Genomic DNA, 72,089 nt, shown 5'->3' with positions numbered 1-72,089 from the left:
AGAAGCATGCAATCTGAAGTATTTAGTTTTCTTTACAAAGGGAAGAAGAAGGTTTTGGGGCTTGCATGGGGGAGACACTCTACATAGAATCATAGTATCATAGAATTGTCTAGGTCGGAAGGGACCTTCCAGATCATCTAGTCCAACCATCAACACAACTCTGACAAAAACCATCACTAAAGCATATCTCTAAGCGCTATGTCTACCTGTCTTTTAAATACCTCCAGGGATGGTGCCTCAGCCGCTTCCCTGGGCACCCTGGTCCAGTGCTTAATAACCCTTTCGGTGTAAAAGTTTTTCCTAACATCCAGGAGAACATAGTATTTGCTTTGCGTAATCTCCTGCAAAATGACTGCATTCTAAAGTGCAGGGCACTCGGGCCTGACAGTCCCATGATTACAGCATTTCTGTGGAGTTTTTCTTCTCTCTGTGGCTGTGCTTCTCTTGCCTGACCCCTGCTTTTCCACAGGACACAGCGCGTTGCCCTCTGGCACCTGTGGGGGTGACGTGGCTGCCAACAGGAGTGCCACCGGCTGTCCCAAAGAGATTGAATCGGACTCCTTTCATGTTTCTGGATCTCCAGATTCCTGCTACTCCATGGAAGTGACAGAAATAAGGGACCTCATTAAAGACCAGGCAAGTTTCCAACATCCCATGCCACAGTGCCCTCCTCTGAACTCTCCTCTTTCTCCAAATGTCCTTAGGTTATCCTTCCCCGTCCAAGGAGATGCCATTCCAGCTTTAAAAACTCAGGCATGGAAAGCACAGGGAGATATTACACTGCCTCTATGCCTTCAGTAAGCGCATCTAACCAGCTTCCCGACTTCACACAGGAGACACTGTGGACACAGCGTGTTGGCATGTTGTCTCTTGCCAGTCCCCCTTGCCTTCCACGTAGATACTTAACTGCCCGTAAAGGTTTACACTTCTTCTCATAAGCGGGATGCCTTCGTAGTTCTTGGATTCACGGTCCTTCTGAAAAGCGGCCTCTTCCAGAGAAGGACCTGGGCACGCTGGTAGGAGCTCATCGGCATGGAGGAGTGTGTTTGACTTTCCTGGGTCGACACTGTGGTGTCAGTCGAATGCAGATGCATCTCTCTGTCTGTCCTGTCAGCAGTGCCATGAAAGCAGTAGCTAAACCATAATCAAGACCTAACTTCTATGTTATCAGGACTGAATACGGGAAAATCCAAGTTCTCGTGGCACTTTCAAGGCACTCTGCTGAATTTGAGCTGTATTTTTTCTTTGCTCAAGCTTATTTTATTAAAATAACGATGCCAAATGCAGAAGCACAATCATCAAAATAAGCTGTTTTTCTATAGGACAATGAATACCATTTAAACGATTACACTTGGGAACTATTATGCTCTCATGAGGCAGCCGTGCTCAACCTTCCTTGGTCAAGCCAGCCCAGCTTTCTTGTTAAAGCCAACAGAAGCAGTGGCATCAGTTGAAACGGGGCTGTGTCAAAACACAGGAAGAAGAACTAATGCCTTTGAAATGGAGAAAAGGTGTAGGACGCAGGCAAAGGCCTTTACACCTTTGAAGAAATATATAACACCACAGTCTCCACCAGTGGAACCTGCCTCCAGAGGATCTGGGAGATGACTGCAGTGCGAGATTGGGTGGGGAAAGCTGTCCTGCCGCATCAGACCCACAACACACCTTTTCCAGAAACCTGCTTCTAACAGAGGCCAACGATCTCTGCCTCACAGGAAGCTGGAGTTCTTTCTCCCCTTCCTCCTGCCCCCAAAATCTTCCATGGAAGGCGGCACAGACTTTACAGCAAGATTAGCCTATTGAGAGGCACTTGGGAAGGGGTGGGGAAGGGGATTTTTCATACCTCCGGTCATTTTATCTTCCCCATCAAATTCTCCTGCCCTCCTTTGAAGTCTTTGCTGCAGTGAAATCTGGGGTCAAGGAGACCTTACAGCTCATTGTGGATACTGCTCACAGGTTTCCTTTGAGATTTCAAGTAACATCTAATTTTATTTTCACGTTTCCATACTTTCCATTCCAGCTTGGATTAACATGCTTTTTCTTCCTACGTATTTGCTATTCTAATTATTCAGGGGCACTTTTGGTCAAGAAGATAAGCAACGCCACAAAGTGGCTCAACAGAACCGAAAGCTAAAGCGTGTCATTCAATAGTTTGCTACTCTCAGCAGAACACACTCTAGTGACAGAACACACGTATTGGCGTGCGAACCATTTTCTAGCTCTGTCTGCCCTGACTTGAATCTGCATGGACTCGGAATTGAATGAGAGCAGCTGACTTCAAGTGCAAGACCACAACATCTTCTCCTTACTGGGAGGAAAAAGTGCTGCTTCTCTTGGCTTGCCTACCCATTCAACAGACGTACTCAGAACTATCAAGATCAAGAATAATTTTTCCTTTTGCGTTTCTGCTGTGTTTGCTCTTGTATGTTTGCGCAGTGCCATGAAAAACCATCTGTCCTCGGGGAAGGACAAGGGCAAAACCAGAACGCCACTCTCTTCCCAAGGTGGCATCCTGGGTAATGCCAGGAGACCAAGGACTGGCTTTTAATACTGCTCCCCTCTGGCTCCAGGGCAGCTGCCACAAGGCACGCCCAAGCAGCCATGATTTAAGATGGAAGCCCACACCTTGTGGAGAAACCTCGGCTTCCAAGGAACTGAACGACTAAGAAGGAATGGGACAGCAGTTCCTAACTCCTCTGCAAACAAACTGTAAGCCCACTACCAATGACATCACTACTGAGGGCATGTTGGTGAATGGAGGAGGCCAGAAGAAGAAAAGGAGACTTGTGTACTTTTTCCTCTCAGCTCACAGGACCAACAAGTCACCGTGACCTCAAATCTTCCCTTCTCGGGATCACCTTTTCTGAGCTGCTCTTCGTTCATGCAGTCTGAGGCATTCCTTCGATTGGGGGCAACAATCACACAGAATCACACAGAATCACACAGAATCACACAGAATGACAGAATGGTTCGGGTTGGAAGGGACCTTAAAGATCACCCAGTTCCAAAACCCCTGCCCTGGGCAGGGTCACCTCCCACTAGACCAGCCTGCATTACTTGTTGGGGATTTTTTGCTTAGATTACTGAGTACTGGGGGGGAACAAATTGTGGTAACTGAACTTATGCGGTACTTCTGTGGCCTCCTGTTTGCTTGCTTGCTGCTTTTTCTTGCTGTCCTTGGTTGCTTTGTGGCCATCTTGCACAACAAGTTGTAAATATGTGATCAAATTAGACGATGGCTTTTGATAATGCAATGCGTCCAAGAGTCTTTTCCCGTCTATGCTTGTTCATGACACCAGGAAACTTCTATTGCAAGGTCTGACAAAAATAATGAACCGGGCGACAGGTAAAGAAGGAGAGACCACGCTTCTTGCAGACTCCCTAGAGCAGCACACCCGACTTCTTTATAAATGCAGTGACTTGACCCCCTGAATAAAAGTCTGTGCCCAACACCACCCCAATCCTACATCAGCAAGGAGAAGGGCCATGGAAAACCATAAGGAATCTTAGCCTTTAATTGCTTAGATCAGGTTGCACCATTGGGCGCTAGGCAGAGGTCAGGAGCGTCCTGCTATCACCAAGGACGGGGCTGTGAAGTCACCTACCGATGCATTGTGACCACGTGCCCCTCGCTGCTAAAACCCCGGCACCCAGTCCCACCCACCTGGTTCATGCCCGCATTCCAGCCGAGCACTTCGCAAGGCTGGAGTGTTAGGACAGACCTTGGTGCTGGTGTCTGACTGGGGAGCTGCTCCTTGCAGCTCTCCATATCCGACCACCCAGAGCCGTCACAGGAGTTTTCCCCGGCCCTGTCAGCTTCAGGCAGCCGGGGAAGCCAGGAGCCACGCTCGCAGCAGCAGAGGTGAGTTGTGCGGGGACACCTCACCCTGGGGAGCTGGGAGGGCTCCTTCCTTGAGGGACCCGGCCATTTCTTCCACCCTTCCCTGGGCCAGACAATGACCGTGGCCTCTCTTCCTTTTCCAGCGGGACACCAGCTGCTGCAGCGCCACAGAGAGGGAGCAGTTTGTCAGCCCCTGCTCCCCCCAGCCCACCGCACAGAGTCAACACCATGGAAACAGAGCTGGACAACCGCTGCCCGGTATGCCTGGACAGCTGGGAGGATGGTGCCTATGTCCTACCATGCCTCCACCAGTTCTGTTTCCAGTGCATCTTGCGGTGGGCTAACAGCAAGCCCGAGTGCCCCCTCTGCAAGAGGAGAGTGCAATCCATCGTGCACTCGGTGCGGGCTGACACCGACTTTGAAGAGGTGGCCATCACACCATCTGGCCCGGCCTCAGCGTCGGTTAGAGCCCGCCAGGAGGGAGAAGAGACCAGGAACCCACCCACCCACAGCCCCCCTCGCCGCCCTGCAACATCTCTGGCGGTGGAGTCGGGGCCCAGGACACCAGTGGGTGGCCTCCAGCCCGACACGTGGGCGTCACTCTTTGACGACCACCCAGGGCTCCTCCAACGCTTTCTGCCCTGGCTGCAACAGCAGCTGGGGCTGATCTTTGCGGAGGAGCCAACGACAGCAGTCGTGCTGGAGGACCTCGTCCTCTCTGTCCTGGGCCTCTTTGGGCTGGACGAAGACGTCCTGGTCCGGCTGCTGCAGACGTGCCTCCAGAATTGCGCGGTGACATTTGTACACCACCTTATCAGTGTCGCCGTGCAACGCTGCAGCAGGGAGGCCCACCGCCTGTTGGGCCTCGAGGACAGTCCCGCGGCCGAGGAGCGGCAGGAAAGACCAGCGGCTGCCCCTCGGCCTGCTGCCTCCCAAAGGGGGTCTTCTGCCCCTGGCACAGCCAACCGTGCCAGCTCTGATGGAGCCCACGAAGAGGAGCGACCCACCACCAGCACCGCTCCTCTTCGTGAAGGTCCTGGCACCATCCCTGACGCCCCTGTTCCACACCACCCGGAGCAGGAAGAGCGGCACGTGGATGCAGAGGAGGCTGCAGCAGGTCCCTCCACTTCCAGCCAGGGAGGGAACCGCTCAACTGGGGGCCAACGGCGAGCCCCGAAGAGGAGGGCGGGCAGCTCCCACCACTCTTCCACGCCGTCCAAGAGACCACCCCGACGGCAAAATTAGAACCAGCACCCAGGAGCTGCCAGAATGAGCGCCGGGCCAGAAGATGGGGCACGTGCCGGCCCCCAAGACTATCAGAAGGGCGTTGCCAGGGACAACCCACGCCCCACCGCTCATCACCACACATCTGGCCACCTCCTCAATGCACCATCTGCCCCCGCGGCCAGGGGCTCTGCTCTCCTAACAGCCTGCACTGCTTGGTGCAGCTTTGCTACACCAGCACCCAAATCCCTCCTCCTCCGGGGAGACACCATTTGCTGCTGCTCTCTGCACCACCCCAGGCCCGAACCCTGGCACGGCAGGAGCCCCAAGGAGTTCAACAAGAGGAAGTGCAAAGTCCTGCACCTGGGGAAGGACAAACCCAGGCACCAGCACACGCAGCGGGCTGCCCGGCTGGAAAGCACCTTTCCAGAAAAAGCCCTGGACGTCCTGCTGGGCACCAAGCTGATCAACAGACAACTACCTGCCCTTGCCACAAGGAACGCTGACAGAGTCCTGGGCTGCATTAGGAGGAGTTTCTCCAGCAGGTCAAGGAAGGCGATCCGTCCTCTCTACGTGGCACTGCTGAGGCCACACCTGGAGCCCTGTGGCCGGTTCTGGCCTCCCCGGTACAAGAAAGAGACGCACATACTGGAGAGAGTCCGGCAAAGGGCCATGAAGATGACTAAGGCACTGGAGCATCTCTGCTCTGAGGAAAGGCTGAGCGAGCTGACGCTGTTCAGCCTGCTGAAGAGAAGGCTCAGAGGGCATCTCATCAATGCATAAAAAGGCCTGACGGAAGGCTGCAAAGGAGAGGGAGCCATGCTCTTTCCGGTGGTGCCCAGTGACAGGGAAGGGATACTGAAGAGCAGTCTGGATGTGACCCTGGCTCAGCGGCTCTACCTCTCTCTGCTGGAGCTGGCGGCCTTGACAAGGTGACATCCAGAGGTCCCTTCCAACCTCAGCCTTTCACTGATTCTCTGAAAGCATCGGAGTTGCGTAAAGAATCCACTCCAATAACTGCATTTGGGTATATAAAGTAAATAAAGGAAAGCAGTACAAAGTTGCTGATTTTCCTCAAACTCTGTTGACTGAATCATTAATACCATCAAGTACCAACACTGAGGGACACTCCCAAATTACTTGACATACTGACCAATGCAGATAAAGTTTTACAAGGCATAAAAAAACATTTATGAAAATTTTCTAGTCTTGTAACTTCATTTGGCTTATGTAAAAGACACAGGTGCAGTTTCTGATGATAAGTAAATGCACTGAAATCTAGGACTGCTAGGAAAGACTCCTAACCATTATGCTCTAGGAGAAATATTTTCTCTCTCCTCTCCTGATCTTGTAATTTTCATTTAAGCTGATACTCTTCCGTCCTCTTGACCTTACTTTAAGAACTTAACAGCGCTGGCCGTGTGTTCAAGGATAAAAAAAAACGAACACCATCTTTAAAACATTATTCACAAGGGAATAACAATAACAAAATCACACATCTCTACTTCCACTGTTAATAGTAAATCACACCATTCCTCTGCCTGACCCTCACTCCTAGCCTTTGCTTCACGTTGTCCTTGCTCTCTAGCAGATCGTTCACGTTTTCACACAACCTACTCCGTAGTTATGTCCTCTCCTTTACAGCACCTTTAATCTTTTCCTCCAGTCAGGACGACAGTCCAATCCTTCCGCAAAGTGTCAGTGGACCATACAGACAGCACAGAATTTTCGTCTCCAAATAGAGTAAATACATTAAAAATTGAGTACGTGAATGGAACAAAGCAACCTTTTAGCCACCTTTTTCAAAAGCTATTCAACTTGTGATTTTCAGGTTCAGAAATTAAGGCTTGGTCCATTTCAATTGCTAGCCAACGGCGTAGATGCCTTCCTCTATTCAGGTACTCTGACCTCCTTCTTCAACCAATGAGGCAGCCTGTGACACACATTAAAGTGTCCTTGTTCAGCATTCACATGCTACAACAAGAATATCCTATGACTAAGCTTAAAACACGTGCGCATCAGAAAATATTATTCAACCTAACGGAAGTGCAGAGAACATCTGACAATGGGAGTTAAATGCTACAGAAATGTCTGCTGTGTACTGAAGGTCTTGTATTTAGGAGCAAACAGAAACATGACAGAGCTTCTCCTATGACACTGAAACAGTCACTGCAACAGATTAGACCTTTCCTTTGCTATAATTCTACGGCTTGCTGCGTATGGACCTTTTAACTAGCATCTCTCTGCGTTGGCACCTTTTAAGCGTATCAACTAGCAGAGCATAAGTGTCTTCTTTCTCTTTGAACAATTAACTCCCAACACGCTCAGCAAACACGCTGCCTTCCAAGATACAATGTCCCACTGCCTCTCACTCACATGCTTGAAGACAGCTGCAAAGCTGCACACCTACACAACAGGACACCTGGGACACCCAGGAGACAGAAAGGAGGCCTGAGCTGGATGGCGAGGCATGCGCTCACCAGTGAGGCACTACAGGCGAGCTTTGAGGGAACACCTGCTGGCAGAAAAGGAACATACTCAGATTACCCACGCGACCTTCCCACGAGTGAGAGACACAGGCGATTCCCTATTATTTACACACAACCACATCCACCGCGTGTATCTGAAGTCAGATTAGCCTCATTCCTCTCTCTGCTTCCATTACACCTCTCTGACCTTGTCTTCTCTGTCTCTCTGTCTCAACCACATAAACACCCTCATCTACCCCTATCAATGAAACAGTGCCGTGAGCTCCAAAACTGAACTTTTGCTGCCTGTTGATCACAGTGCTCTTAGCAAAGGTAGCGCGTTCTTTTAAGGAATCTGGCAGATTACCTGGAAAACAGAACATCCACTTGAATGCTCAGTCAGTGTTTGGGCTCCCCCTATTTGGAAACCTTTCCTGTTTGTCACTAGTCGTGGGGTTGCCCAAATACTGAAAAACAGTTCATTGTGCATGTTGGGTACCGTTGACTACTGTCTTAGTCATTTGTTGCTTACTTCAAGCTCAAGTGCCAAATACACAGAGACACTGAAGAATCTCAGTCTTCGGTACAAGGAAATCTTTTCAGTCCTTGTGACTGCAGAGGAAAAGCTGACAAGAAACAAAGCGGAGCAAGGCAGAGAGAGCAAGTAACAGTCGTAAGAGAAAAATGGAGCAGAGCAATCAAGTTTTACCAAATTAAACTCTTATGCCTGCCTCACCCCTTCCCTTCCCTACTCTCTCTGCCCTCTGATAACAGCAAACATCTTTCTCTACTCACAGCTCCTGTTGGACACACTGAGACCTGCAAGGTCCTAGGCGGGGTTTTGCTATAAATCAGTTAAAAACAGAGAGAGTACAATGAAGAACACATACTCCCAGTCCGTAAATCCTATCGGATTTTTTTACATCCCCCTTTTTAAAATCTACTTCTGCACCACTTTCCCCAGACGTAAGGATCGAACCGTGTGCCAGCTAGAGGCAGAACCTACCTCAGGGAAAAGCCCACTCCCTCGTGGGCCGGGGAGAGCAGGGCAGGCAGCAGCAAGGTCTGAAGGGAAGCGTTGTTTCTCCAGCACGATCCCTGTGATGAGAAGTCACAAACACCACAACTCTGCTCGCTCGTTTTCCCAAGGAAGAGCTGTTTTGTCCCCTGGCCTCTTCAGCTGTCCTTCTCATCACACAAGACACATGGGCTGTAGAAATGGCTTGTATTCACTGAGGGCTACGACACGCTCTGAAGAAAGGGCAAAGCAGAGCCCTCTGCAAAGACAACTCCTCATCTTCCCTTCTCCTCTTTGGCAGCAACAGAGGCTGTCCAGGGCAAGCACAGCACTTCCCAATGTGGGAGGGGAAGAGGAGGGGAATGGGAGGGGAATGGGAGGGGAAGGCGGGGGAAAGGAAAGCCAGGGAAGGGAAGGGCAGGGAAGGCAAGGGAAACGAAAGGGAGGGGAGGGGAAGAGGAAAAGCGTTTTATTACTTGAGAAAAAGCTGGTTTATTTCTTGATCCCTTACGGTGGATGCATTTCACATTTCAATTTACTTCCAGCTGGAGACAAAAGGAACGTGTGCGCTTCAGAGTTATTGTCTAGCATTTCCCATACTCTAAAAATTTATATTATCACTTTCATTGGTTAAATAGTTTTCAAAAGAGGAATTGGATGCTTCTCCATTCTTCATCTTCTCAGCTGCAAGAATCACAAAAATCTTTGGTTTGTTACTCTTTGCAAGACCATCTGTCTACTTGAGGAGCTCTGAGCTAAACCATTCCTTTAGTCCAGAAGAAGACGGCAGGTTATATTAATACCGAGCTGACAATGTGCAGGTACTTCTCTACTCTTTTCTTAAGCCAACAATCAATCAGCATCTCCGTGCCACTTCCTAGAACCCTGATCCCTCTGGGCATCCCTCCTGCGTGCCGAGGTAGCCAAGGAAGTGGTGGGGTGCATCCGCAAAGAGCCTCTTCTGCCTCTAAACTTCCCACGGTGTCCAGACACCACAACTGCATTTTCAGCTGCCCTGTGTGCACCCGCTCCTACTCCACTTCTTGAGAGCCACCCCGGGGTGGGGCTGATGGCACAGATCCCTCTCTTCACCATCATTGCTGAGTCTGTACCAGGACATCTCAACTGGACGGAGCATTTTGAAAATGCTGAGGGCCTTTCACGTTACACTCGTATCACAAGGCATTCCTCTACGATACCCAGTGCGGGAAGAGCTGGAGAACTGAAGAAGCTGAAGCTGGAGGAACTGAAGATTTTGAGAGCCAGTAGACCAAGGGCAATCTCATCACGGCCATCTCTTTTTTATGTCTTTAGTTCACATTGCCTAAGGAAAAAACCCTCCTTAAACAAAGACAGTTACAAATTGCCCTATGAGCTTCAGTGGTTCCCCCAATGGTATCTTCCTTGAGCTGGGGCATTTACACCACCGGCAGCAGCTATTAACTACTCCCTTGCCCTGCCGTGGTGCATCAAGGAATCGGAGCCACCATCACTCGCTCGGTTTGGCTTCATTCAAACCCGACGGCAATTACAGTCCCTGCCCCAACGGCTGTACAGCACAAATCATGAGGCTTTTCCCATTGATTTTCATGATCTCTGCAGCAGATCCTCGGGGTTCTTTTCTGATAAAATAGGATTTTCTCAGCGCACGTCAAGGTCCTGATTAACCCAAATGCCCGGAGAGAGTCACAGGAATAGGGGTCAATCAGTCTGAATGGCAGATCCCCACCAGGCATTTCAAAGGGCAGTTCTGCACACTTCTACGGACAGTTAAGCTAAGGGATGGGCGTTTAGTTCACTCAACGGGGAAAAAGTATGGGAGGGTGATTAGGAACACTCAGTCCAATAGTGGTAGAAAGTCCTTGCAAGAGTGCAATAGAGATGTAAAGCACAAACTGCAAGCCTCTGGATGGCACAAGGGAACCTGGTTTTATAACCTGGTTTTGCTTACACTCATTGCGACAGCTGATGATGTTCTCAAAACTAACCTTGGGGATCCTTTGCTCCCAGCAGGAAAAGGCTTTCTTCACTTGGGGACAGCTCTTGGGGACACCACACCTGTCCTCTGCAAGCCCTTCACAGCCAAAGTCTTACAGAGATGAGACAGGGTCTCCAAGTCAGCAGGGAGACACCCGAGAAACACCCCAAAGGCTGCTCCTCTAAGAAGGCGTCACAGCCAACAGCCCGGCTGAGGTGCCTCTACACAAATGCACGCAGCACGGGCAGCAAACAGGAGGAGTCGGAAGTTACCGTGCTTCTGGAAAGCTACGACATAGTGGCCATTACTGAAACCTGGTGGGATGAATCCTATGACTGGAACGTGGCTATCGATGGCTACAAGCTGTTCAGAAGGGACAGGCGAGGAAGGAGGGGTGGAGGTGTTGCCCTCTATGTTAACCGAGGGATAGAGCGTGAAGAGATGTCCCTAAAGAACAGCCAAGAGGAAGCTGAAAGCTTATGGGTAGGAATCAGATGCCGAGGCAACATGGGGAACCTTGTGGCTGGTGTCTACTACAGGCCGCCTGATCAAGGGCACCCTACTGGTGAAGCCTTCCTCCTCCAGCTACAGGAAGCATCACGCTCAAAGGCTCTCGTCCTGCCGGGGGATTTCAACCACCCTGACATCTGCTGAAAAAGTAACACGGCCAGCTGTAGACGATCCAGGAGGTTCCGGGAGTGCCTCGATGCTAACTTCCTAAGACAAGAAATAGACAGCCCTACCCGAGGGGATGCCATACTGGACCTCATAGTCACCAACGCGAGTCAGCTCATCGGGGATGCCAAGACTGGAAGCAGCCTGGGCTGCAGTCACCACGCACCGGTGGAGTTCGCGGTCCGGAGGGATACATGCCAGACAAGGAGCCTAACCAGGACCCTGAATTTCAGGAAAGCAAACCTCCAGCTCTTCAAGGAGTTAGTCAATAGGACCCCCTGGGAAACTGCCCTCAGGGACAAGGGGGCAGAACAGAGCTGGCAGGTCTTCAAGGACGCTTTCCATAGAGCACAAGAGCTCTAGATCCCCAGGTGTAAGAAATCAAGTAAGACAGGGAGGAGACAAGGTGCAGCTGGAGCTGACCTTGGCAAGGCATGCTAAAAATAACATGAAGGGCTTCTACAGGTACATCAACCAGAACAGGAAGGTCGAAGAAAGCATGCCCTCCCTGGTGACTGAGAATGGCAAACTGGTAACAACAGACAAGGAGAAGGCTGAGGTTCTGAACGTTTTTTTTGCCTCAGTCTTTACTGCCAGCCGCTCTCCTCACGCCTCCTGGGTTGAAGGACCGCAAGACAGGGACCTGCAGGACAAAGTCCCTCCCACTGTAAGTGTAGACAAGGTGCGTGACCACTTGAGGAACCCCAATATACACAAGTCTATGGGACAGCATGAGATGCACCCCAGGGTCCTGAGGGAACTGACTGATGTAGTTTGCCAAGCCACTCTCCATGGCATTTGAAAAGTCATGGCAGTCGGGAGAAGTCCCTGGCAACTGCAAAAAGGGAAACATCACTCCCATTTTTAAAAAGGGTAGAAAGGAGGACCCTGGGAACTACCACCCTGTCAGCCTCACCTCTGTGCCTGGGAAGATCATGGAACACATCCTCCTAGAAGCTATGCTAAGGCACATGGAAGACACGGAGGTGATTCGAGACAGCCAGCACGGCTTCACCAGGGGCAAGTCCTGCCTGACCAACCTCGTGCCCTTCTACAACAGAGTGACTGCGTCAGTGGACAAGGGGAGAGCTACGGATATCATCTATGTGCACTTCTGCAAGGCCTTTGACACGGTCCCCCACAACATCCTTCTCTCTTAAGTTGGAGAGATACGGATTTGATGGGTGGATTGTTCGGTGGACAAGGAACTGCCAGGATGGTCACGTCCACAGAGTGGTGGTCAACGGCTCGATGTCCAGATGGAGAGGGGTCACAAGTGGTGTCCCTCAGGGATGCGTACTGGGACTGGTGCTGTTCAACTTCTTCATCAGTGACATAGACACTGCGATCAAGTGCACCCTCAGCAAGTTTGCCGACGACACCAAGCTGGGTGGTGCGGTCCATGTGCCAGAGGGACGGGATGTCACCCAGAGGGACCTGGACGAGCTGGAGAGGTGGGCCCGAGCAAACCTTACGAAGTTCAACAAGGCCAAGTGCAAGGTCCTACACCTGGGTCGGGACAACCCTTGTTATCAATACAGGCTGGGGGATGATGTGATAGACAGCAGCCCTGCGGAAAAGCACTTGGGGGTACTCGTGGATGAAAAGCTGGACACGAGCCAACAATGCGTGCTTGCAGCCCAGAAGGCCAATCGCATCCTGGGCTGCATCAAAAGAACTGTGGCCAGCAGATCCAGAGAGGTGATTCTCCCCCTCTACTCTGCTCTCCTGAGACCCCACCTGGAGTACTGCGTCCAGCTCTGGAGCCCTCAGCACAAGAAGGCCATGGACCTGTTGGAGCGGGTCCAGAGGAGGGCCACCAAAATGATCCGAGGGCTGGAGCACCTCTCCTATGAGGACAGGCTGAGAGGGTTGGGGTTGTTCAGCCTGGAGAAGAGAAGGCTCTGGGGAGACCTTATAGTGGCCTTCCAGTACCTGAAGGGGGCCTAGGAGAAAACTAGGGAGGGGCTGTTTGCAAGGCCCTGTAGTGACAGGACCAGGGGTAATGGCTTTAAACTAGAGCAGGGTAGGTTTAGATTAGACATTAGGAAGAAGTTCTTTACAACGAGGGTGCTGAAACACCGGAACAGGTTGCCCAGAGAGCTGGTGCAGGCCCCATCCCTGGAGACATTCAAGGCCAGGCTTGATGAGGCTCTGACAAGCCTGATCTAGTTGAACAAGTCCCTGCTTACTGCAGGGGGGTTGGATTAGATGACCTTTAAAGATCCCTTCACATCTAACAGGTTCTATGAAATACCTACCACCACTTTCTGCAAATGCTTTTATTTATAGGTTGATCTAAAATCCTGCTGCCTCAGGAGCTTGCAATGACAACCCTTGTGTCACTCATACTATTGCTGTTGACCCCACTCTGCAGATCTCAGCTGTAGGGTTTCCAGTGTGTTATTTCATCTCTTCTCCTGGTGGGAAGTTAGGGTTGAACTGAGTTCAGCCAAGGGCAAGGAGCACGACTGAGGCATGGGAGCATCTCCTCTACGAGGACAAGCTGGGCGAGCTGGGCCCCGTCAGCCTGGAGAAAGGAGAGCTCAGGGGATCTTACCAGTAAGACCTGATGGTGACGCTACAACCAATACCTGATGGGAACGTGGAACCAAACGCTTAGATCCAAGCTTTAAACCAGACAACACTGGAGAAGCATGCAATCTGAAGTATTTAGTTTTCTTTACAAAGGGAAGAAGAAGGTTTTGGGGCTTGCATGGGGGAGACACTCTACATAGAATCATAGTATCATAGAATTGTCTAGGTCGGAAGGGACCTTCCAGATCATCTAGTCCAACCATCAACACAACTCTGACAAAAACCATCACTAAAGCATATCTCTAAGCGCTATGTCTACCTGTCTTTTAAATACCTCCAGGGATGGTGCCTCAGCCGCTTCCCTGGGCACCCTGGTCCAGTGCTTAATAACCCTTTCGGTGTAAAAGTTTTTCCTAACATCCAGGAGAACATAGTATTTGCTTTGCGTAATCTCCTGCAAAATGACTGCATTCTAAAGTGCAGGGCACTCGGGCCTGACAGTCCCATGATTACAGCATTTCTGTGGAGTTTTTCTTCTCTCTGTGGCTGTGCTTCTCTTGCCTGACCCCTGCTTTTCCACAGGACACAGCGCGTTGCCCTCTGGCACCTGTGGGGGTGACGTGGCTGCCAACAGGAGTGCCACCGGCTGTCCCAAAGAGATTGAATCGGACTCCTTTCATGTTTCTGGATCTCCAGATTCCTGCTACTCCATGGAAGTGACAGAAATAAGGGACCTCATTAAAGACCAGGCAAGTTTCCAACATCCCATGCCACAGTGCCCTCCTCTGAACTCTCCTCTTTCTCCAAATGTCCTTAGGTTATCCTTCCCCGTCCAAGGAGATGCCATTCCAGCTTTAAAAACTCAGGCATGGAAAGCACAGGGAGATATTACACTGCCTCTATGCCTTCAGTAAGCGCATCTAACCAGCTTCCCGACTTCACACAGGAGACACTGTGGACACAGCGTGTTGGCATGTTGTCTCTTGCCAGTCCCCCTTGCCTTCCACGTAGATACTTAACTGCCCGTAAAGGTTTACACTTCTTCTCATAAGCGGGATGCCTTCGTAGTTCTTGGATTCACGGTCCTTCTGAAAAGCGGCCTCTTCCAGAGAAGGACCTGGGCACGCTGGTAGGAGCTCATCGGCATGGAGGAGTGTGTTTGACTTTCCTGGGTCGACACTGTGGTGTCAGTCGAATGCAGATGCATCTCTCTGTCTGTCCTGTCAGCAGTGCCATGAAAGCAGTAGCTAAACCATAATCAAGACCTAACTTCTATGTTATCAGGACTGAATACGGGAAAATCCAAGTTCTCGTGGCACTTTCAAGGCACTCTGCTGAATTTGAGCTGTATTTTTTCTTTGCTCAAGCTTATTTTATTAAAATAACGATGCCAAATGCAGAAGCACAATCATCAAAATAAGCTGTTTTTCTATAGGACAATGAATACCATTTAAACGATTACACTTGGGAACTATTATGCTCTCATGAGGCAGCCGTGCTCAACCTTCCTTGGTCAAGCCAGCCCAGCTTTCTTGTTAAAGCCAACAGAAGCAGTGGCATCAGTTGAAACGGGGCTGTGTCAAAACACAGGAAGAAGAACTAATGCCTTTGAAATGGAGAAAAGGTGTAGGACGCAGGCAAAGGCCTTTACACCTTTGAAGAAATATATAACACCACAGTCTCCACCAGTGGAACCTGCCTCCAGAGGATCTGGGAGATGACTGCAGTGCGAGATTGGGTGGGGAAAGCTGTCCTGCCGCATCAGACCCACAACACACCTTTTCCAGAAACCTGCTTCTAACAGAGGCCAACGATCTCTGCCTCACAGGAAGCTGGAGTTCTTTCTCCCCTTCCTCCTGCCCCCAAAATCTTCCATGGAAGGCGGCACAGACTTTACAGCAAGATTAGCCTATTGAGAGGCACTTGGGAAGGGGTGGGGAAGGGGATTTTTCATACCTCCGGTCATTTTATCTTCCCCATCAAATTCTCCTGCCCTCCTTTGAAGTCTTTGCTGCAGTGAAATCTGGGGTCAAGGAGACCTTACAGCTCATTGTGGATACTGCTCACAGGTTTCCTTTGAGATTTCAAGTAACATCTAATTTTATTTTCACGTTTCCATACTTTCCATTCCAGCTTGGATTAACATGCTTTTTCTTCCTACGTATTTGCTATTCTAATTATTCAGGGGCACTTTTGGTCAAGAAGATAAGCAACGCCACAAAGTGGCTCAACAGAACCGAAAGCTAAAGCGTGTCATTCAATAGTTTGCTACTCTCAGCAGAACACACTCTAGTGACAGAACACACGTATTGGCGTGCGAACCATTTTCTAGCTCTGTCTGCCCTGACTTGAATCTGCATGGACTCGGAATTGAATGAGAGCAGCTGACTTCAAGTGCAAGACCACAACATCTTCTCCTTACTGGGAGGAAAAAGTGCTGCTTCTCTTGGCTTGCCTACCCATTCAACAGACGTACTCAGAACTATCAAGATCAAGAATAATTTTTCCTTTTGCGTTTCTGCTGTGTTTGCTCTTGTATGTTTGCGCAGTGCCATGAAAAACCATCTGTCCTCGGGGAAGGACAAGGGCAAAACCAGAACGCCACTCTCTTCCCAAGGTGGCATCCTGGGTAATGCCAGGAGACCAAGGACTGGGTTTTAATACTGCTCCCCTCTGGCTCCAGGGCAGCTGCCACAAGGCACGCCCAAGCAGCCATGATTTAAGATGGAAGCCCACACCTTGTGGAGAAACCTCGGCTTCCAAGGAACTGAACGACTAAGAAGGAATGGGACAGCAGTTCCTAACTCCTCTGCAAACAAACTGTAAGCCCACTACCAATGACATCACTACTGAGGGCATGTTGGTGAATGGAGGAGGCCAGAAGAAGAAAAGGAGACTTGTGTACTTTTTCCTCTCAGCTCACAGGACCAACAAGTCACCGTGACCTCAAATCTTCCCTTCTCGGGATCACCTTTTCTGAGCTGCTCTTCGTTCATGCAGTCTGAGGCATTCCTTTGATTGGGGGCAACAATCACACAGAATCACACAGAATCACACAGAATCACACAGAATGACAGAATGGTTCGGGTTGGAAGGGACCTTAAAGATCACCCAGTTCCAAAACCCCTGCCCTGGGCAGGGTCACCTCCCACTAGACCAGCCTGCATTACTTGTTGGGGATTTTTTGCTTAGATTACTGAGTACTGGGGGGGAACAAATTGTGGTAACTGAACTTATGCGGTACTTCTGTGGCCTCCTGTTTGCTTGCTTGCTGCTTTTTCTTGCTGTCCTTGGTTGCTTTGTGGCCATCTTGCACAACAAGTTGTAAATATGTGATCAAATTAGACGATGGCTTTTGATAATGCAATGCGTCCAAGAGTCTTTTCCCGTCTATGCTTGTTCATGACACCAGGAAACTTCTATTGCAAGGTCTGACAAAAATAATGAACCGGGCGACAGGTAAAGAAGGAGAGACCACGCTTCTTGCAGACTCCCTAGAGCAGCACACCCGACTTCTTTATAAATGCAGTGACTTGACCCCCTGAATAAAAGTCTGTGCCCAACACCACCCCAATCCTACATCAGCAAGGAGAAGGGCCATGGAAAACCATAAGGAATCTTAGCCTTTAATTGCTTAGATCAGGTTGCACCATTGGGCGCTAGGCAGAGGTCAGGAGCGTCCTGCTATCACCAAGGACGGGGCTGTGAAGTCACCTACCGATGCATTGTGACCACGTGCCCCTCGCTGCTAAAACCCCGGCACCCAGTCCCACCCACCTGGTTCATGCCCGCATTCCAGCCGAGCACTTCGCAAGGCTGGAGTGTTAGGACAGACCTTGGTGCTGGTGTCTGACTGGGGAGCTGCTCCTTGCAGCTCTCCATATCCGACCACCCAGAGCCGTCACAGGAGTTTTCCCCGGCCCTGTCAGCTTCAGGCAGCCGGGGAAGCCAGGAGCCACGCTCGCAGCAGCAGAGGTGAGTTGTGCGGGGACACCTCACCCTGGGGAGCTGGGAGGGCTCCTTCCTTGAGGGACCCGGCCATTTCTTCCACCCTTCCCTGGGCCAGACAATGACCGTGGCCTCTCTTCCTTTTCCAGCGGGACACCAGCTGCTGCAGCGCCACAGAGAGGGAGCAGTTTGTCAGCCCCTGCTCCCCCCAGCCCACCGCACAGAGTCAACACCATGGAAACAGAGCTGGACAACCGCTGCCCGGTATGCCTGGACAGCTGGGAGGATGGTGCCTATGTCCTACCATGCCTCCACCAGTTCTGTTTCCAGTGCATCTTGCGGTGGGCTAACAGCAAGCCCGAGTGCCCCCTCTGCAAGAGGAGAGTGCAATCCATCGTGCACTCGGTGCGGGCTGACACCGACTTTGAAGAGGTGGCCATCACACCATCTGGCCCGGCCTCAGCGTCGGTTAGAGCCCGCCAGGAGGGAGAAGAGACCAGGAACCCACCCACCCACAGCCCCCCTCGCCGCCCTGCAACATCTCTGGCGGTGGAGTCGGGGCCCAGGACACCAGTGGGTGGCCTCCAGCCCGACACGTGGGCGTCACTCTTTGACGACCACCCAGGGCTCCTCCAACGCTTTCTGCCCTGGCTGCAACAGCAGCTGGGGCTGATCTTTGCGGAGGAGCCAACGACAGCAGTCGTGCTGGAGGACCTCGTCCTCTCTGTCCTGGGCCTCTTTGGGCTGGACGAAGACGTCCTGGTCCGGCTGCTGCAGACGTGCCTCCAGAATCGCGCGGTGACATTTGTACACCACCTTATCAGTGTCGCCGTGCAACGCTGCAGCAGGGAGGCCCACCGCCTGTTGGGCCTCGAGGACAGCCCCGCGGCCGAGGAGCGGCAGGAAAGACCAGCGGCTGCCCCTCGGCCTGCTGCCTCCCAAAGGGGGTCTCCTGCCCCTGGCACAGCCAACCGTGCCAGCTCTGATGGAGCCCACGAAGAGGAGCGACCCACCACCAGCACCGCTCCTCTTCGTGAAGGTCCTGGCACCATCCCTGACGCCCCTGTTCCACACCACCCGGAGCAGGAAGAGCGGCACGTGGATGCAGAGGAGGCTGCAGCAGGTCCCTCCACTTCCAGCCAGGGAGGGAACCGCTCAACTGGGGGCCAACGGCGAGCCCCGAAGAGGAGGGCGGGCAGCTCCCACCACTCTTCCACGCCGTCCAAGAGACCACCCCGACGGCAAAATTAGAACCAGCACCCAGGAGCTGCCAGAATGAGCGCCGGGCCAGAAGATGGGGCACGTGCCGGCCCCCAAGACTATCAGAAGGGCGTTGCCAGGGACAACCCACGCCCCACCGCTCATCACCACACATCTGGCCACCTCCTCAATGCACCATCTGCCCCCGCGGCCAGGGGCTCTGCTCTCCTAACAGCCTGCACTGCTTGGTGCAGCTTTGCTACACCAGCACCCAAATCCCTCCTCCTCCGGGGAGACACCATTTGCTGCTGCTCTCTGCACCACCCCAGGCCCGAACCCTGGCACGGCAGGAGCCCCAAGGAGTTCAACAAGAGGAAGTGCAAAGTCCTGCACCTGGGGAAGGACAAACCCAGGCACCAGCACACGCAGCGGGCTGCCCGGCTGGAAAGCACCTTTCCAGAAAAAGCCCTGGACGTCCTGCTGGGCACCAAGCTGATCAACAGACAACTACCTGCCCTTGCCACAAGGAACGCTGACAGAGTCCTGGGCTGCATTAGGAGGAGTTTCTCCAGCAGGTCAAGGAAGGCGATCCGTCCTCTCTACGTGGCACTGCTGAGGCCACACCTGGAGCCCTGTGGCCGGTTCTGGCCTCCCCGGTACAAGAAAGAGACGCACATACTGGAGAGAGTCCGGCAAAGGGCCATGAAGATGACTAAGGCACTGGAGCATCTCTGCTCTGAGGAAAGGCTGAGCGAGCTGACGCTGTTCAGCCTGCTGAAGAGAAGGCTCAGAGGGCATCTCATCAATGCATAAAAAGGCCTGACGGAAGGCTGCAAAGGAGAGGGAGCCATGCTCTTTCCGGTGGTGCCCAGTGACAGGGAAGGGATACTGAAGAGCAGTCTGGATGTGACCCTGGCTCAGCGGCTCTACCTCTCTCTGCTGGAGCTGGCGGCCTTGACAAGGTGACATCCAGAGGTCCCTTCCAACCTCAGCCTTTCACTGATTCTCTGAAAGCATCGGAGTTGCGTAAAGAATCCACTCCAATAACTGCATTTGGGTATATAAAGTAAATAAAGGAAAGCAGTACAAAGTTGCTGATTTTCCTCAAACTCTGTTGACTGAATCATTAATACCATCAAGTACCAACACTGAGGGACACTCCCAAATTACTTGACATACTGACCAATGCAGATAAAGTTTTACAAGGGATAAAAAAACATTTATGAAAATTTTCTAGTCTTCTAACTTCATTTGGCTTATGTAAAAGACACAGGTGCAGTTTCTGATGATAAGTAAATGCACTGAAATCTAGGACTGCTAGGAAAGACTCCTAACCATTATGCTCTAGGAGAAATATTTTCTCTCTCCTCTCCTGATCTTGTAATTTTGGAGAGATACGGATTTGATGGGTGGATTGTTCGGTGGATAAGGAACTGCCAGGATGGTCACGTCCACAGAGTGGTGGTCAACGGCTCGATGTCCAGATGGAGAAGGGTCACAAGTGGTGTCCCTCAGGGATGCGTACTGGGACTGGTGCTGTTCAACTTCTTCATCAGTGACATAGACATTGGGATCAAGTGCACCCTCAGCGAGTTTGCCGACGACACCAAGCTGGGTGGTGCGGTCCATGTGCCAGAGGGACGGGATGTCACCCAGAGGGACCTGGACGAGCTGGAGAGGTGGGCCCGAGCAAACCTTACGAAGTTCAACAAGGCCAAGTGCAAGGTCCTACACCTGGGTCGGGACAACCCTCGTTATCAATACAGGCTGGGGAATGATGTGATAGAGAGCAGCCCTGCGGAAAAGCACTTGGGGGTACTCGTGGATGAAAAGCTGGACACGAGCCAACAATGCGTGCTTGCAGCCCAGAAGGCCAATCGCATCCTGGGCTGCATCAAAAGAACTGTGGCCAGCAGATCCAAAGAGGTGATTCTCCCCCTCTACTCTGCTCTCCTGAGACCCCACCTGGAGTACTGCGTCCAGCTCTGGAGCCCTCAGCACAAGAAGGCCATGGACCTGTTGGAGCGGGTCCAGAGAAGGGCCACCAAAATGATCCGAGGGCTGGAGCACCTCTCCTATGAGGACAGGCTGAGAGGGTTGGGGTTGTTCAGCCTGGAGAAGAGAAGGCTCTGGGGAGACCTTATAGTGGCCTTCCAGTACCTGAAGGGGGCCTAGGAGAAAACTAGGGAGGGGCTATTTGCAAGGCCCTGTAGTGACAGGACCAGGGGTAATGGCTTTAAACTAGAGCAGGGTAGGTTTAGATTAGACATTAGGAAGAAGTTCTTTACAACGAGGGTGCTGAAACACCAGAACAGGTTGCCCAGAGAGCTGGTGCAGGCCCCATCCCTGGAGACATTCAAGGCCAGGCTTGATGAGGCTCTGACAAGCCTGATCTAGTTGAACAAGTCCCTGCTTACTGCAGGGGGGTTGGATTAGATGACCTTTAAAGATCCCTTCACATCTAACAGGTTCTATGAAATACCTACCACCACTTTCTGCAAATGCTTTTATTTATAGGTTGATCTAAAATCCTGCTGCCTCGGGAGCTTGCAATGACAACCCTTGTGTCACTCATACTATTGCTGTTGACCCCACTCTGCAGATCTCAGCTGTAGGGTTTCCAGTGTGTTATTTCATCTCTTCTCCTGGTGGGAAGTTAGGGTTGAACTGAGTTCAGCCAAGGGCAAGGAGCACGACTGAGGCATGGGAGCATCTCCTCTACGAGGACAAGCTGGGCGAGCTGGGCCCCGTCAGCCTGGAGAAAGGAGAGCTCAGGGGATCTTACCAGTAAGACCTGATGGCGACGCTACAACCAATACCTGATGGGAACGTGGAACCAAACGCTTAGATCCAAGCTTTAAACCAGACAGCACTGGAGAAGCATGCAATCTGAAGTATTTAGTTTTCTTTACAAAGGGAAGAGGAAGGTTTTGGGGCTTGCATGGGGGAGACACTCTACATAGAATCATAGTATCATAGAATTGTCTAGGTCGGAAGGGACCTTCCAGATCATCTAGTCCAACCATCAACACAACTCTGACAAAAACCATCACTAAAGCATATCTCTAAGCACTATGTCTACCTGTCTTTTAAATACCTCCAGGGATGGTGCCTCAGCCGCTTCCCTGGGCACCCTGGTCCAGTGCTTAATAACCCTTTCGGTGTAAAAGTTTTTCCTAACATCCAGGAGAACATAGTATTTGCTTTGCGTAATCTCCTGCAAAATGACTGCATTCTAAAGTGCAGGGCACTCGGGCCTGACAGTGCCATGATTACAGCATTTCTGTGGAGTTTTTCTTCTCTCTGTGGCTGTGCTTCTCTTGCCTGACCCCTGCTTTTCCACAGGACACAGCGCGTTGCCCTCTGGCACCTGTGGGGGTGACGTGGCTGCCAACAGGAGTGCCACCGGCTGTCCCAAAGAGATTGAATCGGACTCCTTTCATGTTTCTGGATCTCCAGATTCCTGCTACTCCATGGAAGTGACAGAAATAAGGGACCCCATTAAAGACCAGGCAAGTTTCCAACATCCCATGCCACAGTGCCCTCCTCTGAACTCTCCTCTTTCTCCAAATGTCCTTAGGTTATCCTTCCCAGTCCAAGGAGATGCCACTCCAGCTTTAAAAACTCAGGCATGGAAAGCACAGGGAGATATTACACTGCCTCTGTGCCTTCAGTAAGCGCATCTAACCAGCTTCCCGACTTCACACAGGAGACACTGTGGACACAGCATGTTGGCGTGTTGTCTCTTGCCAGTCCCCCTTGCCTTCCACGTAGATACTTAACTGCCCGTAAAGGTTTACACTTCTTCTCATAAGCGGGATGCCTTCGTAGTTCTTGGATTCACGGTCCTTCTGAAAAGCGGCCTCTTCCAGAGAAGTACCTGGGCACGCTGGTAGGAGCTCATCGGCATGGAGGAGTGTGTTTGACTTTCCTGGGTCGACACTGTGGTGTCAGTCGAATGCAGATGCATCTCTCTGTCTGTCCTGTCAGCAGTGCCATGAAAGCAGTAGCTAAACCATAATCAAGACCTAACTTCTATGTTATCAGGACTGAATACGGGAAAATCCAAGTTCTCGTGGCACTTTCAAGGCACTCTGCTGAATTTGAGCTGTATTTTTTCTTTGCTCAAGCTTATTTTATTAAAATAACGATGCCAAATGCAGAAGCACAACCATCAAAATAAGCTGTTTTTCTATAGGACAATGAATACCATTTAAACAATTACACTTGGGAACTATTATGCTCTCATGAGGCAGCCGTGCTCAACCTTCCTTGGTCAAGCCAGCCCAGCTTTCTTGTTAAAGCCAACAGAAGCAGTGGCATCAGTTGAAACGGGGCTGTGTCAAAACACAGGAAGAAGAACTAATGCCTTTGAAATGGAGAAAAGGTGTAGGACGCAGGCAAAGGCCTTTATACCTTTGAAGAAATATATAACACCACAGTCTCCACCAGTGGAACCTGCCTCCAGAGGATCTGGGAGATGACTGCAGTGCGAGATTGGGTGGGGAAAGCTGTCCTGCCGCATCAGACCCACAATACACCTTTTCCAGAAACCTGCTTCTAACAGAGGCCAACGATCTCTGCCTCACAGGAAGCTGGAGTTCTTTCTCCCCTTCCTCCTGCCCCCAAAATCTTCCATGGAAGGCGGCACAGACTTTACAGCAAGATTAGCCTATTGAGAGGCACTTGGCAAGGGGTGGGGAAGGGGATTTTTCATACCTCCGGTCATTTTATCTTCCCCATCAAATTCTCCTGCCCTCCTTTGAAGTCTTTGCTGCAGTGAAATCTGGGGTCAAGGAGACCTTACAGCTCATTGTGGATACTGCTCACAGGTTTCCTTTGAGATTTCAAGTAACATCTAATTTTATTTTCACGTTTCCATACTTTCCATTCCAGCTTGGATTAACATGCTTTTTCTTCCTACGTATTTGCTATTCTAATTATTCAGGGGCACTTTTGGTCAAGAAGATAAGCAACGCCACAAAGTGGCTCAACAGAACCGAAAGCTAAAGCGTGTCATTCAATAGTTTGCTACTCTCAGCAGAACACACTCTAGTGACAGAACACACGTATTGGCGTGCGAACCATTTTCTAGCTCTGTCTGCCCTGACTTGAATCTGCATGGACTCGGAATTGAATGAGAGCAGCTGACTTCAAGTGCAAGACCACAACATCTTCTCCTTACTGGGAGGAAAAAGTGCTGCTTCTCTTGGCTTGCCTACCCATTCAACAGACGTACTCAGAACTATCAAGATCAAGAATAATTTTTCCTTTTGCGTTTCTGCTGTGTTTGCTCTTGTATGTTTGCGCAGTGCCATGAAAAACCATCTGTCCTCGGGGAAGGACAAGGGCAAAACCAGAACGCCACTCTCTTCCCAAGGTGGCATCCTGGGTAATGCCAGGAGACCAAGGACTGGGTTTTAATACTGCTCCCCTCTGGCTCCAGGGCAGCTGCCACAAGGCACGCCCAAGCAGCCATGATTTAAGATGGAAGCCCACACCTTGTGGAGAAACCTCGGCTTCCAAGGAACTGAACGACTAAGAAGGAATGGGACAGCAGTTCCTAACTCCTCTGCAAACAAACTGTAAGCCCACTACCAATGACATCACTACTGAGGGCATGTTGGTGAATGGAGGAGGCCAGAAGAAGAAAAGGAGACTTGTGTACTTTTTCCTCTCAGCTCACAGGACCAACAAGTCACCGTGACCTCAAATCTTCCCTTCTCGGGATCACCTTTTCTGAGCTGCTCTTCGTTCATGCAGTCTGAGGCATTCCTTTGATTGGGGCAACAATCACACAGAATCACACAGAATCACACAGAATCACACAGAATGGTTCGGGTTGGAAGGGACCTTAAAGATCACCCAGTTCCAAAACCCCTGCCCTGGGCAGGGTCACCTCCCACTAGACCAGCCTGCATTACTTGTTGGGGATTTTTTGCTTAGATTACTGAGTACTGGGGGGGAACAAATTGTGGTAACTGAACTTATGCGGTACTTCTGTGGCCTCCTGTTTGCTTGCTTGCTGCTTTTTCTTGCTGTCCTTGGTTGCTTTGTGGCCATCTTGCACAACAAGTTGTAAATATGTGATCAAATTAGACGATGGCTTTTGATAATGCAATGCGTCCAAGAGTCTTTTCCCGTCTATGCTTGTTCATGACACCAGGAAACTTCTATTGCAAGGTCTGACAAAAATAATGAACCGGGCGACAGGTAAAGAAGGAGAGACCACGCTTCTTGCAGACTCCCTAGAGCAGCACACCCGACTTCTTTATAAATGCAGTGACTTGACCCCCTGAATAAAAGTCTGTGCCCAACACCACCCCAATCCTACATCAGCAAGGAGAAGGGCCATGGAAAACCATAAGGAATCTTAGCCTTTAATTGCTTAGATCAGGTTGCACCATTGGGCGCTAGGCAGAGGTCAGGAGCGTCCTGCTATCACCAAGGACGGGGCTGTGAAGTCACCTACCGATGCATTGTGACCACGTGCCCCTCGCTGCTAAAACCCCGGCACCCAGTCCCACCCACCTGGTTCATGCCCGCATTCCAGCCGAGCACTTCGCAAGGCTGGAGTGTTAGGACAGACCTTGGTGCTGGTGTCTGACTGGGGAGCTGCTCCTTGCAGCTCTCCATATCCGACCACCCAGAGCCGTCACAGGAGTTTTCCCCGGCCCTGTCAGCTTCAGGCGGCCGGGGAAGCCAGGAGCCACGCTCGCAGCAGCAGAGGTGAGTTGTGCGGGGACACCTCACCCTGGGGAGCTGGGAGGGCTCCTTCCTTGAGGGACCCGGCCATTTCTTCCACCCTTCCCTGGGCCAGACAATGACCGTGGCCTCTCTTCCTTTTCCAGCGGGACACCAGCTGCTGCAGCGCCACAGAGAGGGAGCAGTTTGTCAGCCCCTGCTCCCCCCAGCCCACCGCACAGAGTCAACACCATGGAAACAGAGCTGGACAACTGCTGCCCGGTATGCCTGGACAGCTGGGAGGATGGTGCCTATGTCCTACCATGCCTCCACCAGTTCTGTTTCCAGTGCATCTTGCGGTGGGCTAACAGCAAGCCCGAGTGCCCCCTCTGCAAGAGGAGAGTGCAATCCATCGTGCACTCGGTGCGGGCTGACACCGACTTTGAAGAGGTGGCCATCACACCATCTGGCCCGGCCTCAGCGTCGGTTAGAGCCCGCCAGGAGGGAGAAGAGACCAGGAACCCACCCACCCACAGCCCCCCTCGCCGCCCTGCAACATCTCTGGCGGTGGAGTCGGGGCCCAGGACACCAGTGGGTGGCCTCCAGCCCGACACGTGGGCGTCACTCTTTGACGACCACCCAGGGCTCCTCCAACGCTTTCTGCCCTGGCTGCAACAGCAGCTGGGGCTGATCTTTGCGGAGGAGCCAACGACAGCAGTCGTGCTGGAGGACCTCGTCCTCTCTGTCCTGGGCCTCTTTGGGCTGGACGAAGACGTCCTGGTCCGGCTGCTGCAGACGTGCCTCCAGAATTGCGCGGTGACATTTGTACACCACCTTATCAGTGTCGCCGTGCAACGCTGCAGCAGGGAGGCCCACCGCCTGTTGGGCCTCGAGGACAGCCCCGCGGCCGAGGAGCGGCAGGGAAGACCAGCGGCTGCCCCTCGGCCTGCTGCCTCCCAAAGGGGGTCTCCTGCCCCTGGCACAGCCAACCGTGCCAGCTCTGATGGAGCCCACGAAGAGGAGCGACCCACCACCAGCACCGCTCCTCTTCGTGAAGGTCCTGGCACTATCCCTGACGCCCCTGTTCCACACCACCCGGAGCAGGAAGAGCGGCACGTGGATGCAGAGGAGGCTGCAGCAGGTCCCTCCACTTCCAGCCAGGGAGGGAACCGCTCAACTGGGGGCCAACGGCGAGCCCCGAAGAGGAGGGCGGGCAGCTCCCACCACTCTTCCACGCCGTCCAAGAGACCACCCCGACGGCAAAATTAGAACCAGCACCCAGGAGCTGCCAGAATGAGCGCCGGGCCAGAACATGGGGCACGTGCCGGCCCCCAAGACTATCAGAAGGGCGTTGCCAGGGACAACCCACGCCCCACCGCTCATCACCACACATCTGGCCACCTCCTCAATGCACCATCTGCCCCCGCGGCCAGGGGCTCTGCTCTCCTAACAGCCTGCACTGCTTGGTGCAGCTTTGCTACACCAGCACCCAAATCCCTCCTCCTCCGGGGAGACACCATTTGCTGCTGCTCTCTGCACCACCCCAGGCCCGAACCCTGGCACGGCAGGAGCCCCAAGGAGTTCAACAAGAGGAAGTGCAAAGTCCTGCACCTGGGGAAGGACAAACCCAGGCACCAGCACACGCAGCGGGCTGCCCGGCTGGAAAGCACCTTTCCAGAAAAAGCCCTGGACGTCCTGCTGGGCACCAAGCTGATCAACAGACAACTACCTGCCCTTGCCACAAGGAACGCTGACAGAGTCCTGGGCTGCATTAGGAGGAGTTTCTCCAGCAGGTCAAGGAAGGCGATCCGTCCTCTCTACGTGGCACTGCTGAGGCCACACCTGGAGCCCTGTGGCCGGTTCTGGCCTCCCCGGTACAAGAAAGAGACGCACATACTGGAGAGAGTCCGGCAAAGGGCCATGAAGATGACTAAGGCACTGGAGCATCTCTGCTCTGAGGAAAGGCTGAGCGAGCTGACGCTGTTCAGCCTGCTGAAGAGAAGGCTCAGAGGGCATCTCATCAATGCATAAAAAGGCCTGACGGAAGGCTGCAAAGGAGAGGGAGCCATGCTCTTTCCGGTGGTGCCCAGTGACAGGGAAGGGATACTGAAGAGCAGTCTGGATGTGACCCTGGCTCAGCGGCTCTACCTCTCTCTGCTGGAGCTGGCGGCCTTGACAAGGTGACATCCAGAGGTCCCTTCCAACCTCAGCCTTTCACTGATTCTCTGAAAGCATCGGAGTTGCGTAAAGAATCCACTCCAATAACTGCATTTGGGTATATAAAGTAAATAAAGGAAAGCAGTACAAAGTTGCTGATTTTCCTCAAACTCTGTTGACTGAATCATTAATACCATCAAGTACCAACACTGAGGGACACTCCCAAATTACTTGACATACTGACCAATGCAGATAAAGTTTTACAAGGGATAAAAAAACATTTATGAAAATTTTCTAGTCTTCTAACTTCATTTGGCTTATGTAAAAGACACAGGTGCAGTTTCTGATGATAAGTAAATGCACTGAAATCTAGGACTGCTAGGAAAGACTCCTAACCATTATGCTCTAGGAGAAATATTTTCTCTCTCCTCTCCTGATCTTGTAATTTTGGAGAGATACGGATTTGATGGGTGGATTGTTCGGTGGATAAGGAACTGCCAGGATGGTCACGTCCACAGAGTGGTGGTCAACGGCTCGATGTCCAGATGGAGAAGGGTCACAAGTGGTGTCCCTCAGGGATGCGTACTGGGACTGGTGCTGTTCAACTTCTTCATCAGTGACATAGACATTGGGATCAAGTGCACCCTCAGCGAGTTTGCCGACGACACCAAGCTGGGTGGTGCGGTCCATGTGCCAGAGGGACGGGATGTCACCCAGAGGGACCTGGACGAGCTGGAGAGGTGGGCCCGAGCAAACCTTACGAAGTTCAACAAGGCCAAGTGCAAGGTCCTACACCTGGGTCGGGACAACCCTCGTTATCAATACAGGCTGGGGAATGATGTGATAGAGAGCAGCCCTGCGGAAAAGCACTTGGGGGTACTCGTGGATGAAAAGCTGGACACGAGCCAACAATGCGTGCTTGCAGCCCAGAAGGCCAATCGCATCCTGGGCTGCATCAAAAGAACTGTGGCCAGCAGATCCAAAGAGGTGATTCTCCCCCTCTACTCTGCTCTCCTGAGACCCCACCTGGAGTACTGCGTCCAGCTCTGGAGCCCTCAGCACAAGAAGGCCATGGACCTGTTGGAGCGGGTCCAGAGAAGGGCCACCAAAATGATCCGAGGGCTGGAGCACCTCTCCTATGAGGACAGGCTGAGAGGGTTGGGGTTGTTCAGCCTGGAGAAGAGAAGGCTCTGGGGAGACCTTATAGCGGCCTTCCAGTACCTGAAGGGGGCCTAGGAGAAAACTAGGGAGGGGCTATTTGCAAGGCCCTGTAGTGACAGGACCAGGGGTAATGGCTTTAAACTAGAGCAGGGTAGGTTTAGATTAGACATTAGGAAGAAGTTCTTTACAACGAGGGTGCTGAAACACCAGAACAGGTTGCCCAGAGAGCTGGTGCAGGCCCCATCCCTGGAGACATTCAAGGCCAGGCTTGATGAGGCTCTGACAAGCCTGATCTAGTTGAACAAGTCCCTGCTTACTGCAGGGGGGTTGGATTAGATGACCTTTAAAGATCCCTTCACATCTAACAGGTTCTATGAAATACCTACCACCACTTTCTGCAAATGCTTTTATTTATAGGTTGATCTAAAATCCTGCTGCCTCGGGAGCTTGCAATGACAACCCTTGTGTCACTCATACTATTGCTGTTGACCCCACTCTGCAGATCTCAGCTGTAGGGTTTCCAGTGTGTTATTTCATCTCTTCTCCTGGTGGGAAGTTAGGGTTGAACTGAGTTCAGCCAAGGGCAAGGAGCACGACTGAGGCATGGGAGCATCTCCTCTACGAGGACAAGCTGGGCGAGCTGGGCCCCGTCAGCCTGGAGAAAGGAGAGCTCAGGGGATCTTACCAGTAAGACCTGATGGCGACGCTACAACCAATACCTGATGGGAACGTGGAACCAAACGCTTAGATCCAAGCTTTAAACCAGACAGCACTGGAGAAGCATGCAATCTGAAGTATTTAGTTTTCTTTACAAAGGGAAGAGGAAGGTTTTGGGGCTTGCATGGGGGAGACACTCTACATAGAATCATAGTATCATAGAATTGTCTAGGTCGGAAGGGACCTTCCAGATCATCTAGTCCAACCATCAACACAACTCTGACAAAAACCATCACTAAAGCATATCTCTAAGCACTATGTCTACCTGTCTTTTAAATACCTCCAGGGATGGTGCCTCAGCCGCTTCCCTGGGCACCCTGGTCCAGTGCTTAATAACCCTTTCGGTGTAAAAGTTTTTCCTAACATCCAGGAGAACATAGTATTTGCTTTGCGTAATCTCCTGCAAAATGACTGCATTCTAAAGTGCAGGGCACTCGGGCCTGACAGTGCCATGATTACAGCATTTCTGTGGAGTTTTTCTTCTCTCTGTGGCTGTGCTTCTCTTGCCTGACCCCTGCTTTTCCACAGGACACAGCGCGTTGCCCTCTGGCACCTGTGGGGGTGACGTGGCTGCCAACAGGAGTGCCACCGGCTGTCCCAAAGAGATTGAATCGGACTCCTTTCATGTTTCTGGATCTCCAGATTCCTGCTACTCCATGGAAGTGACAGAAATAAGGGACCCCATTAAAGACCAGGCAAGTTTCCAACATCCCATGCCACAGTGCCCTCCTCTGAACTCTCCTCTTTCTCCAAATGTCCTTAGGTTATCCTTCCCAGTCCAAGGAGATGCCACTCCAGCTTTAAAAACTCAGGCATGGAAAGCACAGGGAGATATTACACTGCCTCTGTGCCTTCAGTAAGCGCATCTAACCAGCTTCCCGACTTCACACAGGAGACACTGTGGACACAGCATGTTGGCGTGTTGTCTCTTGCCAGTCCCCCTTGCCTTCCACGTAGATACTTAACTGCCCGTAAAGGTTTACACTTCTTCTCATAAGCGGGATGCCTTCGTAGTTCTTGGATTCACGGTCCTTCTGAAAAGCGGCCTCTTCCAGAGAAGTACCTGGGCACGCTGGTAGGAGCTCATCGGCATGGAGGAGTGTGTTTGACTTTCCTGGGTCGACACTGTGGTGTCAGTCGAATGCAGATGCATCTCTCTGTCTGTCCTGTCAGCAGTGCCATGAAAGCAGTAGCTAAACCATAATCAAGACCTAACTTCTATGTTATCAGGACTGAATACGGGAAAATCCAAGTTCTCGTGGCACTTTCAAGGCACTCTGCTGAATTTGAGCTGTATTTTTTCTTTGCTCAAGCTTATTTTATTAAAATAACGATGCCAAATGCAGAAGCACAACCATCAAAATAAGCTGTTTTTCTATAGGACAATGAATACCATTTAAACAATTACACTTGGGAACTATTATGCTCTCATGAGGCAGCCGTGCTCAACCTTCCTTGGTCAAGCCAGCCCAGCTTTCTTGTTAAAGCCAACAGAAGCAGTGGCATCAGTTGAAACGGGGCTGTGTCAAAACACAGGAAGAAGAACTAATGCCTTTGAAATGGAGAAAAGGTGTAGGACGCAGGCAAAGGCCTTTATACCTTTGAAGAAATATATAACACCACAGTCTCCACCAGTGGAACCTGCCTCCAGAGGATCTGGGAGATGACTGCAGTGCGAGATTGGGTGGGGAAAGCTGTCCTGCCGCATCAGACCCACAATACACCTTTTCCAGAAACCTGCTTCTAACAGAGGCCAACGATCTCTGCCTCACAGGAAGCTGGAGTTCTTTCTCCCCTTCCTCCTGCCCCCAAAATCTTCCATGGAAGGCGGCACAGACTTTACAGCAAGATTAGCCTATTGAGAGGCACTTGGGAAGGGGTGGGGAAGGGGATTTTTCATACCTCCGGTCATTTTATCTTCCCCATCAAATTCTCCTGCCCTCCTTTGAAGTCTTTGCTGCAGTGAAATCTGGGGTCAAGGAGACCTTACAGCTCATTGTGGATACTGCTCACAGGTTTCCTTTGAGATTTCAAGTAACATCTAATTTTATTTTCACGTTTCCATACTTTCCATTCCAGCTTGGATTAACATGCTTTTTCTTCCTACGTATTTGCTATTCTAATTATTCAGGGGCACTTTTGGTCAAGAAGATAAGCAACGCCACAAAGTGGCTCAACAGAACCGAAAGCTAAAGCGTGTCATTCAATAGTTTGCTACTCTCAGCAGAACACACTCTAGTGACAGAACACACGTATTGGCGTGCGAACCATTTTCTAGCTCTGTCTGCCCTGACTTGAATCTGCATGGACTCGGAATTGAATGAGAGCAGCTGACTTCAAGTGCAAGACCACAACATCTTCTCCTTACTGGGAGGAAAAAGTGCTGCTTCTCTTGGCTTGCCTACCCATTCAACAGACGTACTCAGAACTATCAAGATCAAGAATAATTTTTCCTTTTGCGTTTCTGCTGTGTTTGCTCTTGTATGTTTGCGCAGTGCCATGAAAAACCATCTGTCCTCGGGGAAGGACAAGGGCAAAACCAGAACGCCACTCTCTTCCCAAGGTGGCATCCTGGGTAATGCCAGGAGACCAAGGACTGGGTTTTAATACTGCTCCCCTCTGGCTCCAGGGCAGCTGCCACAAGGCACGCCCAAGCAGCCATGATTTAAGATGGAAGCCCACACCTTGTGGAGAAACCTCGGCTTCCAAGGAACTGAACGACTAAGAAGGAATGGGACAGCAGTTCCTAACTCCTCTGCAAACAAACTGTAAGCCCACTACCAATGACATCACTACTGAGGGCATGTTGGTGAATGGAGGAGGCCAGAAGAAGAAAAGGAGACTTGTGTACTTTTTCCTCTCAGCTCACAGGACCAACAAGTCACCGTGACCTCAAATCTTCCCTTCTCGGGATCACCTTTTCTGAGCTGCTCTTCGTTCATGCAGTCTGAGGCATTCCTTTGATTGGGGCAACAATCACACAGAATCACACAGAATCACACAGAATCACACAGAATGACAGAATGGTTCGGGTTGGAAGGGACCTTAAAGATCACCCAGTTCCAAAACCCCTGCCCTGGGCAGGGTCACCTCCCACTAGACCAGCCTGCATTACTTGTTGGGGATTTTTTGCTTAGATTACTGAGTACTGGGGGGGAACAAATTGTGGTAACTGAACTTATGCGGTACTTCTGTGGCCTCCTGTTTGCTTGCTTGCTGCTTTTTCTTGCTGTCCTTGGTTGCTTTGTGGCCATCTTGCACAACAAGTTGTAAATATGTGATCAAATTAGACGATGGCTTTTGATAATGCAATGCGTCCAAGAGTCTTTTCCCGTCTATGCTTGTTCATGACACCAGGAAACTTCTATTGCAAGGTCTGACAAAAATAATGAACCGGGCGACAGGTAAAGAAGGAGAGACCACGCTTCTTGCAGACTCCCTAGAGCAGCACACCCGACTTCTTTATAAATGCAGTGACTTGAACCCCTGAATAAAAGTCTGTGCCCAACACCACCCCAATCCTACATCAGCAAGGAGAAGGGCCATGGAAAACCATAAGGAATCTTAGCCTTTAATTGCTTAGATCAGGTTGCACCATTGGGCGCTAGGCAGAGGTCAGGAGCGTCCTGCTATCACCAAGGACGGGGCTGTGAAGTCACCTACCGATGCATTGTGACCACGTGCCCCTCGCTGCTAAAACCCCGGCACCCAGTCCCACCCACCTGGTTCATGCCCGCATTCCAGCCGAGCACTTCGCAAGGCTGGAGTGTTAGGACAGACCTTGGTGCTGGTGTCTGACTGGGGAGCTGCTCCTTGCAGCTCTCCATATCCGACCACCCAGAGCCGTCACAGGAGTTTTCCCCGGCCCTGTCAGCTTCAGGCGGCCGGGGAAGCCAGGAGCCACGCTCGCAGCAGCAGAGGTGAGTTGTGCGGGGACACCTCACCCTGGGGAGCTGGGAGGGCTCCTTCCTTGAGGGACCCGGCCATTTCTTCCACCCTTCCCTGGGCCAGACAATGACCGTGGCCTCTCTTCCTTTTCCAGCGGGACACCAGCTGCTGCAGCGCCACAGAGAGGGAGCAGTTTGTCAGCCCCTGCTCCCCCCAGCCCACCGCACAGAGTCAACACCATGGAAACAGAGCTGGACAACTGCTGCCCGGTATGCCTGGACAGCTGGGAGGATGGTGCCTATGTCCTACCATGCCTCCACCAGTTCTGTTTCCAGTGCATCTTGCGGTGGGCTAACAGCAAGCCCGAGTGCCCCCTCTGCAAGAGGAGAGTGCAATCCATCGTGCACTCGGTGTGGGCTGACACCGACTTTGAAGAGGTGGCCATCACACCATCTGGCCCGGCCTCAGCGTCGGTTAGAGCCCGCCAGGAGGGAGAAGAGACCAGGAACCCACCCACCCACAGCCCCCCTCGCCGCCCTGCAACATCTCTGGCGGTGGAGTCGGGGCCCAGGACACCAGTGGGTGGCCTCCAGCCCGACACGTGGGCGTCACTCTTTGACGACCACCCAGGGCTCCTCCAACGCTTTCTGCCCTGGCTGCAACAGCAGCTGGGGCTGATCTTTGCGGAGGAGCCAACGACAGCCGTCGTGCTGGAGGACCTCGTCCTCTCTGTCCTGGGCCTCTTTGGGCTGGACGAAGACGTCCTGGTCCGGCTGCTGCAGACGTGCCTCCAGAATTGCGCGGTGACATTTGTACACCACCTTATCAGTGTCGCCGTGCAACGCTGCAGCAGGGAGGCCCACCGCCTGTTGGGCCTCGAGGACAGCCCCGCAGCCGAGGAGCGGCAGGGAAGACCAGCGGCTGCCCCTCGGCCTGCTGCCTCCCAAAGGGGGTCTCCTGCCCCTGGCACAGCCAACCGTGCCAGCTCTGATGGAGCCCACGAAGAGGAGCGACCCACCACCAGCACCGCTCCTCTTCGTGAAGGTCCTGGCACCATCCCTGACGCCCCTGTTCCACACCACCCGGAGCAGGAAGAGCGGCACGTGGATGCAGAGGAGGCTGCAGCAGGTCCCTCCACTTCCAGCCAGGGAGGGAACCGCTCAACTGGGGGCCAACGGCGAGCCCCGAAGAGGAGGGCGGGCAGCTCCCACCACTCTTCCACGCCGTCCAAGAGACCACCCCGACGGCAAAATTAGAACCAGCACCCAGGAGCTGCCAGAATGAGCGCCGGGCCAGAACATGGGGCACGTGCCGGCCCCCAAGACTATCAGAAGGGCGTTGCCAGGGACAACCCACGCCCCACCGCTCATCACCACACATCTGGCCACCTCCTCAATGCACCATCTGCCCCCGCGGCCAGGGGCTCTGCTCTCCTAACAGCCTGCACTGCTTGGTGCAGCTTTGCTACACCAGCACCCAAATCCCTCCTCCTCCGGGGAGACACCATTTGCTGCTGCTCTCTGCACCACCCCAGGCCCGAACCCTGGCACGGCAGGAGCCCCAAGGAGTTCAACAAGAGGAAGTGCAAAGTCCTGCACCTGGGGAAGGACAAACCCAGGCACCAGCACACGCAGCGGGCTGCCCGGCTGGAAAGCACCTTTCCAGAAAAAGCCCTGGACGTCCTGCTGGGCACCAAGCTGATCAACAGACAACTACCTGCCCTTGCCACAAGGAACGCTGACAGAGTCCTGGGCTGCATTAGGAGGAGTTTCTCCAGCAGGTCAAGGAAGGCGATCCGTCCTCTCTACGTGGCACTGCTGAGGCCACACCTGGAGCCCTGTGGCCGGTTCTGGCCTCCCCGGTACAAGAAAGAGACGCACATACTGGAGAGAGTCCGGCAAAGGGCCATGAAGATGACTAAGGCACTGGAGCATCTCTGCTCTGAGGAAAGGCTGAGCGAGCTGACGCTGTTCAGCCTGCTGAAGAGAAGGCTCAGAGGGCATCTCATCAATGCATAAAAAGGCCTGACGGAAGGCTGCAAAGGAGAGGGAGCCATGCTCTTTCCGGTGGTGCCCAGTGACAGGGAAGGGATACTGAAGAGCAGTCTGGATGTGACCCTGGCTCAGCGGCTCTACCTCTCTCTGCTGGAGCTGGCGGCCTTGACAAGGTGACATCCAGAGGTCCCTTCCAACCTCAGCCTTTCACTGATTCTCTGAAAGCATCGGAGTTGCGTAAAGAATCCACTCCAATAACTGCATTTGGGTATATAAAGTAAATAAAGGAAAGCAGTACAAAGTTGCTGATTTTCCTCAAACTCTGTTGACTGAATCATTAATACCATCAAGTACCAACACTGAGGGACACTCCCAAATTACTTGACATACTGACCAATGCAGATAAAGTTTTACAAGGGATAAAAAAACATTTATGAAAATTTTCTAGTCTTCTAACTTCATTTGGCTTATGTAAAAGACACAGGTGCAGTTTCTGATGATAAGTAAACGCACTGAAATCTAGGACTGCTAGGAAAGACTCCTAACCATTATGCTCTAGGAGAAATATTTTCTCTCTCCTCTCCTGATCTTGTAATTTTCATTTAAGCTGATACTCTTCCGTCCTCTTGACCTTACTTTAAGTATTTAAGAGTGCTGTGTTCAAGGAAAAAAAAAAAAAAAACAAACACCACCTTTAAAATATTATTCACAAGGGAACAACAACAACAAAATCACACATCTCTACTTCCACTGTTAATAGTAAATCACACCATTCCTCTGCCTGACCCTCACTCCTAGCCTTTGCTTCACGTTCTCCTTGCTCTCTAGCAGATCGTTCACGTTTTCACACAACCTACTCTGTAGTCATGTCCTCTCCTTTACAGCATCTTTAATCTTTTCCTCCAGTCAGGACGACAGTCCAATCCTTCCGCAAAGTGTCAGTGGACCATACAGACAGCACAGAATTTTCGTCTCCAAATAGAGTAAATAAATTAAAAATCGAGTACGTAAATGGAACAAAGCAACATTTTACCTACCTTTTTCAAAAGCTATTCAACTTGTGATTTTCAGGTTCAGAAATTAAGGTTTGGTCCATATGATTTCAGTTGTTAGCCAACAGCGTAGATGCCTTCCTCTATTCAGGTACTCTGACCTCCTTCTTCAACCAATGAGGCAGCCTGTGAAGCTGCCTCACATTAAAGTGTCCGTGTTCAGCATTCACATGCTACAACAAGAATGTCCTGTGACTAATTTTAAAATACGCACATCATAAAATATTATTCAGCTTCATAGGGCTTGTGTACCTATTGCTTCTCCTATGACACTGAAACAGTCACTGCAACAGATTAGTCCTTTCCTTTGTTATAACTGTACAGTTTGCTGCTTATAGCCCTTTTAATTCTGCATTTGATACCGTTGACTACTGTCTTAGTCTTTGGTGGTTTACTTCAAGCTCAAGTACTAAATACCCAGAAATATTTAAGAATCTCAGTTTTCATTACAAGGAAATGTTTTCAATCCTTGTGATTGCAAAGGAAGATCTTAAAAGAAACAAAGAGGAACAAAGCAGAGAGAATAATAAAACAAAACTCCACATTTTCCCACTTTCTGACTCCATATCACAGGAAAAGCCCCACAAATCAAAACCAGTGAATTTGGTCACCAATTTTCTTGAATTCAGTTACAATTCTGTGTTTCCAAACTTCAAAGCAGAGGCTATGTAGCAACTGTTCAAAACAAATCTGAGATTATATGATGTCTGTGGATTAGGATTTTGCACAGCACAGCTCCCTAGAGGGAGCTCCAAGGCGGCGAACAATACCCAAACTGGTATAAATTCTTTAGAGCCTGCTAAAAACAAGATACAGGAGTAAAATAGCTGGAAGACCTCAACTGGGATATCTCCAATTGGGTGCCTTCTACAGACTGGTCAGTCACAACTATTTCTTATGACATGTTTTCCCATTTAGGATAGCTCTAAAATAGATACAAGAACATACATTTAAGATATATCCCAGGGCCCTACGTACAATTTTTATTACCTCTGTGTTTGTGTCTGCATATAGTGCATCTTCCATTTATAAGGCTTGTTTACTAAACTATGGACATTTATTAGTTTATTTTGATAAAAACAACAACAAAATTACAACAATATTGACAAATCCCATTTTTTCCTTAAAATATGTTTTAACACTTTTAAAATCACTTATTAAAACTAAAATTTATTTGAAAACTAATTGGAATAATTGAAAGATGGCTCAGAGTGACTAAGTTCCATAAAAAATGAGGAACAATACTGCCTTTATCCGGTTAGCTCTTCAGAGCAGGCACCCGTTTACACATACACACACAAATCCTATCCCACATAAAGAGCCTCTATTTCAGTTCAGGACAACACAAAGAAAAAAAACCCAGCAAAATTAAAAAGTTACATTCCCCCAACTCCCACAAAAAGAGAAGAGTTCATTGATCAAATAAGTATTTTTGCTGTTAAGCACCTGAATAAAATTTATAGTCATTGGGGGACAGCTAAAATAAACCAAGCAACTTGAGAAAAAGTACAGGCCATTTTATAACCACTTGTGCAGCAGTACAACCCAGCTGGCAGACAGGCAGAAAACCTCTTGAACACTACCTGCCATAGCCTGCATGACAAAAAATTCAACAGTTATGAGATTACGGGGGTAAGACCAAATATACAAGATCTGAATACATCCAAAAAAGTTTTCACTTCTTCTCAGGCTACCGCTGACATCAACAGATATGGAAAAGTTGTGTAACATCAAAAGATCTTGTGAATACCTGCCAGAGGTGAGAATAATTTCTTAGAATCATAGAATTATAGAAGGGTTTAGGTTGGAAGGGATTGTAAAGATCTGGTTCCAACCCCCCTGCCATGGGCAGGGACACCTCCCGCTAGACCAGGCTGCTCAAAGCCCCATCCAGCCTGGCCTTCAACACTTCCAGGGATGGGGCATCCACAGCTTCCCTGGGCAACCTGTTCCAGTGCCTCACCACCCTCATAGTGAAAAAGTTCTTCCTGATATCTAATCTAAATCTCCCCTCAAACTCTCCCAGTCTGAACCCATTACCCCTTGTCCTGTCTCTACACGCCTTTATAAAAAGTCTCTTTCCAGCTTTCTTTTAGGCTTTCTTGTAGGAAATTCTTGAAGAATTTCATTCACTCCTTTGCTTCATTTACACCTAATCACTGTAACTTAAGCACACACAACCATCTTCAGCAGCACTACAGTCTAAATACAAATTATATGTTTTCTTCATAATATAAATATATGAATATATATATATAAAAAAAAATATATATATTTGGGTATTGAGCCCAATATAAAATTGTGTCAGTTTGTTATATTATTTAATTTTATTCATATGTATTATCCCAAAATATCTTCATAACTTCCAAGTGCCAATCAGTTTCTTCAGTACAGCTCCACTTCAGTTCTGTTTTCTTTGGTTTTTCCTCTTTTGCCTCAGTTACTATAACTATTAACATTTTCACTGAGAATGCTTTTTGCTTCCTTCTACCCCTTTCCCTGTTCTGTTGATTAGCTTCTTCATCCTATTCCCAGCTTGAATAAAACCTTTTTTCATCTTTTTCTTTTTTTCCTCTTTTTTGTCTGTTGTCCTTAGACATAGGACCATCACTGATTATTTTCTTATCAGGGAGGGTCAGATGAAGGTAATTGATCTCAAATATAATGCTAGATGTATGCTCTCCTCCCCCCCAAAAATTAACCTATTTCAGTTACATCTTCTGCCTCAAACCTTTTTCACTATCCTCTGCAACATCCTCTGTTGCTGTCCCTCCTAGATCTCTGAAATTGCATGGGCCAAGTTCTTGTAGGCATTGCAGAACTGGCATAAAAATTGCTGCCTTGCACAGAGGTGGGTTTCTACTGATTACCTGGCCGCATCTATGCAAGTCTTCCCTATTAACCCAGTAAGAACCTGTAGGGAAGCAGCTACACCAATCACTGGTTCACTGCATCTGTCATGAGGTAACTCCTTTGATAAACAGACATTCCAAAATTCAGTCCGAGAAAGTGTCCATACACTTGGACTGGGAATACCAGGTGCAATAAACACATTGGGCTAAGACACCTTAGCAGCAGTTTTCCCGAGAACCATCCAAAAGCTCCCTGCTTTCAGAAGTTCTCACCCTATATTCAATTATTATATTTCTTCATTTTTCCTCTTTTCTCATGTACCCAAGCTTGATAGCTTTATCTGAAATCCTCTCCCTTCTCCAAAAGGATACTCTTCCCAAGGTATGCATTTCTACTCAGTCCAAACCTGTTTACTTCCCGTTATGTCACTTATGTGCAGAGGAAGTGAGCACTGTTCTTTCTCCTTCTACATGGGATGAAGGCAAACTTAGATCAGTGACAGAATTCTCCTTTCCCACTGCTTCTTTCTCCCTTTAATCCATGGTAAAGAAGGAAGAAAGCATCAGTGCCTTTCCACAGCACCATACCTCTACAGATCATCAATTAAAAAAAATTCATGGGCTATGTGCAGTAATACAAATATCATTTGTTCAGACAGACTCAAGAAACCAAAGGAAATGGTCATGCTAGAAAAAACCTGCTCTTATACGTACAACTGAGGATGAGGCCTCTTACTCAATGTTTCTTTTTTTAAATTTTTCACGGGGAAAAATTCAACAGGAAAATTTCAACATCTGCTTTTTTCTTAAAATAAAAAAAAAAACAAACAAAACAAAACAGACAAAATCAAATTCTTGAATCTTGTGTGTTTACAAATCAAGAAAAGCAGATGACGAAAAGAACAGACTTTGACAGGAAATATAAAAGGGCATTGTATATCAGAGAGAGTAGAGCACAAGCTCCCGAACAGGTTCTGCTTTCTTGTTAATCCAACAGCAAGTCTCAAGTTAAATACTGTAATCGTGGCGGTCATTGGTTACTGCTCAGCCTCCTGTCTCCAGCCCCGAAATTAGTTTGCTCGGAGCCCAGGTAGCTGAACAAAGAGTGACATTTTATCATATAACTGAGCCTAAGAGGCCAATTTGAAGGAAATAGGTTCTGTATTAGGAAGAAAATGCCTAATTTTAAAGAAATTAATTTACAGAACAATAAAAGGTATGCTTTTAAAATACAGCAATGTAAAAAATAACAAAACAAAATCTCTTATAACTCTGATGTGACTTGCAAGGGAAGTTCACATAACCTTGAACTATAAAATTTTAAAGAGTTATGAACTGTTGCTAACCTCAGTTTAAAATTAAACTACAGAAGCATTTCATACTGTAAAGTATTACTGACAACTGTTGCAACCAACAAATAAAGAAATCATTGCCTTTTGCATTTTGTTGGAAAGCATAAACTTCTTACACTAAAAGCATAAATTACAAATTACTGTTGAACAGAATAGGCATTTAAGGTACGCTTTACATTTCTTTCATGTACTCTAGCTCATGTAAAGCATAAAAAATTTAACATTTACAATTACTATATTAAAGACTTTTTATAGTCATTACCAAGATATACTAAAGAAGTCATATTTCCTTAACTGAATAATAGTACAATAAATTAGTAACTACTTCTATTTTGAGTATGAGAAAGTCTAGACAAGACCAAGGCTCAAGCTATAAAGCAACCTAACATTGTCCAATCCCTTGAAAATCCATCCTAAACTGAAAGACTTCATAGTCTATTATTTTAGCCAGAAGGCAGGTGTGCATTTTACAAAGACATATTTCTGAAAATAGCAGTAAATATTAAGAGAGCGTTTAACAGAATAATGCTTCCTATTTCCCCACTAACCAAAATACAGAAGATCTGAGTCCTTGTGCTTTGTTCATAAGAAGCAACTACAAAGAATGGGCTGGATGTAAAATGTAACAGCAGAAACCTAAACCAACAGCGATTAATAGAATTCTGTAAATCTAGTTTTGAGAATGAAAGCGACAAGCAATTAGAGACAAAGAAACAAATTAACCCTTTACATTTTCCTGTTGCTTGTGACGTCTAGTGGGTATACAAAACAGCTTGGAATAGCAAATAGAAACTCCTGCTTTTTCAATGTTTGGTTTAGTTATTTTCTTCATCTACATGGAAACTTTTTTCCATTTCACAGTCAAAAAATTTTTAAAAATGGTGCAAGATATTTTCACAATTTATATACAGCTTCGAGCACTTCAGAGCTGAATTTTAAACAGAGAATTGCACAGGATTCCCTTCAGAAAGCCATTTCTAAACAAAATGAATGACAAGAAGGTGTTTGGGAGCAGTCAGCATGGGTTTACCAATGACAAATGTCATCACTGCTTTCAACCCTGAGGTCACTGGTGCCGAGGTGAAGGAGAGGGTGGTAGATGTTCCTTGACTTGAGCCAGGCTTTTGAGAAAGGCTCCCGTAGAGGGATTGTGATTGGTGAGATACAGGCTGAACAATTGAACAATAAAAATAAGGTGAGTGGAAAATTTGCTCAACTTCTGTCTCAAAGAGTTGTGATAAGCGAAGTCCAGCTAGAGGCCAGAAAACTAGTGCAGTGCCTCAGGGGTGAGTACCGGGACAAGTAACAGTTAAATGTCTTCATTAACATCCTGGGTGATGGTACAAGAGCGCACTCTCAGCAAGATTGCGGATGACACTAAATTTGGGGCAACCAAGTTGGTCAGGGAGCTGGTGAACTTGCCCTGTGTGGAGCAGCTGAGGGACCTGAGTTGATCCAGCCTTAAGAAGAGAAGGTTTCAAGGGGACTTTATTGCTGCCCGTAACTACCTGTTCAGAGGATACAGAGAAAGCAAAGCCAGATTCTTCTCAGAGGCTCACAGAAATCAGACAAGAGGCAACAATTCCAAGTAATGCAAGTTGGAAGATGCAAAATTGTAATTATATATTAGGGAATTATTTATTTTTTTCTTACCATGAGGATGGTCAACTACTGGAACTTTGGCCAGAGATGTTGTGGAATCTCTACCCTAAAATCTGACTGGACATGGACCTGAGCAGGCTGCTCCGACTAGACCTGCTTTGAGCAGGTATTGCACTAGAGGTCTTTTCTGATTTAAATTATTTTATCAATCTAAGAAGTCTACTTCTGCCCTGAATGGGGTGTCTTGCCCACTGATAATGTGAAGTAAGAATGTGACTTTCTGTTTTCTATTAATGCAAATGATCCTATCTCCCTTTTTAGTATTGACAACCTTTTGAATATTTTAAAGGAGAAGGATAGTAATGCACGCTAGTATTCAGCATTTCACACTATGGTTGCTCAGTTCTCATCTTCTTTTCAATGAGAACATGTATTCACAAACACACCAACTTGGAGAAAGATAAAGAATAGTATTTCTGCTAAACTCTTCAGTATCATCTTCGATTATTCATGAAAACTTCATGTTAAGTGATGTACAACATTATTGTTTTGATAAGCAATCCTCACTGTATCCAATCATTAAAAATCCATTCTAAAGAGCAGTGATTTGGGTTACACTTGTCAGTTTATGCACACTAAGTACGTTCTACAATTGTATCTAATGTTGAGCAGTACTATATTTCTTGGTTTCAAAACATAAGCAATACTCTGATTTATTAAAAAACAAGAAGTATTGATTTCTGAGAACAGAAGCACATTTATTCTAAATCACTATTGTTGCTGGCTGGGGCTAAACCATGACAACTATACATGGACTCAGTACCTTCATTATTTTTGTGCTAATCACATACTGTAAGGCTAAAAATGTTTTGTTCAGCATCATTAAAACTGACCTTCCCAGCATCTCTAAGCCCATAAAAGGCAGCTGAGGGATTTCTCCATAAAATTTTAAAATAAAATCCCAGTTAGTCCCCAATTCATGAAAGCACTGTAAGTTAAGCCACGTCTAAGATGTTTTCTTGAATAAGAATAGTTTTAGGAACGGATCTCAGTAATATGGTAATTGGTTAATTTTTTGCTTCATCTCTGACTTTCTCCTATAGCACAGAACTAACCAGAGCAAACGACTTCCCAAGTTCCTCTTATGAAAGAGCTGTTATACAGAAAACCAATCCTTCCATTACTTACACTTATGCAATTCTAACACCATCAGCAATTTTGCTGTAATGTTACTTCACATAGCTGAGAGCAAAATATAGCTGCACTTTTAACTATTATATGAACAAAATAAGCAGCCTAAATTAGCTCAAATTCCTACCAATTGTGACAGCTTTGTACCTGCCAGTCTGAAATGCAGCTACTAGACTAAAAAGGAAGACGCTTTCTAAAATTACAAATAATACATGTTTTCTTGGAAGCTTATTGGCTCAGACAGAAAATAAACAGCATAAAATATGTACGCAATGTATTGTTGCATATAACTGCTTGTAATTTCCTTCCTTGTTTATTTATTTTACCTCTTTCACACTGAGGGCCAGTAAATCCATAGACACATGCGCAGCGATTAGGTCTAATGCACTGTCCTCCATTCTAGCAGCCATTTTCACAGACAGCTTTAATTAACACAAAAAAAGGTTTTAAATGTGATAGTAATGATGTTCCAAATATTACCATATGCTGCATTCAAAAATAATTATTTTCCTCTCAACTGCTCTAAATCTTTGTGGACCTGAAGATCAAACTGATCTCCTTCCTATCCATCATCACCAACAGTAATGATTGTTCAAGTCAAATTCCATTAGCCCAAATTCCATTAGCACCTGTTTAATGCTAATTGCAAGCAGCTGTTTAATTAATCATATTCAGCACAAATTCCTAGCAGATGTTTAATTTAGACATATTTGTAAACAGTTGTGCAGCTCTAGTCACTAATCATAGAACTTATACCCATCACCAAAGTTAGCAGATAAAACCTCAACTATTTTGAGGCATTTTGAGGATATTAAGTTGTGCTATTCTGTTACAACAGCAACAAACCTTTCAAGATGGGAGGGTTGAGGAGTCCAAGAGACAGATAATTCAGCCCTCAGAGTTGATAATGCTGGCAGAAGTGATATTTAAAGCAAGGGAAATGAATTACCAATTTAACTCATCTTTAAATACCTTCAAAAACTGTGTTCCTAAAAGATCCCAATCAGAAAATTATTTTGCGGGACTACAAATCCACAGTATATATAGATGGAGAAAGTACTTTACAGTTGCAGGACTTCCAAGCACCTACCTGGGCTATTTATCAACAGTGTGAATCAAGAAGAAAGCCTCCTGCCAAAGCACTGAAATCTTCTCAATTTGAAAGGAAGACAGTTCTTCAGCGAGGTTGAAAAATACAATTAAAAGAGTGCTTTAGATAACTAATTCTGCCTGTTTTCAGGCTCATTTCTTCCAGGACATATAGGCTTGTTCAGAATTAGCATATCTTCCAAATCAAAGTATTTCACCTTAAAGGACAGCCCCACCCTTTTTAAGTGTCTTTAAACAACAGCAAAGAGAGTTTGGTCTAGAAGTCTCTAGGCTACCTTCCCCCATAGGTCTCCCCAGTTTGAAGGTAGAGTTTGTAACATATTTGAGTATCCACCGCAAAAGAACCTCAGCAATCTAGAGAAGGTAAATATTTCAAACTGGAAAAAAGGTACACATGCCTCCTATATCACAATGGGGAACATAAAATATACTGTTATGTGGAAATGTGATAAAGCCTTACTTCTTATCAAGAACTATAAACCTGAATTACTTTTTACTGAGAATGCATATCTTATGCATAAAATGAAGATACTTTTCTGCATGTGTTACATTACTGAATTAATGGACAATGGCACTTATAGTGAGAAAATGAATTTCAGTAGATTTAAGACACAATTACGTTTTAGTAAAAAGAAATACAGACACCTTGTATTCCCCAGGCAGATCCCAGCTTGCCTAAGAGCTGATACACGCACACAGTATTTAGGGAGTGGACTGAGTAGGACCCTTCTGCATACAGGTCCCTCCTCTCTTACAGCTTTCCTTTTCAGATAGCTGGTGCCAAACAGCCGCTCTTAGTAAGACTAAACTTCAGGTGTTTTGCATCAGATGAGTTACCTCCTCAGGTTATATCAGCAGGAAGATGTCACAGATCCAAGTCTACAATGCCAGCAGCTGCTGAAAACCAGCTGAAAGCAGCTGGAAGGAAAAGAGCTCTTTGGTCAATGGTCCCACCGCTAGGACATAACGGAGAATGCTGTGGAGGTCAGTCCTGCAGAGGCCTGGGGAAAAACTAGCCAGTTTGCTGTTCCCTCCTCTGCAGAACTTGGCTGTGCGTGAGCCTCCTCCTGGTGCTCATGCATCTGTGCTCGCATCCTGAACTGTGATGGGATGCAAAATATTAGCATGGGGTTAAGACGCAAATCACGGAAGCGCCCTATTAAAGCCTGTGGTAAATTAACACTCAAACCTGTCCCCAGGTTTACCAGAGGGAGTGCTGCTGGGGGTCACACCGGTGCAGCTGGAAGCAGATGCAAGGAGAGTCAGTGCTACAGCCCACCCTCCTACATATCTCAAGGGAGGAGAGGAGTCAGTTTTGGCTCTCTGAACAGTGTTATTCCATTTATAAGTGGGAGTAGAAGAGAAACACCTTTCAAAGACAGAAAGTGACACATGTTCTTTTTGGGTTTATATTTATTTTTATTTTGAACATAACTTTGAAATATTCTGTGGATGTATTTAACATACAGTGACAATATAGGATGACTTTATGAAACTCCAGCTTCCAAGCACTCTTATGAGAAACCTTAAAAGTTACATACAAGCAATACTCTACTCTACTTTTTAGAAGTGTTGGGTGTAAAACATGCCACATTATTTTTCGTGGTGAATCAAACCCCTAGCATCTGTTGACTATACTATACTATACTTTTCAGCTGCTGCTCTGCAGCAAGTTTCCTTGCTGCCTCTACAAACACTCTTACATCTTATCATTCCTGGAAAAGAAGATGGAGACTCATTTTCCCTTTCATTTATCTGAGCTGTGGCTGTCCAAATAATGCTGCTGTCACATTCAGTTCTTTGTGGCTCCTTCTCACAATCACTGTCAATTGTAATGGCTGCTGGAGAAGCACAGGCTGGGCTACTCATGTGATGTTTCTGGTGTTTCTGCTTTTGCTTTTTGGGAGGCCTCACTGTCTGTCACTTTTCCTTCACAGAGTCTGTAGCTGGACTCCTCAACCTTTTTTTCTTTTTCTTATGCTCTGTCTGACTTCTTGCTGGATTGTCCAAAAGGCTGCCTTCACTTGTGTAGCAGTCACTGAATTTTGATAAGGTTTTCTAGGGGTCATTTTCTCTCTACATTTGTGTGTTCCCTGACTGTGCTCTTCACATGGCGAGTTTTGTGCCTCCCTTTTCTACCAGGCTTTTCTCTTCTCATTCTGTCAGTCCCTCCAAAAGGGGTCCTTGACCCCTCGATCAACTCCTTAACTTGCATCTTTTGTAATAGCAATAGTGTCTCCCACAGGGTCCCTCTGGCTCTGCAGGCCTGTCCTTTTGGTAAAGGCTTGTATGCTGTATTCTGGACTAGTGGATTTTCTTGGATTATGAACATTAGACTGAGCTCTCTACCTGCTTGAGGATTCATAGCCACCTCTGACCATCTTTCAAGTATAAAAAGCGAAGACCTGCAGGTACCTACTTTGGTCGTTGTCTCCTCTATAGTAATGATCACTGCCTTTGCTGCTTGGTCTCCTTTTGCTGCAGCCTTTTCTATGTGACTGTGATCTGCTTGCTTCTCTGAATGAGGTGTTCTCATGACTTAGAGAGACTCTCTGGCTTTTTGGAGGGATGCCAGTGTCATCAGCTCTTGACCTCCTCTTGCTTCTTTGGTCCTATCTTTGCTTCTACCCCTGCTTGTCAACTGTCCCCTTTTCAGCTGGATTTTGATACAACATTCCTTAATAGTCCTATGGCCATGACTGCCTTGGCTGTGCTGTGAGTGAGATTGTGGACACCTGGAGTTCCTTTAACATCCTCAGAATTGTTAAGGGAATGGAAATGGGCAGTAAAAGCCTCCTAAGTAGCCTGAAGCATGTTTAGAAGTGGGGACAGTTATATTCCAGCAGGAAGAATATACTGGGTAAAAGAGTACACTGGGAATATTAGAAAACATTCCCCATACCCCAGTTCTACTGTGGGACAAAATTTTAACCGTGAGAGAAGTCCGGTGAGTCAGCCCGGAAGAAGAACCTGGTGGGCACCACTGGTGGTGAAATGTAATTTCCTTATTCAGCCAGGGTGAATACTGCAGCTATTTCCTCTGCTTTATAAATTTTTATTCTGCATCCCTTCATCTTCTCTTTCATTTACCTCTTTCCTTGTCCAGGTTGTTCCGGTTGCTGCTCATGTGGAAGCTTCCTTTGCCTCCAGTGAGTTTTATTGCTGATCTATATTTTTTTCCTCTGATTTTCATCTGGTTTAACAAGATCTGACAGCAGGACAGTGCAGACTTTGTAATACTGGAGTGTCACTTTACATCTCAGGTAAGTTTGTGGAATAATCTGCCCAAAGGAAGGGAGTAACACTGAGTGGGACCTGTCTAAAGCAGAGTGCAAACACACAGGGTGAAGAGCTGTCTTCTTCCAGGCAGCCTAGAAGGCTCTTTTCCACCCAGCATTTCTTACAGCCTGTCAGAGAACAGTACCCTTCCACCTCTGTCATCCTGTTTCTCTGCCAACAGAGGACAGTTGAGATGGAGCAAATGGATAGCACTCTACTGACCCTGTCTATCCCTGCACCCAGCAGGGTCTATCGGTGAGATAAAAAAACAGTGATTGAAATGAGGCTTCTAGAGATCTACACTTATGCACTGAAATAAATACCCCTCATTCAAAAGCAACAAGGATCTACATGTTCCTATTGACACAAAGTAGGTCTTTTGGAAGAGGTTCTTAAGGTTGAAGCCTCCGCTGTCCATCAAGATGATGAGGAGAGGGTCCTCCATGGTATGGTCTCCATGGTCCTCCACAGATATTTCACTAAAGGTCACCTGAAGTTTATCTCCATTCAAAACTAAAATGGGGCATCAAGTATTTTATATACTTTTTCAGGACTGAGATTGAGGTGGAGTTCAGGCTGCTTGCCCTGTTTATTGGACCTTTTAAATAATTAAGTGCTCCATTTTGGTTACAGAAGTTCATGCCCTTGAGGAAAGTGCTATAGGCTTTGAGGTGAGTTGGCTGAGGTTTTTTGGCCTGCAATACATTCTTTCAAATTTTGCTTCACATGCCCTTAAAAAAAAATTACAAAATTATTTTTCTAGGGTATAAAGTCTCTCAGTTTCTAAAGGTACAATGTTCCAGGTCCAAGCCCTGTACTTACCAACAAAATTGACTGAGGTTTTGCTGACCTTTTCCAAACTTGTAGGCTAAAAAGGTCAGAAAAGAGGGAATACTTCTATCTTGAGAATTACCTGAGATCACAGAAGTCCTATATTAGTTGTGACGAGTTTCTTTTTTGAGGTGGGTTTTATCACAATAAGAAGTTGTCCAATAAAATTAATCCACTTGCAAAATGCTTTGAGACATACTGTTGCCACCACCGTGCGTAGGGCAACTTGTGCAAAGAAGGTTCACTTACAAAGGAGTGAAGAGTCAGCAGCAACTGTGGGCAGTCCAGCCATTCCCAAATACCACCAGGGACCTTCCTGCCCGGGACAGAGAGCTGCAGTGGAGATGACCTCTGCATTTGGTCACCAGACCCTTGATAGTTGTCAAGTCATGACATGAGTGTGTCATGCTTCACCCCAACAGGGTTCTAATCCCATGGAGCCTCCTGCCCATTAAGGTAAACCCAGTATGTTCCACCCTGCCTCTGTGAAACAGATATTTAAGAATTATCATTAAAATATCCTTTTATCACACAATCTTCACAAGCTTCACTTAAATCAACAAAAAGAATCCCCCACGCTGAAGTCAAAATAACATCATCACAACACTGACAAAAGATGGACAATTTGCACACACTCCATCCTTTGTCCCTTCACCACATTACAACAAAAAAATTACCCCACAATTATTCCACTTTCTGGCAATGTCCAGTCAGAGTTTTGCCCATTATCTCTCCCATTTATTGTCCTTACCTTGAATCCCTTGACAGCCCCACTGTGGAGTACCAGAAAGGACCATGTTGGATTGACCTTGGCTGGCCGCCAGACACCCACCCAGCCACTCTCTCACTGTCCTCAACAGGCAGGAAGGGAAAATAAGATGAAAGAGCTCGTAGGTCAAGATAAAGACAGGGAGATCCCTCACCAGTTACTGTCATGGGCAAAAGAGACTCAACTTGGGGAAGATTAATTTATTGCCAATTGAAAATATAGTAGGATGGTGAGAAAAAAAAAACCCAAAACTTGGAACAACTTTTTCTTACCCTCTCCCCTTTCTTTCCAGACTCAACTTCACCCTTGGCTCTTCTACCTGCCCAAGCAGTGCAGGGGGATGGGGAAATGGGGGCTGGGGTCAGTTCATAACACTTCACCTGTGCTGCTCCTTCCACCTTACAGTGTTTTCCTGCTCCAGCAGAGGCTCCCTCTCATGGTAGACAATCCTTCATGAAGTGCTCCAACAGGTGTCCTTCCCACAACCTGCAGTTCTTCAAGAACTGCTCAAGCATGGGTCCTTTCTGTGGTGTTCCATCCTTCAGGACAAACCTGCTCCAGTGCAGGACACCATGGGCTGCAGTTCCTAACAGAAAACTTGCTCTGGTGTGGGCTCTCCATGGGCTGCAGCTTCCTTCAGGGCATCTCTACCTGCTGTGGTGGTGGGTTCTCCACAGGCTGCAGTGCATATATCTGCTCCACCATCGTCTCCATGGGCTGAAGGGGGACAGCCTGTGTCACCATGGTCTCCTCCATAGGCTCCAGGGGAATCTCTGCTCTGGTGCCTGGAGCACCTCCTCCCCCTCCTTCTTCACTGACCTTGGTGTCTGCCAAGTTGTTTCTCTCACATATTCTCACTCCTCCCTCCCAGCTGCTGTGCAGCAGTTTTTACCCTTTCTTTCTTAAATATATTCTCACAGAGGTGCTAACAACTTTGCTGATGGGCTCAGTTTTGGCCAGCAGACAAGAAGTACCAAAAGACAAGCTACGAGTAGCAGTGCAAAGACACACGCTGGTACAAGCAAGCAGCGTAAACCAGGTGTTAGGTATGTGTAAACAGAAAAGGTAATTTGTGTTTTCTTGTTTAGGTGAGATATTGAATAAGACAGACACTGAAGGCTTGCATGTGAAAAAGCATTCCCCACTGAGCCATCAGATAGCTACTTGTTCGCAGCTTCCTAGAGAACAGATGCCCTGCGTGCACAGCCTGTGAACACACAGGCTTCTAGTAAGCTATGTGAGTATACACAGAGTTGATAGTAAACTGCTGTGTGGGATGCATTTCTTTACCTTGCATATAGGATCCTGAATGACACAGACTCCCCTTCCTGAAGTTCAAGCTGGCAGGACATTTGTCCTGAAGAATGTAGCTCATATTTCCAGTAAGAATTACCATTGCTCTCAGGATCCAGTTCTCTTTCAGCCTTCCTCACATTATAGATAGAAATCTTCGTAGAAGGAAAGTGAGACAAAGCCTTGATAGTCTGCTCAAGTATTCTTATAGGGACTGAAAAACAAAAAATCCTTCTTTTTCAGAAAATTGTTTTTAATGGTGAGGAGGGGTATGGTAGCTGGTAGATGAATATAATGATGTATAGGAATGGGTGATGTTTATCTATGACATACAGTTTCCTCACCCAGATCAATTCTCTCTCTCTCACGCACATACTGAGTTAATAAGCCTTGTTTTAGAAAAGACAACAGATCTGGCTTATTTTTCCAATGTCAAAAAAGACTGCATTTTTCTTTAGAACAACACTCTTTCTTCCATGTTCTCTGAAAGAGTGTTGTTTGCTGCTTTCTTTTCTTGACAATGTTCATTCTTTTTTCTCTCCTGCAGGCTGGTCATGCCACTAAGAGAGGGCAGCAACCAAGCACAGAAACTGCACACCTGGCCCTATATTAGGTCACATGAGAATTTAATTTAAGGTATCACTAGCACAGAAGCTCTGTGTCTTACTGTAATTACTACTCAATGCACTTAGCCTGCTGCCAATTTGATCTCTCTGCAAAAGTAAACCTCTGAATTGTTCTCTTTTTTTTTTCTCTTTCAAACAAAGAAATCAGCCGAAACTTCTGTTGAATCATTTGAAAGGAAGTTCTGCGCCACGGAAGCGGTCAGACAAACAGCAGAGGCTGCTCTGGAGATGCTGTGTAGAGGGCATAGATCCTACACCTGCATTTCTGTTTAATAGTACAGTGTAATTGCTTCATCAGTACTGTTTAGTATCTTCATCAATGACAAAGACAGTGGGATTGAGGGCACCATCAGCAAGTTTGTGGACGACACCAAGCTGAGTGCTGCGGTTGACACGTTTGAGGGACAGGATGCCACCCAGAGTGACCTGGACAAGCTTAAGGAGTGGGCCCATGTGAACCCCATAACGTTCAACAAGGCCAAGTGCAAGGTCCTGCATCTGGATGAGGGCAACCCCCAGTATCAATACAGGCTGGGGCATGAATGGATTGAGAGCACGCCTGCTGAGAAGGACTTGGGGGTACTTGTGGATGAAAAGCTGAACAGAACGCAACAATGTGTGCTTGCAGCCCAGAAAGCCAACTGTATCCTGGGCTGCATCAAAAGAAATGTGGGCAGCAGGTCAAGGGAGGTGATTCTCTCTCTACTCTGCTCTGGTGAGACCCCACGTGGAGTACTGCATCCAGCCATTGAGTCCTCAGCACAAGAAGGACATGGATCTCTTGGAGCGGGTCCAGAGTAGGGCCACAAAAACGACAAGAGGGATGAAACACCTCTATGAGGACAGGCTGAGAGAAATAGGGTTCAGCCTGGAGAAAAGAAGGCTTTGGGGAGACCTTGCTACAGTGTTTCAGTACCTAAAGGGGGCTTCTAAGAAACATGGGGGCAGAATTTTTAGTAGGGCCTGTTGTGATAGGACAAGGGATAACGGCTTTAAACTAAAAGAGAGAAGGTTTATACTAGATATAAGGAAGAAATTTTATACAATTAGGGTGGTGAAACACTGGAACAGGTGGCCCAGAGAGATGGTAGATGCCCCATCCCTGGAAACATTCAAGGTCAGCCTGGACAGGGCTCTGCGCAACCAGATCTAGTTGAAGATGTCCCTGCTCACTGCAGGGAGAATTGGACTAGATGGCCTTTAAAGGTCCCTTCCAACCCAAAATACTCTATGATTCTGTGATTTCCACAACTTTGCAAGGGACTAAAAGCATGTAACAAACAATTGTACAGCTATGTTGTACCTTTATTTCCGACTGCAAGACATTTTCATTGTTCACGCTGTCACCTTCCTACTGCAGGCTGCGTTACTGACAATACACTGCTCTGCTCTTTAATGGGCAGCATTTTCTTTCAAATCTGTCATTCTTGTAAGATCCAGAGCCACCTCCTTCAGGTGTAAGGCTGCATGATCAGGTCACCACATATCTTTAAAGATATGTATATTCCAATATTTGTTGACCTGTTCCAGATTGAACCTGTTTCAGAAACAAAAGTAACCTGGTTGGTTTTAATATGGATAATTACCCCAAAAAGAGCTGCGATGTTTTGGCCCCTGCGTCCAAAGGCAATTGGTGCTTCTGCCCATATTTTTGAGATTGCAGCATTAAAACACGTTGTCAGCGGACTTTCAGATAACAAGGAAAATGTTGTGGCCCAATAAAAGCAGTGGTAGAGAGAAGGAGGTTCCACTGGGGTTTTTGTGACTGTGGGACAAAAGTGCTGTTGCTCTCTGGGGCTCTGCTTTTCCCACATCAAACACGGGTGGTGGCTCTTTACCTGGTTACAGAAAACACCTGAATCTCTAATGGTAAAATGAAACTAATATTTAAGTGAAGAAGAGGAAACCATCCCCAAACACAGTGTGCAGAGCCAGACAGGGCTATAACAATGGCAAAGCACAGAGCAGTGGATGACTCCTGCCACCTCTGCTATACTTAGGCTTCAACTAATGCTGGCTTGACCTTGTGTGTAAAAAAAGGAAAAGCCGTGGGTCGGACCAAGAGCCATCTGTGGGAGGCCTTGACGGGCTTCTCCAGGCAGGAGGAGCCCACAGGGAAGGTGTCCAGGCCCGGAGGCCTCACACCCAAAACCTCTCCGGCTGTCCAAAGAGAAACACCTGCCGTCCCCCCGGTAACCCTGCTCGTTTCTCCTCAGCCAGGGGGCTGCGCAGCAACCTGCATTTTAGGGGGAAGGAGATTAAACGAGAGGAGGGGAAGGGGAGTTAAGGGGGAAGTTAGCCCAGGCAGGCTCTCCCCTCAAACCCCTCCCGCTCTGTCTCCCCCGTGGGGTCTGCGAGCACAGTTACCGCCTCCCGGTTCTGCTACCCGCTGTGCAGCAGGGAGACGGGTGGCCCCTTGGGCTTGGGTCTCACTGACCTCGGCCGAGGTGAGAGTTCACCAGGCAGAAGGGCTGGGAGCTGTGCTGGCAGGAGGCTCCTCTGCAGCCCAGGCGGGTACCGGGGCTCCCTTCCGCCCCGACACGCAGGCCGTGCCCGGACCATAAGCAGGCGAAACGTGCCTCACCCAGCCCAGCACGGCCCCGCTCGCCCGTGCCGGCCCTCCGGCGCGACAGGGGGAGCCCTCGCTCCCTCCCCGCCGAGCCCACCTCCCTCCTCCTGCCGGGTTTGGGGAGGAAGGACTCTATTGGCCCAGCCAGCCTTCTCCCCCATCACGTGGCCTCCGCTTCGCCTTCAGCGGGGCGCGGCTTCTCCCCCCTCGACTTGGCGACCGGAAGTGGCCACCGGGGCGGCTGGTTGCGGGCTCCGCTACCGCCGGCCTGTGCGCGGCCCCCGCCCGCCTCCCTCCCTCCCTCCCTCCCTCCCTCCCTCCCTCCAGCCTTCTGCCATGCACCCGCGGCGCCCCGAGGGCTTCGACGGCCTGGGCTACCGCGGCGGGGGCCGGGAGGAGCCGGGCCCCGGCGCCAGGCCCTTCGGCAGCGCCTCGGAGCTGGGCCACTGGGTGACCAGCCCCCCCGACATCCCCGGCAGCCGCAACCTGCACTGGGGGGAGAAGACGCCGCCGTACGGGGCGGGCACCCCGCTGGGGGGAGCCGGCCTCAACGAGGAGCCTAACCTCGGGGCGGGCGGCCCCGGCGCCGGTAAGGGAGGGCCGGACGGGGCAGCCGGCTTCTTGCTCGTCCCCCGGCCCCCGCCCGTTAGCAGGTGACCCGCCGAGGCGGGCAAGGGCGAGCGGGCGGCGGCCACGGGCTTGCGCCGCGGCCTGGCCGCGTCCGTCCGAGTGCCCGCCCGAGTTTGCCTGGCGTTGGTCCTCCGCCGCGCCGGGCCCGGCGACGCGCTGCAGCCGTGGGCTGGCGATGCTGAAGCGCCGGGCGGGAGGGGTGGGAATAAAAGTTATTTAGAAGAAAGAGAAGCTGGTCTATCGCCTGTTGCACTCCAACACCCGTGGTTACAGGCAGGTAGGATTGAGAGTGCCAGAACGCACCCTGCAGCTTGTAGCTAAGCAGTGGTCAGCTCCCCGTTCCCATGTAAACCATATCCGGCAGAAATACCCCATCTTCTATAAGGGAAGGAGGTACCTTCGGGTCTTAACAGTATATTTTGTTATTTAGTCAGTGCTGATGCATCTTTTGGCCGCCTTATTGTTGAAAAAGTACCTGGGGCACAGCCTGAGCTACTAAAGTAAACACACACACCCCCTTCTCCATGCGTAACAGTGAAGGAACTGCGGAACTGGTAGAATTTGAGGGAGCAACCATTTGCAGTTCTTTTCCAGTAATGGTTGGGAAACGGAGCAGAAACCCTCAGAAGTACAGTATCACTTTATGTCTTTGTGAAATTGAGGTGAATTAAGAGAGACTTGCTAAATCTAGGCTACTGAACATTGCTTCCTTTAATTAAAAGGATGTTCTGCAGCAGTTTACATACACTTGAGTATCAAAGTTTTATGAAAGACTAACTTATTTAAAATTGCATTGTATTAATGGGTGAGCCTTTTTTTTTAAGCTGTGGTGCAGTATTTTTTTCAGGTCTTATGATGAATACAACCCTTAACTGGGCTTTCATCCATGCAAGCACTGCTTAAAGCACTACTTAAATATTACCTCATACTTAGACTCTACCTTTTTTATTATTTTTTTTGTCCTATCTGCTCGTGGAGAGTATCTTGATTCTGCATTTTTGGGGACTGATTAGGAGTTGCTGTATCACTGAGTCCAACTTCTGCAAGTGCAGAGAGTCTTATCATTCCTCTTAGGAGGGCTGCCACGTCTGTGTGGAGCTCCGCTGGTTACTGTCATTACCCATGCTTACAGGCTGTTTGCACCTTGTAGGTTGTAGGGCTGAGCATTAATTTGCAGTTGCCCTTACAGTTCTGATACTCTTCTTAAAGTCTCTTCTGATAATTCCCAATATGTAGATGTCTGTCTGCTAGCAGACAATAAAGAATTCAACCCATTAATCTTGTTGCAATTTTAACAGTTCTCTAATAATGGAATTTTTGCAAAGGAGTGGAGATGAACAACTGACTTGAAAATTTGCATTGTGTTGATGTTTGTTTCATCATCAGTTGTGTTTTGTGTTACTTTTCCCAAAGTTCTCTCTTTTTACTGTTTTTGTTTTTAAAATTATTTTCACCTTGGATATCTAAATTTATGTTTCAGAATTATTGTAAACTGTCATGCATGCTAACTTCCAGTGGTTGGTTTGATTAGATATTTTAGATGTTAAAATATTCTGGTTTACTGCTCACTTTGTCACTTTTTTTTTCCTGTTGCTGTTTTAAGACAATAACAGTGTTATTTATAAAAGTACGTACAAACTCAAATGCTGTCCAAAGTGCATGTATTCCTGAGGGAGTCATTTTTTATATCCCGTCTTGCTGAGTTGCCATAAATGTTGTTGTTTAGTGCTTGTAATATTCTGAAGCAAGTACAGTATAGAATTAGTTTTTCAGATCATCTGCGTGACATTTTCTCATGCTTTGTGATTATCACTGCTGTATAATCTGTTTTCGTTTTTTTCAGAGCAGTTGAACAGATTTGCAGGCTTTGGTATTGGCCTTGCAAGGTGAGTGTTGTATAATAGTTTTCAGTGATGATGAAGTAGTAATGCTATAGTTGTCTGTGATCCATATGTACGCTTCTGTGTTGTGTTTTTATGCCAGTAAACTTATGCAGTTGAAATTTTAGAAGCCTACTACCTCAGATCCTTGTAGGTTTCTGTTCTCTTTAACTGAAGTGTTTCTCAAAATTACTTAGTCAGCAGTGAATATAAGAAACAGTTTTTTGTACAGTATGCCCAGGATATGTGTACCCTATCAGAGCGATCTGAAAATAACCAGAAAACTGTTTTCATATTTGCCACTCTTATTACTATTTTTAGGTAATATGAATGTTTCCTAAGAAAGTGAAGATGTCTTCAAGTATATTGTCAAAGTATCCTGGAATAGTAGTGTTGATCTAGCCAAGTGGTCTGATAACCGTTTTATTCTTTATTATGGTGACACTGATTAGTGATAGTATTTTTGAGAAAGTGGTGGACTTTAACATGCTTAGTAAGATTTTCAGATCTTAAATTGCAAAGTGTAAGGATCATGATAAGTATAGGATTTTTTTTGTAGGATGCTTGCTCAGTCACGCTGACCTGATTAGCTTTTTCTTGGTCAACGTACTGATGCAGCTTGAGAAGGGGTGGGAGGTGGGGATTTTGTCTTGAAAAATTTAGGACTGAAAAAAGGTTTACTCCTGGTTGACCTGAATGTGAGACTTCTCAGGGAAAAGTGCTTCTCCCCTCAAAATATGAGAGTACTTGTGTCACTTACCCAGTTAGACCAACATGGGAAGCTGTGTCAGTTGAGGTTCTTATAGTGTATTTCTACTTAAAGAGGACCTTTTACTTGACCGCCAGCCTGTCCTGCTCCTTACCCCATTGTTATCACCCCTGATGCCCATCAAGATGAACGTCTTCTAGGTTCATCTTGACAGATGAACAGAAGACAAAGTCAATGAAAGAACTGGGTGATTTTTTTTTTTTGCTGTTTCAGTTAGGTGGATTTACCTGGGAGTTGACTAGCTGTGAAAGCTAGCAGGCACAAACTAACTGTACCAGAGAAGGAAGGGGTAAAGAAGGAGGACTAGGAATGAGCGGTTTTGGCAAGTAATGAGTTGCTTAAATTAGATCATCCCATCTGCCTGTCCCTCATCTCCCACTGCTTCCCTTGCAGTGGCTTGGCCAGGTCATTCAGACCCCTTGATAAGCCTGTTCACTTAGTTAAAATAGAGTTGATGGGGGGAGGGTGAAAAACTAGTGTGTGTGTCCCCAAACCTGTAAAGAGTTATTTGATTTCTTTCCAACCTTGTCAAGCTGAATGAGCTCAAGAGAGCAAAGGATTAGAGCCGTAGGGCAAGAGTATGTTGATCTTCTTCAGAAGCAGAAGTGTGTTAGCGTGGCTCAGTTGTCCTTTTTCAACTAATTTTGATTTAATCAAAGTTTTCCACAGCCTGAGCACCCTGGCCACTAGGACTAAAATGAACATGTGGTTTTAGGAAAGAGCTGATCAACATTGTATCATCGCTGAGAGCAATTCTCCTTGCTTCTGCTTTTGCGTTTGTAATAGATCACTCGTCAGACACACATGGTTCAAGCCAGAAATCTTTGGGTAGAAATCACCCAAAAGAAAAGGTTAGTTTTTGTGAAGTTAGTGGAGTTGACTACCAGGAGGACTTAATAGATAGCAGCTGGAGCACAGGGAAAGTTTCACCTCTTCTGGTAATAGCAAACTACTAATTGGCTTACTAGTTATGAAACTGCAGTCTCAGTACTTTTCTGTGATGATTAGTACTTGTTTATCCAGAGTAAAATCCCCGTAAGGAGCCTGCTCTGGGTGATCCTGTAGGTTGGTGGTCAGAGCTGTTACTTGGGATGCTTAGACAAAGCTTGGAGGTTTTGCTTTTCTAATCCATATCCCAGGTCTGAACCACATCCGGGTAAGTATCTGATCACTCAGGCACTTTGAGATGAAATGGAAAGTTTCTCTGCATGGCTGTGATCAGGAACCCTACTTTAGAGTTGAGAGGACTTTCCTGTGAAGGTTTAATAGAAATATCATTTCTGGGGGTGGAGGGGGAGTTGGTTTTGGGCAGTAGCATTTTCTGATGAAGAAAATGTCAGCTGTTAGTACTAATTCTGTGGCCCTGCTAAGGAGAGTCTTGATAAATAATGTGGTATGTGGAATTGACCTAACACTGGAAACTAATCCTTCCATAATTCTGGCTCTGGCCTGTTTTGTTCCCTAATATTTTGCAGAGGGAAAGCTTAAGAAATCTGGTACATTGTTTTGCCTATAAAAATACATACATACTGTATATATGTGTGGGCTTTTTCATAATGAATGTATGTGTCCGATTTTTTGATACTTGTTCTTTTATAGTATTGGCAGACTATCAGGTAGCCATCCAAAATGCCTCATTAATTCACTAGCTAATGTATACTTTTTCCAAATGCTGATCCAGTGTTGCTAGAGAAAATTAACAAGACTTTTTCTAATAAATTTACAATGACTTCTCATGCTTTGAATACACTTTTCTTTTAAAGCCTATTTACAGAAAATGTGTTGGCACATCCTTGCATTGTTCTACGTCGTCAGTGCCAGGTATGTTTTATATTACCTCTTCCAGTCAGAGCTCCTGTGTACTGTGGTATTTCTGTGTTGTCATACTCTGTAGAGTATAAGGAAGCTTTACAATTCTTAGGGAGACACTACTACATTACTGTATGTTTATTTGTAGCATACATCTTTTCCATTCTGAAATTTAACTTGGCTTGAACATGCTTATTCATTTTTGTTTGGGCAGTAGAAAATTAATTACAGCAAGTGTTTCAGAGTCCATGCAGAAACTCCCAGATCCCCATTTACAAGCAGGATGCTTTGTTTCCACTATTTTCTGGTTTATGTTTGATTTATTCTTTACACTTTCAGCATACACATGCTTAAAAGTTTTGCCTGTTTCTCTAAATTTTAGTGAGAATTTATTCATATTCTGGTCACTTTATCTGACCTTTACAGAGATAAAGTCTTTGTTTTGGAAGTGCTTTTTCCTTTAGAGTTGTAACATCTGCGAGTGTGTTTATAAAACTGCCATTATTTATATTTTTAACAGGTTAACTATCATGCTCGGAATTATCATCTCACTCCATTTACTATTGTCAATATTATGTACAGCATCAATAAGACACAGGTCAGTATTTTCTGTCAGGCTGTGTCTGAGCAGTGAAGGTTACTATAGCACATGTGAACGTTGATATCTTTAACTCTTTATGTAACTGGTGGTTAAAAACATGGCTGTTGTCAGGGTTTGTTATTTTTATGGTTGTAGGAATGTTTCAAGAAGATAATTGTAAATTATTTAATTTTTTTTTAGAAGTATGGTATTTAGTGAGGAAGATTTGCAGATGTTAGAAAACAAAAGGTGGCTGAAACTAATTTTTTCATTAGGATTCTAAAAAATAATTAATCTGTATGTGGGTAAAGACATCATCCAAATAACTACTTCCAAAGACAATAGTGCATGAATTTCCAATTCTGCATGGGAATGGCAATCCTGAAACTCATATCAGAAGACAGTAATAAAAGACTTTCTGGATTTCTTACAAATCTGTTTTAACATCTCGAGTTTATTTTGTCCACAGAAAATGGTGTTAAGCTTATAGTACAGAGTATTAACAGTGAGAGATATGCCTCCAAAATTGTTGACAACTGTTTGAAATTATTGAAGAACAAAAGTTTCTTCAGAGTTAAAAAGTTAGTTGTCCCCTGAATTTGGTGGTAATGAAGTTCAATGGTAGAATTATAGCCCTGTGTGGTCTGAATTTACTGAAATTTTGTAAAAATTAGTAAGATGAAAAGATTTTTGAGTTTTATGTTGCATGAATCAAAATATGTTGCATATTTCAAAACACAGGGTCCAAGAGCTCTCTGGAAAGGAATGGGCAGCACTTTTATTGTTCAGGGCATAACCCTGGGAACAGAAGGCATCATCAGTGAATTTACACCTTTGCCAAGGTATTGCATGTTTGTGTTTTTTACTACTTCTACCAAATTGATCATCAGTTGTTGACTCATATGCAAAGTGTTAGAAATGTTAGGCTGTTTGAAGAAAAATTTCTTGACTAGAACAGTCAGACACTGAATAGGTGTTTTCAGTACAGTGTGGTTGTCTTGTCAAAGCCAACCTTGTAATTAATGAATTATGAGAGGCTCTTTCTGGGAGCTTTTTATGTTTAGTATGTCAACCTAGTGGTCTGAGTAGAGAAATAATGTAGCAAGTTGGTCTTCAGTATAATTCCACTGTATTAAAGGCATTCATAAGTTTTGTTTTGTGTTTTGGTTTGTATTGTGTGGTACTAGAAAATACCATGTCTAAAGTAAAAAGTTCTAGTTTCATTAATCTGAATACAGGAAACTTTGACAGCTAATGACCCAATGCTGGCATCTTGCTGAATGTTTTCACTCTTTGGCAGGGGAGAGAACAGAATGGCCTGCATTAATAAATGAGAAGATGTGGTAAATAAGTCTATGTGGCTGTCAGCTTTGTCTTCTGTCCTCCTTTACCAACAATTATATGGACATTGTTCAATATTTTTATAATAAAGGGATTACAACTAAAAATGAATGACTTAATTTAATGAGATATTGACCATTCTACTGCATTGTGTCCATTTTCGACCGTAGTAGTTTGGTAATAATTTTTTATTCTTATTTGTGACTCTGCCTACTTTTTATGCTGAACTAGAAGTCCAGGATCGTGATAAAACATTGTGGTATCTTTCTGCTTTGAGATACAAGTCTGATAAAGAGTTTTGGTCTGAAGACTTTTTATCAATGTCTTGTTTTATAGTGGTCCAGAGCTGACAACCATAATAATACATATTGTCACATGTTGTTAGCTTTGTTAAAGATACTTTAAGAGTAAGTAGGTTGCGTGAGAGAGTTTATTAAGTGAAGTAACTAAAACTTTTAATGAAATGCAAAGAGACTGTGAGAAAATCAAAAGTTAGGAAAAGATACTTAACAGTTGCAGGGCACACATTGAAACCAATAAAATGATAAAGACCTGTCTTGGAAAAGATATTAGTGAGGCAGGCAAGTACTTGTCTTGAAGGCTGTTTAAGTTTGAGTGGACCAGTGGGCTTGAGAACCACGTTAGCTTTCAGAAGAGAATAGTGCCTATTTTTAATGTGTGGACAGAGATGAAGTACTTAAGGGACATGGAAACTGACCTAGTTTTAAAGATAAGAAATGTAGACAAGCTGAATCAAACTACTGTTATGATGCATGCATGGATACCAATAAAAGTAAGTCTTTGCAGGTTCTGGCATTCGTCAAAAGCATTAGCAAAAGCGTTTCATGCTTAAATTGTGTGGAGCGTGTATTTAAGTTTTTTGGTCAGCTCTGTCTCATACGTAACTGAAATTCCCAGGCGTACGCTTTCCTCTGAGTGTGACTTGTTCTTGTAAATACTGCTGTGGGAGATAGTTAAGTTCATGAGATGTGATACAGTGTTTATGTCTTCATAGTTTTGATTTCTCTCCAATGTGAGCAAGGATTTTCTTCTTGTGAGCCAGTTGTTCAGTAGTTTGCAAAGTAAGCTGGTGCTGCTGCCAAAAGAAGCAATCCTTTCTGCTAGTACCTGCTCATTCCTTCCTCAGTGCTACCGCTAACCTTGTGCCAACACAGTACGTAAACTGTCACAAAATGAACTGGATTGGGGAAGTGATCTGGCCAAAATGGTCATCTTGGTCGTGCACCACTCCACCATGCAATTTTCTACTGGATGCTCTCCCTTCCTTTTTAATGGTACTGTACGTGTTTGGGCTGTCACAAGGAGGTGAAGGTTATTGCTTATAGCAGCAGTGCCAGCAAATCTGACTTAAAAGGTTATTTAACTACATTATCAAGCTCCAAAGGACACAAGGAAGTGAGACGTCAATTCCAATTCTATATCATAACATCAAGAAAGAATCCCCCTGTTCTAGGAGAGGGGCCCAGGGCCCAGAAATGGATGCTAACATTTTTGTGGCAATTTGAACATGTTTTTTTTAGTAGACAAACTCATTCTGTAATTGTTCTTCCACTGCAGGAATAGTTATACCTAGTGGATTGACAAGTTAGGCTTTCACACATTAGTTTGGCTGGTTTCATTTTCCACCTCTTTTAAGTATTACGGCTCGTTGGATGGGGATCCAAGTGGCCGAAATACATAATGGTAAATGGTCTTCCCTTCCTCTTCAGTGACTGACCTATGTATTTAGGAAAGTGATATATACTAGTAACACACAGTTCCTCAAAAAAGTAAAAGAATTTCCTTTCTTGGATTAGAACTGTTGTAATTACAGGGAGTGGATGAGTGCGATTCCCAGACAAGAACTGAAGCTGAACACTTTATAGTTTGTTATTAAAAATGCATAGTTTCGTGTGTCCAACATTTCAGACAGAAATAGCTTTACCTCATAGCTAGAGTATTTACCACATGTATGGTAAATACATTTGGTATTTGAACATTATCTTGAGCTAGGTGGGATTACGTTTTCTGTCAAATGGAGTGTAGTTAACATTTACTGTTCATATTTTGAAGTGTACAACTAGAAAATAATACTTTAAGGGGATTTTTTTTTAAAGTCACCTTTGTGTTAAACACACGGGTTTTGTTTCATTTTACCAGGATATGCTAAAGATTGGTCATAAGCCAAAAGACTTCAGTAAAGTCTGTACAGAACTACGTAAGTGCCTTATAGTCTGACCTATTGTACTTGATTTGGTCTTGCCTAACTGTGTCAGAATGTGATTTAGGCTTTCAGGAAAGAAACAACTGGGTAAACAACCTCAAAGAACAGGAAAAACATAACTAAAGCAAAACATAATAAAAAATACATGTTGATAAAGGAAAACTATTGAGATTTTAAAATAATCCAGTGTTCCCTGAAAATGGCTTTGAGAGTTATTCCATAAGGATGTAAAATAAATGCAAAACACTAAAGCCAGTAGCTGTGAGAGCTACAGACATCTTATTAATAATTGAAATCTGCTTTGATAGAATATCTAACAGGCCTGAATAACTTCTAAAAGTTAAGCATAATTTATTAGATGTGTAGCTGATGTGTCTTTCCACTACTGGAAATCCTGCAATGTAAACCAATAGTAGAACACCAATATGAAAGCTGGATGTTGATACCCATGGAAGAAATGGTTGAGAATAATGTGTTATCATCCATATTACAGTAAATACTTTTCTTTTTAGGGAGCTTTCGTATAAGTGGAACCTCAAGCAGATAGGTGGACACCTTCTACTCAAAGGGTAAGTATAGTATGTGTTATTACCCTATGTCATATTATCTAAACATTAATAAAACTACTAAATGTACATTAATTTAATCTGTAGCTACAGTTACTTGACAGGGTGCTAATAGACACTTTCAGATTTTTATATTTTTGAACAATCTTGCATACACCACCTTCACATTTTATTTTCTCTTACTAGATCCCTGTGTCTGTATGGAACCTGACTAATTTAAAACATTATTATTCTTTTAGTAATTACGATATCTGGGACACCTGAATCAGCCTGGTTACACGGAAATAGAATTAAACAGAACTTCAGACTAAAGTTTATCTCAAATTATTGATGTGCATTTTAATATTTGAGTTACAGTTTGTTGGTTTTCTCTCAGGTATGACTTGGGAGATAACTTTATGGACTTTCAGGTGCATATTTGGATAAATTATAGTATTGTCATTACCTTAATTCTTATCTTGTTTATTTCTACAGATTAACACATGTGATAGCAATGCCTTTTTATTCTGCGAGCCTGATTGAAACTGTACAGGTAACTTACATATATTTACAACATTTGAAAAGATACTGTAACTCTCTATAGATTAGATCATGTGGAGAAGTGAGCCTTTGGCTTTGGATTCAGGTTTATGTTGCAGTAGTTGCATTTGTTTTGCTTAAGGCTGTATGACATTAACTGGGATAAAAAGTATTTACAATGATGGGTATATTAGTTTTACTATCTTAAGTTTAAATCTAGAATTAGAATGGACATTTAATATAAATACTTGGAATATATTATCTATGAAATAAGGACAAGTTACATCTGTGTGTTCTAGCAGATGAGCCACAAAGAAGTTTTCTTATCTTAGGGTTTTAAAACTTGCTAGGCAAGTTGTTGCAGTGACCCCTTCCCCTATAACAACTATAAAGCTTTTCCAGTAATTCAGCTTTGTTTTGCTAAAATACACTCCACTATTTCTCTATATAACTCTACTATTTCAGGACTGCTTTCATTCAGTCAACTTTTTGCTCTTAAATTTTAACCTCATTCTTCTTTAGCCATGAAAATAAATATCTGGAGCTGTCACTTATAATACAGCTTAACTTGTTCTATAACTGTATAGAGTAACTCATCGCACTGTATTGCAGATTGTGTTTCAGTGAGTTGTTGCATCTCTTTCTGGCGAAAGAGACAGGGTTTAATTTCTATGCAGAAGTGGTCCAAGGTAATTCTTCCAGCTATCTCTATCTAATGAGTCGCTCTTAATTAACATGGTAGTACCTTTGTGCGGCTAATGCAACTCTTACTGTAAAGTGAGCTGTCGTGTGCAGGGTGGTTTCTGATAAACTATACTGTTCAACAGTGTTAGTTTGACACAGTTCTCCAAATAAATATATTTCATCAAAATAGCTGTAAATGGTAGAAATTTGTAGCTGTCACATTACTGGTTTTGTCTTTAACATTTCAAGCCACATGGTGGCGTGCTTGACAAAAGCAAGCACGGTTTTGAAGTAGAGTGACTGTAATGATATGGAGAGGAGGATTCAGTAGGGGTTGTGGTGCTTAACTTGTACTTGAGTCTGAAACAACGTTGTATTCTCAAGTATTTGAAATAGTTTCTCTTCTGTGCAGACCGACCATGAAGGCTTTGCAGGCTGTTAGTCCTTCCCCAGAATACTGAGGAATGTTCTGGTGGTTTATGCTGGCATGAGGTCAGGACAGCCAGCATGGACTCAGAGACTCAAGCATTGAGGAGAACTCCCAAATCCTGAATTTCGGATGTAACAGAGATGATAAAACATTTAGTTTGTATAAGCATTAGAAGGGGAGACAGTGTTTTTTGCTTAATCCTACAGTCATCGGTGGAGTTGAATGGAGTAAATAATTACTAAGTGAATTCTTCATTTTCGCTACACGAACGAAAAAAAAATCTCTTTTGTAAGAGGCAGCATGGGTAAAGTGTGCTATTTTAGATGCAAATAATGGAATGGAAATGTTCAGAGCTGAACCTATTAAATTCAAATCAAAAATGATCTTTCAACTCATCTTTAGTTACGGAAGTTTTTATTATGCACATTCAAGTATAAAGATTAGAGTTATAGTCACTAAAGGAAAAGACTTTTAAATTAGATAAATACTTCCTGGTGTTTTGTTCTAGAAGTAGGCATTTTCAGTACATGACTGTTTTACAAACTGATACTTTCAGCAGTAGGATGAAAGTTCATTTTCTTTGGCAGTAACACAAATAACTGGAATGTACATTAAATAAAGACTTTTTAAGATGCGTTCATTTCTTAAAAGCAAGTTTACTTGAATGCTATCAAGAGTCTTAGAGCAACGAATTTATATCAGTATAGCCGTGTAGATATGGTAGCATGCAAATGTTTAACTGTCTCATGAAGTTCAGCAGTGGTAAACTGTCAAAGTGAATGTCAGCATTGTTATGAAATGGGCAGCCCAAGTTGTAACTATTCCTTTGTGCTTGCAGAGCGAAATAATTCGTGATAATCCTGGCATCCTGGACTGCGTGAAAGAAGGAATCGGCAGAGTCGTAGGCATGGGAGTACCCCATAGCAAGCGTCTCCTTCCTCTGATGGTCTTGACATTTCCAACTGCTCTACATGGAGTTCTTCACTATGTCATCAGTTCCATCGTCCAGAAGCTTGTTTTGTTTGTTCTGAAAAGGGATAATTCCCACAACCTTCCAACTGAGAGCTCCACTTCTGTGCAGAGCATGCTGGATGCGTATTTTCCAGAACTTATTGCTAGCTTTGCTGCTAGCCTTTGTGCTGATGTCATGCTTTACCCACTGGAGACAGTTCTACATCGCCTTCATATTCAAGGGACACGCACAATAATTGACAACACAGATCTTGGCTATGAAGTGCTTCCGATCAATACTCAGTATGAGGGGATGAGAGACTGCATAAATACTATAAAACGGGAAGAAGGAATGCTAGGTTTTTATAAAGGATTTGGAGCTGTTATAGTACAGTATACCTTGCATGTGGCAGTTTTACAGCTTACCAAAATTATTTACTCAACACTGCTTCAAAATGTTTCTTAATCTGTTCAGGTGTGAACAAGAAGTTTGAAGAATCCACTCTGTGGATTCTCCTTACGCTGTAAAAGAACTTGTTTTAAAAATGGGGATATAGATACCTAAGTGTAATTAAAAAAGTACTGTTTAAATTTATAGACGCACATTGAATATATAATGTGCAGTCATAGAGAAGGGGATTGAATTTCAAATGTGATTGGAGTGAGGATTTACCTTTCCTCTTACCAGTTAACTGACTTAAGGAATGGATATGAATTCTTAGTATCTGCTTTATAAACATCACATCCAATATTTAATTTGAACTGCTAGTCAGTTCAAAAGAATTTATTTTCATAATGGTAAGAACTTGCATGTGGGAGTCTGATGGATTCACTGGTCTTTTAAAAATGTTTGCAACCTCACTGTTAATGGAGCTGTGAGCAAAACAGAAACTGTAAAAGTAACTTAAGTAGACATAAATGTCATAATTTACAGGTACATAGAAGACTTCTTATTTTGCTGCAGTATGGCACAAGACGACGAAGAGGGATTTTTTGCTTTGTACAAAATAACAAAAACAGGTTTGGGTAAAGTTGCACAGAATGCAAATTTGGCTGTCTTGCAGCTTGTTTGCAAGGCTTACAATAATTAAAGTGTGTGAATAAAGCAAATCAGAAACTGATGTGTGCATGTGTAAGTGCCATTTTTAGTCTACTTTCCACTGATAACTTCAGGGTTTAGTTTTACTCTGCTACTTTGTATAAGAGTAGAATAACCTTACATATGTATGTAGTATCAGTGTTCAAAGTGTATAGAAAATGTAAAAAAACTAATTGGCTATCTCTAGAGTTTCTCTTTTGTTAGATCAGAGAGGTATGTACACGAATATCTACTTGCTATTTAGCACTGATGTCCTTCACTTAAAGTCTCTGCTGGATTAGATATTTTGTGGAGCAAAATTAAGTCTGTTTATGTGCAAGCAAACTGCTGAAATAGTACCATTTTTGCCCTCTTCCCCTAGTAAATCAAGACTTTCCGTCTGAAAATGAGTTCTGATCATTCTAGATAACTTAGTCCTTCTTGGTTTCATCAGTAAATATAATGAAATTTGGGGAGGGTGGGGGGGGTGGATGACTTTTAGCAAATAAAACAAGCATGTGGAGAGTCGCTTTTAAATTATATGAGAGGCTGCTGCCTTTTTCACACTTTCATGTGGCAAGTCTGTCTTTGTGAATACTGTAAACTGATGTGCATTTTAATCATTAATCATTGTATAGTAGTTATCACTTGTGGAAAGAAGTCCTGGCAAAATAATGAAAAGATGTTGCTGTTCATTAAGTTCTGACTTTAAATCACTTGCAGGTCTACTTTGCTGTTATTAATCTAACTTTCGTGTATTTTAAATGCATAAGTGTTGAAATGGAAAGTATAGTGCACTTGGGAACTGGTTTTATTTTGAAATATTGTTAATTGCAAATTTAGTGTATAGAATGGAAGCAATGAAATAAAATGAGAATTCACAGTAAATATTTTGAAGTAATTCACTGAAGAGGCATGTAAAGGAATACCAATTTGTGTGTTACATTTTATTGTGTACACTTCAGAGTGGCTTTTTAAAGTTTCTCAACTTTCCTAAGGGAAGAACATGTTGAATTAAACTACATGCAAGAACTTGGGTAGAATACTCAATTCCTGGTTTATATTTTTGAATTCTCTATGAGTATGAAGAGAGATATACGAGAGAATCATCCAGATTGGAAAGGATCTTGGCAGGCTGTCTAGTCCAAATTCCTACTCTAAGCAAAGACATCATTGACTTCAGACCAGATTGTGCAGGCCCTTGTCCAATCAAGTTTTTTATTCCAACTTCGAATACATAAATTCAACTGAAGGCAACTATTCCATCACAGTTGACTTGAAGCAGTAACTAAGTGCATGTTGGAGACCAACACTTGCAGATCTATCAGTGAAATTGTGCAATAATGTTTTTCTAAGAATAAAATCTTAGGGAAGGCATTTTGCCATACGAAATGGAGCATGTGCCTCAATGTGTTCTGCAAGAGGTGAGATAGTGAGTTGTCAGACCAGCACTAGATACTGGGCTAGAATATTAACTTGTGACAAACACACTTGTGCTCATTGCTGAGAATTTTGCAGTTCTAGTCTATACTGGAGTTTCAGGTCTGTAACTTTAAGCAGCGTGAGAGAGAATGCTGTCAACTTACAGCAACCGTTCTGCGGTACGAAAGCCATTTGCTTTGGGCTTTTCTTTTTTGGTCCTCTTCCCATCAGTTAGAGTGAACATGTTTTGATTCTTTGTATATACGTGCTTTACCTTCCAAAAAAAAGTAATATTCTGCTTTGTCTAGAGTTGCTATTTTTGCCCATGCAAAAACATAAATGAACATGGCATGAAAAAAATCTTTTTTAACCTTTTTGGTGATGCGTACTTTGGATCTTAAATTTTCATTTGTATCTTAAATCTAGATACTCAATTTTTAGCTCAAATAAGTGATCAATAGGTGGCTTTAGCAGGATGTACCATTGAAAACTACAAAATACTGAATTGCTGTGGAAAGTAAGTTTTTAATTTTCTAGAATATGAAAAAATCTTATGCACTGTATTCTTCCTGGTAACACTTGTCTACATTGTTTTTCTGACTCTTTTTTTTCCTTTTTTTTTTTTTTCCACTTTTTAAAGAAGAGAGCTGACTTCAAGAAGATAAGTGTTACTGAAAACAGGCTCAGTGTAATGTTCCCACCCAGTGAAGAATTATTTGGCTTCTTATCCGGACCTTGTAAAAGGCAACACTTGATGTGACAACAGACCAGGCAGGAAACTTAGACCTATGGAGACAGATGGACACCATTGCTGTTGTTGTTTCATGGACTGTCTTACAGATCAGACATGGCTGTTTGTTGTGTTAGAATAAAGCTTTTAGATCTAGCGTTGGTGCAAGCGACTGCATTCTTCAGCGAGGTTCCAGCTATATTCGTTCCTTTTAGCACACCTGCTTTGGGGCGCACGAATTGATCTTGCTCTGAGTCCTGTCTGTAGTACTTGAGATGTGTGTTTTACGGATTTATGCAGAATGTGTAAGGCTCAAACTATGCGTTTTTCTTAGCTCTTGTGAATTTTGCAGCAAGTTCAAAGCAAGTATATAAGCTAATATCCTTCTTGCTACTTATCCCATCTGAGATGGTCGTTCAGCTGGAAACGCCTTCAGCTACAAACATAATCAATCAGAATGCACATGATGTGAATGAGGCCTGTCTCTCCATTAATGAACAAGTTCTTGCAGTGCTCTAAGGTTGTAGCTGTTATAATTCAGGACTGGCAGTGGCCACTATCAAATTATTTACCTTTTCAATGATATATGAGGAGAAGAGGTCACACGCTAAATTTTTCCACTGAGTGGTTGTTGCTAAGAGATTTGAGAGCAGCACGTAACGGCAGCATTCCCTCACTTGTATGGGAAGAGAGTTGGTAGCAAAATGTGAATAAACTATTTGCGTAGTTCTGTTTTAGAAGATGTAATGCGTATCTCCAGCAGGGGCAGAAGAAGGTAAGATCTTTATTTAATCAAGAACTGTTGGCATCTGTGTTTTAAAAGTAAATCTGATTTTGAGGACCTGAATAAAACTGTATTTTCAGATTTTTTTTGATGGAATAAAGATAATTTGCTCTTCACCTTCAGCACTCCAGCCTTTCCACAGACAGTCTGTCAAACTGTGAACAAAATTTGGGGCTGGGAAAGAAGCAATATTGAAAATGGAATGTAGAAATTGCCCAAAAATGCAGATAAACAAAAGTCAATGATTAGTGTTCTCAATTGCAAAAAATTGATAAGATAAAGTAGAAATGTCCAAATGTTATTCGTGGAGGGCTACATTTGAAAGTCTATTTCTGTCTTTATCTTTCATAAAGTGTTTTTAAAGATAAATTAAAATCACAAAATATTTTAAGCCAAACATACCCTTTTTTCCCCAATACTTGGAAACTAACTCAACTAAAAAGCCTGGTACTCTTTCAGGTTTTTTTTTTTGGGGGGGGGGAAGCCATGTACATCTTCCCTTCAAGTCATGGCACCCTTTCAATGTATGCAAATACCATTATACAGCAGTCTAATACTGCAGCAATAGATTATTTTTTTGTTATTATTTGAACTGCTAATGAGTTGGCTGCAGTTCATGTTGCCTGTGGCAGCTTGATCTGGGTGAGAGACAGTATCACTCTTCTCTTGCTTTCAAAGCCTAGGAACAGGATGTGACTTGCGCCCACCAAAGTAATAAAGTCAAAAGGGATGGTTGATCTGTGACTGGAAATTCTGAATCTTGCCCTTATTTCACAGCCTTAAGCTCGTCCTTAAGGCAAGTCACTAAGGCTTGTCACTAAGGCAACAACAGGACTTGTTGGACAGGACTTCACTCTGTTCTGCATAGGCGGTTCATGTCTTTGCCCATTCTGAATTTCTAGAGGCAACAGGCTTATAAATTGGTGCTCCCGATTCTTGGTTTTAGGGTACCTCCAGAAAAGCAAAACAGATTTGCTTTTCCTGCAGCAGCGAGTGGTAACTCACTGAAGTTTTCGATCCCTGAGGTGGTATCCTGAATTTATGCGTGTAATATTTGAGCCTTCAAGCACGTCGTGTAGGAAGAAGCACAATTGTGCACAGCTCCTGGCTGGTATCAGCTCTGTTCCGCGCTGTTCGAAATGGGTGTGACACCTTCGGTGTCCACACAGACCACTCGTGTGTTTTATGGTCTCTACAGATATCAGTCTAAACCCGCTGAAAAACGCAAGCGCAGGCAGGATTTTCAGAGACTCTTACTCATGGCCTAACTCCGTGTGTGCAAAAGGAGGCAGCAGAAAAAAAAAAACAAAACAGATGAAGGCAACTGGAAAGAGGATTCTTGAAACTGAGTATGTGCTCACCAACGTGAGCACCTTGACAAGGACGTTCATGTCACTTCAGCCGCTATTTCAGCACAGCAGGGGGAAGGAGGCAACTTCTCATGTAGCTACATGTGTTTTCAGGAGCTTAAAAATGCCTACAGAGTTTTCTTTCAAGGGTAAGGGGCTTTTTTATGTTCATTACAAGAAGAAAAAAAAAAAAAAACTGGCAAAAAGGCTGCTGTGATGCAGGAAACTTTTGTGTAACCGTTCTGACATGCTTTGAAATGTTCTAAATTACATTCAGTTTGGCTAATTTTTTTTTTTTAATAAAAAGCAGCTACTCATCACCTTTA

At 46.0% G+C, this 72,089-nt stretch overlaps 1 protein-coding gene across 1 annotated transcript; it reads left to right on the top strand.

Moving 5' to 3' along the window:
- Positions 1 to 54,319: 54,319 nt before the first annotated feature.
- Positions 54,320 to 68,819, top strand: SLC25A46 (solute carrier family 25 member 46). The gene is made up of 8 exons (XM_063320478.1): positions 54,320 to 54,606; positions 56,491 to 56,533; positions 59,060 to 59,117; positions 59,626 to 59,703; positions 60,427 to 60,527; positions 63,763 to 63,819; positions 64,291 to 64,348; positions 66,288 to 68,819. The coding sequence occupies exons 1-8, from the start codon at positions 54,354 to 54,356 to the stop codon at positions 66,864 to 66,866; spliced, it is 1,227 nt and encodes a 408-aa protein (XP_063176548.1). The 5' UTR covers positions 54,320 to 54,353; the 3' UTR covers positions 66,867 to 68,819.
- Positions 68,820 to 72,089: the final 3,270 nt, after the last annotated feature.

This window comes from Chroicocephalus ridibundus, chromosome Z, assembly GCF_963924245.1.
Source record: "Chroicocephalus ridibundus chromosome Z, bChrRid1.1, whole genome shotgun sequence".
Lineage (NCBI taxonomy): Eukaryota > Metazoa > Chordata > Aves > Charadriiformes > Laridae > Chroicocephalus > Chroicocephalus ridibundus.
Note: the sequence above shows the minus strand (reverse complement) of the source record. Positions and strands in the feature narration are given on the sequence as shown.

Coding starts and splice junctions, on each gene's coding strand:
- SLC25A46 (XM_063320478.1), top strand. CDS start 54,354: ATGCACCCGCGGCGCCCCGAGGGCTTCGACGGCCTGGGCTACCGCGGC. Junction 60,528..63,762: donor GAATTTACACCTTTGCCAAG/GTATTGCATGTT, acceptor TTTTCTTTTTAG/GGAGCTTTCGTATAAGTGGA. Junction 63,820..64,290: donor GGACACCTTCTACTCAAAGG/GTAAGTATAGTA, acceptor TTATTTCTACAG/ATTAACACATGTGATAGCAA.